The sequence below is a fragment of the Salmo salar genome, chromosome 02 (assembly GCF_965601325.2).
Source record: "Salmo salar chromosome 02, fSalSal1, whole genome shotgun sequence".
In the NCBI taxonomy this organism is placed as follows: Eukaryota; Metazoa; Chordata; class Actinopteri; order Salmoniformes; family Salmonidae; genus Salmo; species Salmo salar.
This window is the reverse complement of record NC_138292.1, coordinates 94,613,592-94,685,680: the sequence shown is the minus strand read 5'-3', so window position 1 is coordinate 94,685,680 and position 72,089 is coordinate 94,613,592. Positions and strand designations below refer to the sequence as shown.

Sequence of the window (72,089 nt, the reverse complement as noted above, 5' to 3'; positions counted from 1 at the left end):
TCACCTAACAATAACATAGACCTACTGTAGGACCCATAACTTCACCTAACAACAACATAGGTGAATCACCAGATAATTTTGTGAATAATCCCACTAGGCTACTCTGTAATGTGTTGTCATTCTAAATGTCCTGAATAAAGGAAAATAGCTCTGTGTGTTGTACAATAGCCTATCCACCAAGGAACAGTTCTCTACACATTATGAGCTAAGTATCTCCGTTTCCAAACGGACTAACGAGACCCTACTGTAAATCAAGTAGACAATAACACATTATAAATATCGATTTGTTTGGGATGATGGATCAAACGTGGAGCATTTGACTGGCATGCAGAAAATGATTTCCTGGATCAGCTGATGATAGTTGAACATGTGACTGTAACTAAACAGCTACAGTATTAAGTATTATGTGTAATTATTTAAGAACCGCATTAATGACAGTATCCATTTGGGAGTTGTCAATAAAGTTAAGGTGACTCTTGGTTAGAACCATTGGATTTAGTAAACTGAAATGATTTAGGATTTCTGTGCCCATGAAAACTGTTTTCCCAGCGTAACATAAGGAGACAATAAATGTTACGTAGTTAGAGAGCATTTCAGAGATCTGAATACAAAAAACTGTCCGACAGCAAGATCCAGTATTTAAGTTAAAGTTTATCATATGACAAGCTTAACGTTATGACTATAAATACTGTTCCCTGAAGGAGGGAAACTAGGTACAACATACTATTAAATCCACACGTTATGACTATAACTACTGTTCCCTGAAGGAGGGAAACTAGGTACAACTTACTATTAAATCCACACCTCGCTGGAAGCCCCGCATTCCATAGGTGATGAGCGTGAGACTCGGATATATTCCTTAAATGATTTAATCCTTAAATTTAATACCTCACTTCACCGACCCAGGAAGTGGCGGAGCCAAACAGGTGTTGTAACTCGTTCATAACTGGCACGCAGATCGGTAGAAATGGTAAGATAAATTGGCACTTCAAACGGAAATGGAAAAAGTTTGCCTATTTTACCGGAAACTTCAGGAGCATAACGTCAGAATTAACGAAGGCCAGCAGCAGGTGGGGAATTGGTTATTTTCTTCTGGTTATATTGACCTCTGGCTTCCTCAAGTCATTTGTGTGTGTTAATTATTTAATCAAATGCTTGAAGCATCAGTTCAATTTAAGTTCTGCACATACAGTTGATTTTATTAAACACATGGAGTGTGTCTATATGAACAAATACACGTCATAAAATTTCAACCAATCAATTGGTAGAAAGAATACAGTAGGTTGTATCTCTCTAGGTCATGCCAGTAGGTTACAGTAGGTTGTATCTCTCTAGGTCATGCCAGTAGGTTACAGTAGGTTGTAACGCTCTAGGTCATGCCAGTAGGTTACAGTAGGTTGTAACGCTCTAGGTCATGCCAGTAGGTTACAGTAGGTTGTAACTCTCTAGGTCATGCCAGTAGGCTACAGTAGGTTGTATCTCTCTAGGTCATGCCAGTAGGTTACAGTAGGTTGTAACTCTCTAGGTCATGCCAGTAGGCTACAGTAGGTTGTATCTCTCTAGGTCATGCCAGTAGGTTACAGTAGGTTGAACCTCTCTAGGTCATGCCAGTAGGTTACAGTAGGTTGTATCTCTCTAGGTCATGCCAGTAGGTTACAGTAGGTTGTAACTCTCTAGGTCATGCCAGTAGGTTACAGTAGGTTGAACCTCTCTAGGTCATGCCAGTAGGTTACAGTAGGTTGTATCTCTCTAGGTCATGCCAGTAGGTTACAGTAGGTTGTATCTCTCTAGGTCATGCCAGTAGGCTACAGTAGGTTGTATCTCTCTAGGTCATGCCAGTAGGTTACAGTAGGTTGTATCTCTCTAGATCATGCCAGTAGGTTACAGTAGGTTGTAACTCTCTAGGTCATGCCAGTAGGTTACAGTAGGTTGTAACTCTAGGTCATGCCAGTAGGTTTCAGTAGGCTGTATCCAAGTGGAAACAATTATCAACCCAATGTGGAAAGTGTTGAATTTGGTCAACAACAAAATGAATGGCTTATTTGCTACTTGATCTAACAGAAGTTTCGTAATGACTAAGTTGTTATGTGGACATGTGACATACCGACAACTTTGATAAAAACACTTTTGGAGTTGTCTCCAGATCGCTATGCATATTCATGCTAGTAGCTTAGCATCTCTCTCCATTGAATACAGGCGGTTGACGACAACAACCCTCATAGAATATAAACAATAGATTACAATAATAAGATGTATCCACCAATCCAAAGACAGGATAGGCGGGAAAACAAGGGGTAGCTTGTCTCTACGTCGTCTGATTCTAGACATATCAGTCATCATCCCAGGGCCCTCCGTTGAAGAGGTATTGACGAGCCAACTTCGAATATCCAAAGTTAAAAACTAATTGAAGGCGGTACTTACTGGTGTTAATCAGATCTCCTATCTCCTCCTCTTCATCTTCCAATGTGACAGTAATCTCTCCTTCCTTCTTCACTCCAAAAACAGCATCATCCTCTTCTTCCTCTTGTTTAACTGAAACGTCTTTCTCTTCATCTTTCACTGTAACAACCTCACCCTCTACTTCTTGTTTTACTGTAACATCCTCCTCTTCCTTTTCCTCCTCTTCTTTTACTGTAACATCCTCCTCCTCTTTCACTCTGAACGCATCTTCTTCTTTCACTGAAACGTCTTTCTCTTCTTCTTTCACTGTAACAGCCTCACCAGCTACTTCTTGTTTTACTGTAAGATCCTCCTCTTCCTTCTCCTCTTTCACGACAATGTTCAGCCCCAGAGCTTCTTTCTCCGTCCAGCAGACCTCATTTTCTTTAACAGGAGGGGAGTAGTTTAGGGAGCTCATGTTCGGGGATGTTAGCTAGCTAGCTATCATTAGCGACTAGGCTAATGCTAACTTAACCAGCCAGCTACTATAGCTGACTAATAAAAAATAACGTAATATTAAATTAAATAGGTTAACAAGTAGATACGACAGAAGTTTGTCTAAAACACAGTAGCTAATATAGACCGAAAGCGTATAAACAGCTTGAATCTTTCGGCAATGTTGGCTAGCAAGCTACCGAGGTGGTTGACGAGCTGTTTATGAAGAACCGTCCACTAGATTATACGTCACGCTGCAGCATCGCCTGAAAGACGCACATCGCCGTCTGCTGACTGGAGGGAAACGCAGTTGAGGATCACATTTTATATTCAGTCAAAGATTATTTTACATGGATTTAATTAAATAATACTATTGAGACATACAAAGACAGGAATGTGGTGATTGATTAGTGAGAATAAAAAATGTTTACTACAGCACATTTAAGGCAGTTTCATTCAGTCAAACAACATATAATTAAGTAGCCAGCTGCTGTAGGTCTATACTGCTCCTACATGGTGTAACAATACATCATGTAGATGTATATAATGAACAGACTAGGTCTATACTGCTCCTACATGGTGTAACAATTGTTAGGGTTGAACTGGCTATTTGTATGCATAACCTTTATAATATACTGGGGAAGCTATGCTACAATATTAAGTATATGAACTGCGAGTAAATCAACTGAAGACAAGAAGAACTACAACCGGCAACAGGAAGTGCGTCACGACGCTGGGATCAGCCTACACGCCGACGACAGGAGGAGCAAGTTTAAACCACGCTCCTCCTCCCTCGGACAGGCCAGCATTCAGCGGGAACTATCTCTGTCAGTATAAAAGAGAGAACAATAGGATGTGTCGCTCTCTTCTCTGTTTTGCCCTGCGAGGTAAAACAGCGAGACCGTATATATACGAACCACACATATAACACGCACGTGTTTGCATTAATTAAAGTACACCTAAATCAGAAGTTACTATGTGCTGACTATTTTGTTCTGTTACCAGAAACGAACTGTCGCAACATTAACATGGTGAACCCCGACGGTCTGGTATATAGGACGTTTACGCTGAGCATTTAATCAGCCAATTGGACTTCGCTTTCGGGGAAACGGTCTGCTTTACAAATTGTCCGGGCTACTAAAAACAGGTAAGCAGACACCTATTGTTATAATAACTAAAGATCTGCATATTGGCTTTAACCAAATTAATTTTGTGAAGCACCTGTTCGATGTAAGTGAACAAAATTATGAATTATTATGAGTAGATAAGAAATTTGATAGTCACCATTGTGAAATGCAAACCTGTGGTAGATGTGTTGTTATTAATGGTACCTTTGAGTATTTTGCACCTGGCGAGATCCGTAAAATATAAAAGGTGCGGTTAGGTTCAGGGAGAATACTGAAATCTATCGGCGAGATTCGTAAGGAAGGATACGATTAGGTTCGATGATATAGGGAATAATTGGGTTTGTAATTGGTATCGGCAATGATTCGTACATATAGAAATGCGGTTAGGTTCGATCGGGAAATTTTAGAGAATAATTGGGTTTGTAATTGGTATCGGTAATGATTCGTACATATAAAAGTGCGGTTAGGTTCGAGGAATTACCCCGACAATGATCGTGAAATTTTAGATAAGAATACTGGATGACCGGCAAGATTCGTTCATATAAAGGTGCGGTTGGGTTCGGTAGAGTAATTCTTGGGAAAGGAGGTGAGGTTATAAGGCGAAATAAGAGGAATACTGAATTGAGGATTTAAAGATAAGAGAATAATGGTATAATAAAAGGATTGGAAATAAAATAATATGATACATTTAGGCGTGGAATAATAGGGAATAGTTTACTGTTTGAAATTATTAACGAAAAAGCAATAAAAGACGGGAGGAATATTTTAGATAGGACGATAATTGTGGCTATTGGCAAGGCCCATACTGCGGGAGTGGTTGGGTCTGAAGAATATATGGTTTAAATGAGAGATATTGTTGACTCGACTGGCTAGTTATCAAATTAGTTGATGTTTGAAGCTTGACACTGTAAAACACGGGTTTAAATAATTGGTTTGAAATGTTATGGAGTGATATTTGAATTGTATTGAATAACTCCGGTTCCATATAATTAGGTTAAAATAAGAACCGAGTTTAACTAAATAGGTTGAAATAAGTTGATTTAAATAAATAGTTAACGTGCTTTAAATAAGGGACTAATTATCGAATTGGTCAGAAATAAAAACGAAAATAATACAGTAAAACTAAAATATGACTATCAGTGAAGAAGCGGAGAGAGTATTACAGGCTCTAAAATCCACGCTGGAAATCAATGGAGGGAAGGAATGGAAGAGACGAGGAGAGAAACTCTATATGGATAGAGGATGGTTGGGTATTGTCTCCTGATGGAGTTCCCACAGAAGGTGAGCCAGGTAGAATACTGGGAGCATTGAAGCGGAAAATTCAGAAAGCAGAGGGGAAATGGAAGAAAGCGGGAGAACCCGGAGAAGGTACATTTATGGAAGCAATGGAGAAAGCCAGACAGAAGGAGAGAATAGGACTGATAATGATAGATAAACTTAAGAAAATGGGGAAAGAAAAACAAAGTAACGAGGAGGAACAGGAAAAGACAGAGAGGACTCCCACGGCTCACACAGAGACAACATCTAAACCCATATTATACCCCTCCCTGGCTGACCAGGGGTGGCGGGAGAAACCAGATAGCGAGGTGGTGGTAGTGGGACGGAGGCAACTATATCAAGTGCCGCCCGTAACTTTACCCCCTCCCCCATATGCTAGTCCTCAGGGAGCGGAGGGAGGTAGAGAGGAAGAGATACAGGGAGGAAGACAGGGTGTAGCCACTTTATTAAAAAAGTGGATAGAAACAAAGGGAGATATAATGATAAGAACGTGGGGTCGAGAGCGTGTAAGTGGTGCTGCACCACCCAGAGCCCCCAGTAGACCCGTTTACCATAACCAAAGTCCGGATGGGAATAGACAAAAGAAAGGGGGAGATGGATGCTTTAACTGTCACAAACCGGGTCATTTTGCTAGAGAATTTGAGGTTCTGTGTAAACACTGCAATAAAATAGGTCGAAACTGCAAAAAGAGTGAATCGGTTGAGATAGAGCAACTAACAGTAACTGTCGGGGTAACAGAGTACCTGATAACAAACCTAGGAGAAATAGCGGGGAGGAGCAGAGACTCCGTAGACAGAAGGGAAAAAACAGGGAGATACGCTGACAAAGACGGAGTGAAGCGGTGTTTTAACTGCGATAGGACGGAACATCTCGCAAGAAACTGTTATACACCCTGTAAACATTGTGACGGAGTTGGACATAACCACCGAAATTGCACCTCCAAGCAATAGCATTGGTGGTTCAGTGGTAGAATTTACGCCTGCCACGCGGGAGGCCTGGGTTCGGGTCCCAGCCCATGCACTATGGGACTAAAATGTTATTGTTATGTTTTGAATGGAACCATAAGGTTGATGGTGGTTGTTTAAGATCTAAACCGAACGTTTTGATGGCTTGTTTAGTTTAAAATGAAGAGAAGGTTACCGAAATCTAATGAATTATAATGAGCGGATAGGTTTAAAGGGAGTAGTAATAAATTGTATTAAGTATTATATAAATTTGGCGATTTACATGGTACATATAAAGTCATAGACATTTCAAAAATGTGAAGCCGAAAGAGATACAGTTGGAACATTGGTTTTAATCTTACTATAGAGGTAAGGCAGAACGTTGGTTGAGTAGTGGGTTATATTTTTGCTTACGGGTAAAACAAAAGATGAGAAAAGAATTGGTTATGTGTGCTGAGCTATGCTTGGGCTATGTTTGGCTGGAAGGAAGCATTTTGTGATGTGAAGCTGGTTATTGATTCTTGGTTTGAATGTTTAGGTAACACCAGTGAATTAGAAAAGGAAGTTTATGTATTTAAACATTATACTCTGTTTCCATTACGTGGAACAATGTCTGGACAGTACAGTGAATTGCAGGTTGAGTTAATTTTATTTTTACAGGGACGGTGCACATTAAACTCAGTTGTGTATAATGGCAGGGTATTCCTAGCAAACAGAATGGGCCGGTTTTCAGACAAACTGAAGGGGTTTTAAGGTTTTAAGCAATCTTGGGTCAAATTAGTCAAATAGTACGTTAAAATATGGGGTTTCATAAATTGAAGTACAGTATTGTATCCAAGGGTAGCGCATGTTCAATTAAGTTTAAAACTAATGATTGGGGGGAGTACAATGGAAGTACAAGCATTTTTAGGTTTTGTTTGTAGTTAACTTTTGGGTTTCTGAATCGGTGTAGTATGAGGAAATGCTGACCAAGTGGTTATTTTATGGAAAAAGGAGCACTTTGGGAAAAGTTCCTAGGGACAGGATATCTTAAAGGGGTAGACACACATGGCATTTTAAAGTTTTATTTTCTGAGTTTTAATTAAACACGTGAAATTCTTTTAATAGGGAATGTTCTGGGAACTTGAGATACAAAATGTAGATAAGGTTATTAGCTTTCATTTGTCTAATGTAGTAAGAAAGATTAAAGGGGTAGACACACATGGCATTTTAAAGTTTTATTTTCTGAGTTTTAATTAAACACGTGAAATTCTTTTAATAGGGAATGTTCTGGGAACTTGAGATACAAAATGTAGATAAGGTTATTAGCTTTCATTTGTCTAATGTAGTAAGAAAGAAAAAACGGTTCTGAAAAGGGGTTATGACTTTTTGACCCCACTGGTGACTTTTCCTTTTGTGGTCTGATCAGCCACAATGAAAAGCCATTGGATGGTGAATTTAGGGTCATTTGGGCTTGAGCCATGTATAAAAAGGGGGAGTATGGTAGAGCAGGTGATAGAACAGGATAGGATGCTACTAGAACAAAAACATTTTTTGTAGAATGTCCATTCCAACATTTGGAAATGGACTTATTGAACTATTCCGAATTGAGGGGAAGAAGGGGTGTTTAACAATAACAGATAAGCATAGCAAATGGGTAGAAGCGTTCCCAACTTACTTGGTGGACATGATTATGGTAGCTAGAATATGAGGTCAAGATGATATCCCTAATGTTGGTTTACTAGGAGCCATCTCTTTAAATGATGGATGACATTTTAGCTAATTAGGTAGAGCCTATAGAATGACAGAGTTAGAGAGACCAGAACAGGTAGACATAGAAGTTGAAGAAACACTAGCAGAGTACATGAGAAGACTGTTTGTTAACCAAACCCGTATGTCCAAGATTTTGTGTCCAACAGGTGAATTACAGGAGAAGGTGATTCACTCAATCCAACCAGGAGACTGGGTGTGGATCCAGTCCCTGAGGAGAAAAAACTGGAAGCAGTCCCGTTGGGAAGGCCCATACCAGGTTCTGTTAAACCATTGCCTTTGCCATTAGAAAAGCTGAGAGAGTCACTTGGGTCCACGTTACCCACTGCAAGGAGGTATGTACACATATGAGCACTGATGATCACACACAGAGTTAGGAGAAGAACCGAGAACCAATAAGGTCCGGGGGTTACCTCCTTAACGAAGATTTCCTATCCCGACCGTTCATCACTGTGTGTGCTCCTAGAGGTGTGAGTATGGGGTGGTACCTAGCAGAGAGACTAAGGGCAGGAGAGGGTTGGCGGTTTTTGGGAAGAGTAGAGACTCTAAGCTGCATCATAGTTTTGGTAACCTTTCTGATACATTCAGATCCACCACCTACTGGTACTAATCATAGGATACCGTTGTCATTGAGAAGAAGTAGAAGATAAACTATACAATACACTGATGAGTGACATACAGAATAAGGAATCAAAGAAGATCAAGATGTAGAATTTAAGGTAAACATTAAACAATTTCCTGGGGAAGCAGACAACTGTACAGGAATAGGGGTTGGCCAGATTGAAGTACTCAGCCAACCCACCTCGGTTCACCTAAATTCCTGATGAGCACCAGTGTTATAGATACAAGAATGGCACCGAGAACTAAGATGATTTTAATGGCTGAAAGTAATCGTTAATGTGACTGACATTGGTTTGAGAGATGAATAGAACATTCTTAACCTCACAGCACCTATAACTGATGAAGGGTGGGCTAGTACCAGTAAAGGATGCATACGACAGAAATTACCACAAAGGGTGGTTAGAAACTTGCACCCTGGGGTTATTGGTCCAACCAGTTCGAGTTAGTCATCAGAGGCCAGTTATAGGAGGCTAAAGAAGGCACAGGAGGAGTTTTGACCAGGATGGGAGTAGCCCTGTCTAGATGGATGCTATTGGCATCCTCAGGGAAGTTCCAGATGAATACAAAGCTATGAATCAAATATGTGAAGGCTTTAACACTACATTATTTTGGTAGTTGACAATAAATAAAAATGTGGATGGGATTAATGACATCTTTTATAATCAACAGAGATTCATGAATGAAAACGGGGATGCAGTAAAGAGGTTCTCTGACCAATTATCCGCCACCCCCCTCATGACCTGGTAAAATAGACTGACTCTCGATAGGTTATTGGCAGAAGAGGGCAGTGTAGGTAGAATGATTAGGTTCAGCTCTACACATACATTTCTGATAACACAGCTCATGTTTGGGAAATGGAAAAGTGTTGTAAGAACTGTATTATGGGCTGCTTTCACCTGTATGAGTGTGTTTGTGTTGTGTGGATGTTGTCTCGTCCCATGTGTGAGAGGTTTAATCACCAGGACTCTAGAGAGATCGATGACGCAGCAGATGGTGAGATATGGACCGATTCCGAGCTCCGATCAGTGGGAGGACGAACACAGGCCTCCAGGCCAGGAAGATGGCTCCGTCTCTTTCAATAACGAGGAGCCAATGTTTGATGAAACAATTTTCAACATTTAGATTCACTGTTCCTTTAATGAAAATTATGATGAAAATCCTAAACAGAAGTGTCATAATTGGAAATAGGCCTAGGACAGTAATGGAGGAATAGGAGGAATATTCATGTATTGGACTTGTTTAAATCCATATAGCCTGTGATTGTTAGTGAATACTCATAGTATGTGATAATCATTATGTGATCCCATATAGCGTGTGATGTATTTCCATATAGCGTGTGATGTATTTACATATTAGTAGGGTTCTCAGATAGCATGTGATCATATCATGGTGAATTATTGAATCATTTAAGGGTGGAATTGATAAGAGAATTATCTAATAAATGTAAATGAATCAATAAACCATGATGAATTATTAGTCATACAGCAGGTTTAATGAATAATCAATGTAATGATCAATGTAGGGATCGATTAGTCTGATTAGTTCCGGAAAGTCCAGAAACCACTGGAGAGGGAAAGAAATGTGTGTATGCAATTAGGAGGGACACCAGGAGACAGATGGTCAAGGGAGTAAAAGCTTCAAAGAGTTCTTAACCTTGAGGGAAAAGAACAGGCTGAGCTCTGGATAGTGATAAACAGTGTGAGAAGTTTATGGGGGATGCAGGTCACCAACGGATTGTGTGTAAATGCATGTGCGTAAGTAAGCAAGAACTATATAATGACTGTTTTGTTATCCTGACCTCAGAACGTTCTCTGAATAAAGCTACAGAAACCTTTTGCAGAAAGCTGAGTCCTTGCCTAATTATTTTAACCCATTGTCTTACAAACCTTGGGCATTAGTCAAGGCGAATTGATTATTGATTATTATCATCAAGATATTAAATTCTTTTAACACCCCGCTGTCTGAAACACTCATCCAGCCATTCCTCTGGGTAACCCCGCTGTCTGAAACACTCATCCAGCCGTTCCTCTGGGTAACCTCGCTGTCTGAAACACTCATCCAGCCATTCCTCTGGGTAACCCCACTGTCTGTAACACTGACAGTCAGCTTGTTTGTCATAGTCACTCTGTGTACTACAAATCCTGTGTATGTGACTTTATTGGTCGATGGTGAGGATCTTTTTTAGGGGTGTAGGGTGGAAGCTGACTCCGCGTAACAGGGAATTCCTGTCCATCGGCTTCCTGTATAGGTCTGTGCTAAAGCCAACCCCCGTCCCTCTTAATCAAAATGTCCAGATAACTTGTTTCATGCACATGAAAGTTGAGGGTGAATTTCAGATGTTCACTGCTTGTATTGATGAAGGAGTGGAATCGATGAAGTTCCTCTGCTGTCCCCTGGAATAGATGGAACACGTCATCAATGAAGACTTTTTCAGAGCCTGATGAGGTGCTAGAATGAATTGTTAGGGCTGACAATCACATTCTTCTCTAACAACCCCACATACAGATTGGCATAATTAGAAGCTATTTTTTAAACTACAATGACCATAATGACCTGCGTCTCTACTTGTCTTGTTTGTGTTTCTTTTACACCTGCTTTGTAAAAGAGACAGAAGAATGCACAATGGTCAATGCTATCTGGGATCCTTGGTACATCCCTACCCTAAACCCTGACCTTAACCATTTTAAATGTCAACTTCAACGGGCTAGGGACGTCCCAAGGATGTATCTCTACCTAAAAATACATGATCTAAATGATTGATCGTTGGTATTCAGCAGTCATAAAGCCTTATTTACTTTAATGAACTACTAAAATAGTGATTTTGTCAGACAGCAGCTCTACACTTTATTGACTGACTGATCCATTCATCCTTCCATCCCTCAGCCTTCCTCTCCTCTGAAGACCCAGTGAGGGTGGAGCTCAGTCAGAGAGCTGTTGAGGGACTTGTTAGGAAGAACACTTCTACAGCCAGAGAGGTGAGAGGTCACACATGGTTTAGATGGTAAATATTTATGTCCCCTTAGCGGTTCATCACGTCAGCAAAAGGGAATATGTTCCATCATCTATGTTTATTTACATTAGTGCAAATTGTTCACTGATATTGGTGTAATTTCTCACCCCTTTTGGCTGTATGAAGTTAATTTCCCCTCAGACAAACATTTGTTCTTTGATATTATGAAGGTCATTTGTGTCAAATGTACTTTTCCCCTCATTCACCCCATCTCTTTACATTGCTTATGCATATTCAGTGGCCTGACTGGTAGATCTGAACCTAATGCAGCTTGGAGTGATCAGATGACAGAAGTCACATTTAGGTGCCAGGTGTAACTGAGGCCATAGATGCTCCATATCCATTACTTTAAGTGTTTTATATAATATGACTAAATGTGTTTCTGTGTTGCAGGGGCAGTCAAGAAATGGAACAGCAAGGCCACAGAACATGACATAAGCAGAGCTGTGGGAGACCACCTCAAACCCCTGGTAGAGCCGGGGGTGGTGTTTACCACTCCACCACGCCTTCAGCAGGCTGGAAAAGTGGGATTGATCTGGTTGATCCATTTGTTTGTTTCAGTTTGCAGTAGTTGAATCCTTTGACGTATTGTTGAATTAAACATTTATCTTCAACAAATGCACTGGGTTGGTTGAAAAGTGATACTAAACGTACATACCAGCACTATTTTGACATAGTGGGAAATATACTGAATTTATACTGTTTTCATAATAAGATGGACCAAGATACGTATTGGTTTTGCAAGAGTCTGTTGATTGTCAGTCATTGGGTTAATTTCTTTTGCAATATGTTCAAATCAAGCTTTATTTATACAGCACATTTCAGACATGGATGCTTCACAGAAAAAAAAATAAAACAATGAAAATAAACAGAAATATTTACCACAACAAACATAAGATTAACAACTGAAAGACGAATTAGCATTCTAAGGAAAATCCATTGATTAAAATATTAATTGGATGCAACAACCAACCCAAAATATAAGCATGATTTTAGGAGGGGCTCTGAAAGACACTATGGGGGTGTCCACTGAAAGTTGACTAGTAACAACAACTGGGACCTAAAAGACACCCACCATGAGACCCACTAAATCTGCCCAAGAAGAGACAAACAAAAGAAAAACCCACACCAAACTTAAAGACAGGAAGCAAACCAAAAAGGTGGAGCAACTAAAGGTGTTGACTCTCCACATGTATCAAGACAACTGGAGCACTGGGCCAGACACTCTTAAATAGAACCTGGACCAGCTCAGGTGAAACACCTTCCCACTAACGAGATGGACAAGCCAGCACAGGTGTAACACATACTGACTAACGAGATGACACCAATCAGTGCGTCCTACGTGCTAACGAGCTAGACGTGCTAACGAGCTAGACGGGCTAACGAGCTAGACGTGCTAACGAGCTAGACGTGCTAACGAGCTAGACGTGCTAAAGTCCAACCTCAAAACAGAAATGGAAAAACCAAAGCCTATAACACCTTAAGACAACAAATATATCCTATATTTTTGTTGGAAAAGTTTGCTCACCACCAACAGAAAACAACTTCCATTTCACATTATAATCAACTACAATGCTTCACCTTCACCAATATAAACATGGTGTCTACTGGCTGTCAACAATTAAAAATAAGAAAAAAACACGGATTTCTAAATAATAATATACAATAGCATTATTTGTTTCTCCTTTTTCTTTCTATAGAATCCTAAATCCCACTAGCTTCTAGAACACTCGTCTTCCTAAAACTCACTAGATTCTAGAACTCTCCTCTTTCTAAATCCCACTAGCTTCTAGAACTCTCGTCTCCTTGGAACGAGCCCAAACAAAACTCATCTCCAATACGAAAAACGGGCAGTCAAAATAAATAAAGATCCATAGCAACGCACTAGCTAAACACAAAACACAAATCTTATATCCATTTGGGGGGAAATCAGGTTGAATCTGCTCCTGAAACTAACACACCAAAACAAAAAACACATGGAATTGGAGAAATCTTTCACCTCACTGGTTAGAGGACAACCTGCAGAAGACAGTCAGCTACATTTTGGAGTGATGCATTTAAATGTAGGGGTCCCTAAACAAAGGAACACAACACTTATTTGTCATAACTCATCGATATCATGTTGAAATCAATTGTGCCGAGAGGAGGGAGATGAGGTTGCACGTCCTGTTAAAACTAACAGCTCAAAAACCACACAGAATCTGGGAATAATGTGTACATCACTGGTAAGAGGACAATTTGTAGAAAACAGCCAGATAGATTTTGATTCAAGTGCGTAACCAACATGGTAAGTGTAACACACCTCTTTTTTTGTTAGTCACTTTTTATTATATCTCATAAATAGTACTCTTCCATTTCAGAGCCTGGATTTTCCCCCTGAGGCTAATATCCATATCATGTTGAAATCAATAGAACAGGGGCAAACGTTTAGGGTTCTACATTGTGACACTATTAAAATACTCCTAGTACAATGTTAAAACATTCTACATTGTGACATTATATCATTGATATCATGAAACAACTCATTCATGTATTTTCTGATGTTTGATCAGATGTCTTTTACCGGAGAATCTCTTGTCACACTGATCACAGCTATAAGGTTTCTCTCCTGTGTGTGTTCTCTGGTGTCGAGTCAGACAGCCAGATGTAGTAAAACTCTTCCCACATTGACCACAGCTATAAGGTTTCTCTCCTGTGTGTCTTCTCTGGTGTCGAGTCAGAGAGCCAGATGCAGCAAAACTCTTCCCACATTGATCACAGCTATAAGGTTTCTCTCCTGTGTGTGTTCTCTGGTGTAGAGTCAGATGGCTAGATGAAGTAAAACTCTTCCCACATTGAGTACAGCTAAAAGGTTTCTCTCCTGTGTGGATTCTCTGGTGTGATATGAGGCTGGTTGAACTAGTAAAACTCTTCCCACATTGACCACAGCTAAAAGATTTCTCTCCTGTGTGGATTCTCTGATGAATTTTAATGCCTGATGAAGAGGTGGATTTCTTCCCACAGTCAGAGGAGCAGTGAGTTCTCTTCCCTGTGGATCTCTGCAGGTGTTTCTTGAGGTGTTTTGATCTGGAGAGACAGCCAGATGTTGTAAAACTCTTCCCACATTGACCACAGCTAGAAGGTTTCTCTCCTGTGTGTCTTCTCTGGTGTCGAGTCAGAGAGCTAGATGTAGTAAAACTCTTCCCACATTGACCACAACTATAAGGTTTCTCTCCTGTGTGTGTTCTTTGGTGTAGAGTAAGATAGCCAGATGTAGTAAAACTCTTCCCACATAGACCACAACTATAAGATTTCTCTCCTGTGTGTGTTTTCTGGTGTAGAGTCAGAGAGATAGATGCAGCAAAACTCTTCCCACATTGACTACAGCTATATTGTTTCTCTCCTGTGTGTGTTCTCTGGTGTGATATCAGGCTGTCTGGCCGAGTAAAACTCTTCCCACATTGATTACAGCTATAAGGTTTCTCTCCTGTGTGTACTCGCTGGTGTCTAGTCAGATGGCAAGATGAAATATAAGTCTTCCCACATTGATCACAGCTATAAGGTTTCTCTCCTGTGTGTGTTCTCTGGTGTACAGTCAGGTAACTAGATGAAATAAAACTTTTCACACATTGATTACAACTAAAAGATTTCTCTCCTGTGTGTATCCTCTGGTGTGATAACAGGTTGCTTGACTGAGTAAAACTCTTCCCACATTGAGTACAGCTGTACGGTTTCTCTCCTGTGTGTATTCTCTGGTGTAGAGTCAGAGAGAAAAATGTAGTAAAACTCCTCCCACATTGATCACAGCTGTAAGGTTTCACCCCAGTGTGAATTCTCAGGTGTACTTTTAGTGCTTTTAATCTTAAGTAACTCTTCCCACAATCAAAACAGTGGTGAGATTTCTCTCCTGTGTGTGTTCGCTGGTGTATTTTAAGTTCTGATGAAGATTTGCAAAGTTTTCCACAGTCAGAGCAGCAGATAGATTTCTTCCCTGTGGGTCTCTGCTGGTGTTTCTTGAGGTGATAGAATCTGGACAGACTCTTCTCTGACTCGTTAGCATCATGATGTTGAGGCTCCCCAGAGGATCCATGATAGCCACGTCTCTCTCCTGTGTGAACAAGTCAGACAGATAGTTAAAGGCTCTCAACAGCAGAAATCCACTGAAAAAGGTGATGCCAACAGCGTAGCCATGATACTGTACAACAATTGACGTCTGTAATGAATGTTAAAATTACTTGACAATTGTCTTAAGACAGTCAAGTGAGCAACAATAGTCATATTTAGTCTTGTTTTCACATTAGTAGTAACTAGAAATAAGTAAAAGGTGTTGAACTCCTAAGCAGTGTGCCAGGCGACTTTTGTTCTCAAATATAGGCACCTTTCTGTGTTTGCTAAAATTGCGACAAGGGCGATTCGCACACAATTTGATTGCAGAAACACCTCCCTGCTAATGCAGAAACCGCTAGTTATGGATGTAGTATATCTGCCTGGAGCAAAAATGGTGAGCAAGTGGCCAAAGCTGTGCCATTAGAGATCTGGGTTCGAGTCCAAGCTCTGTTGCAGCCGGCCGCGACCGGGAGGCCCATGGGGCGACGCACAATTGGCCCACCGTCGTCCGGGTTAGGGGAGGGTTTGGCCGGCAGGGATATCCTTGTCTCATCACGCACTAGCGACTCATGTGGCGGGCCGGGCGCAGTGCATACTGACCAGGTCGCCAGGTGTACGGTGTTTCCTCCGACACATTGGTGCTGCTGGCTTCCGGGTTGGATGGGCATTGTGTCAAGAAGCAGCGCGGCTAGGTTGGGTTGTGTTTCAGAGGACGCATGGCTCTCGACCTTCGCCTCTCCAGAGTCCGTATGGGAGTTGCAGCGATGAGACAAGACTGTAAGTACCAATTGGGGAGAAAAAAATATATATATTTAAAAAATGGTGAGCAAAGATTAGTTTTCACAATGTATTCTTAATATTACAGCACTAGATCAGGAGTGCTACTCAAGGAAACTCACATTAAGCTCTGTGTCTATTCACTACTTCACCACCATGGGGGAAAACTCGGGGGAGTTCTCATAGGCTGACAGCAAATAAAGCCTCCTTTCCAGGTTGATTATGATTATTATTATCATCATTTGACACTACTTTGGATTATAATTGTAAGGCTCGTTTGAATGTCCTGATTTAATATAATGTTTGTGTTATTGTCGAAAATGCACTACTTTATATTTAAAAACGACTTCAACCAGTAAAATGATCATTGGCTAGTTTTCCCATCAGCCTGACATCAGCCTGCCAATGAGGTTTTGTCCACTAAGTGTATGCCAAAATGGTCTATAATCTCACCTAACAATAACATAGACCTACTGTAGGACCCATAACTTCACCTAACAACAACATAGACCTAGGACTATAAATCATTTAATATTTCAGGTGAAACAAGGAGACTAAAATGTCTTTGTCATGACATTTCATAACCTGATCACCAGATCATTTTGTGAATAATCCCACTAGGCTACTCTGTAATGTGTTGTCATTCTAAATGTCCTGAATAAAGGAAAATAGCTCTGTGTGTTGTACAATAGCCTATCCACCAAGGAACAGTTCTCTACACATTATGAGCTAAGTATCTCCGTTTCCAAACGGACTAACGAGACCCTACTGTAAATCAAGTAGACAATAACACATTATAAATATCGATTTGTTTGGGATGATGGATCAAACGTGGAGCATTTGACTGGCATGCAGAAAATGATTTCCTGGATCAGCTGATGATAGTTGAACATGTGACTGTAACTAAACAGCTACAGTATTAAGTATTATGTGTAATTATTTAAGAACCGCATTAATGACAGTATCCATTTGGGAGTTGTCAATAAAGTTAAGGTGACTCTTGGTTAGAACCATTGGATTTAGTAAACTGAAATGATTTAGGATTTCTGTGCCCATGAAAACTGTTTTCCCAGCGTAACATAAGGAGACAATAAATGTTACGTAGTTAGAGAGCATTTCAGAGATCTGAATACAAAAAACTGTCCGACAGCAAGATCCAGTATTTAAGTTAAAGTTTATCATATGACAAGCTTAACGTTATGACTATAAATACTGTTCCCTGAAGGAGGGAAACTAGGTACAACATACTATTAAATCCACACGTTATGACTATAACTACTGTTCCCTGAAGGAGGGAAACTAGGTACAACTTACTATTAAATCCACACCTCGCTGGAAGCCCCGCATTCCATAGGTGATGAGCGTGAGACTCGGATATATTCCTTAAATGATTTAATCCTTAAATTTAATACCTCACTTCACCGACCCAGGAAGTGGCGGAGCCAAACAGGTGTTGTAACTCGTTCATAACTGGCACGCAGATCGGTAGAAATGGTAAGATAAATTGGCACTTCAAACGGAAATGGAAAAAGTTTGCCTATTTTACCGGAAACTTCAGGAGCATAACGTCAGAATTAACGAAGGCCAGCAGCAGGTGGGGAATTGGTTATTTTCTTCTGGTTATATTGACCTCTGGCTTCCTCAAGTAATTTGTGTGTGTTAATTATTTAATCAAATGCTTGAAGCATCAGTTCAATTTAAGTTCTGCACATACAGTTGATTTTATTAAACACATGGAGTGTGTCTATATGAACAAATACACGTCATAAAATTTCAACCAATCAATTGGTAGAAAGAATACAGTAGGTTGTATCTCTCTAGGTCATGCCAGTAGGTTACAGTAGGTTGTATCTCTCTAGGTCATGCCAGTAGGTTACAGTAGGTTGTAACGCTCTAGGTCATGCCAGTAGGTTACAGTAGGTTGTAACTCTCTAGGTCATGCCAGTAGGCTACAGTAGGTTGTATCTCTCTAGGTCATGCCAGTAGGTTACAGTAGGTTGTAACTCTCTAGGTCATGCCAGTAGGCTACAGTAGGTTGTATCTCTCTAGGTCATGCCAGTAGGTTACAGTAGGTTGTATCTCTCTAGGTCATGCCAGTAGGTTACAGTAGGTTGGAACTCTCTAGGTCATGCCAGTAGGTTACAGTAGGTTGAACCTCTCTAGGTCATGCCAGTAGGTTACAGTAGGTTGTATCTCTCTAGGTCATGCCAGTAGGTTACAGTAGGTTGTATCTCTCTAGGTCATGCCAGTAGGCTACAGTAGGTTGTATCTCTCTAGGTCATGCCAGTAGGTTACAGTAGGTTGTATCTCTCTAGATCATGCCAGTAGGTTACAGTAGGTTGTAACTCTCTAGGTCATGCCAGTAGGTTACAGTAGGTTCTAACTCTAGGTCATGCCAGTAGGTTTCAGTAGGCTGTATCCAAGTGGAAACAATTATCAACCCAATGTGGAAAGTGTTGAATTTGGTCAACAACAAAATGAATGGCTTATTTCCTACATGAGGTTTACTTGATCTAACAGAAGTTTCGTAATGATTAAGTTGTTATGTGGACACGTGACATACCGACAACTTTGATAAAAACACTTTTGGAGTTGTCTCCAGATCGCTATGCATATTCATGCTAGTAGATTAGCATCTCTCTCCATTGAATACAGGCGGTTGACGACAACAACCCTCATAGAATATAAACAATAGATTACAATAATAAGATGTATCCACCAATCCAAAGACAGGATAGGCGGGAGATAGACAACCCACAGTGCAGCTTTGTGGACAACGACTCCCCTTGTCAGGACGGAGAGACATCTTGTCAGTATATCCATAATCTTTGGTGTAGCCAACCCAACTCTCACATGGCTCTATTGGGGGTCACGGTGTGTAGTAAAACATCACTACATTAAAATCACTACATGCCGTGGCCCCCCAGTCTGCGGTCAGCAGATAGACCCTCCTCAAATATATATGTCAAGTCACTTTTTGGAAACGGAACGGAGAAAACAAGGGGTAGCTTGTCTCTACGTCGTCTGATTCTAGACATATCAGTCATCATCCCAGGGCCCTCCGTTGAAGAGGTATTGACGAGCCAACTTCGAATATCCAAAGTTAAAAACTAATTGAAGGCGGTACTTACTGGTGTTAATCAGATCTCCTATCTCCTCCTCTTCATCTTCCAATGTGACAGTAATCTCTCCTTCCTTCTTCACTCCAAAAACAGCATCATCCTCTTCTTCCTCTTGTTTAACTGAAACGTCTTTCTCTTCATCTTTCACTGTAACAACCTCACCCTCTACTTCTTGTTTTACTGTAACATCCTCCTCTTCCTTTTCCTCCTCTTCTTTTACTGTAACATCCTCCTCCTCTTTCACTCTGAACGCATCTTCTTCTTTCACTGAAACGTCTTTCTCTTCTTCTTTCACTGTAACAGCCTCACCAGCTACTTCTTGTTTTACTGTAAGATCCTCCTCTTCCTTCTCCTCTTTCACGACAATGTTCAGCCCCAGAGCTTCTTTCTCCGTCCAGCAGACCTCATTTTCTTTAACAGGAGGGGAGTAGTTTAGGGAGCTCATGTTCGGGGATGTTAGCTAGCTAGCTATCATTAGCGACTAGGCTAATGCTAACTTAACCAGCCAGCTACTATAGCTGACTAATAAAAAATAACGTAATATTAAATTAAATAGGTTAACAAGTAGATACGACAGAAGTTTGTCTAAAACACAGTAGCTAATATAGACCGAAAGCGTATAAACAGCTTGAATCTTTCGGCTATGTTGGCTAGCAAGCTACCGAGGTGGTTGACGAGCTGTTTATGAAGAACCGTCCACTAGATTATACGTCACGCTGCAGCATCGCCTGAAAGACGCACATCGCCGTCTGCTGACTGGAGGGAAACGCAGTTGAGGATCACATTTTATATTCAGTCAAAGATTATTTTACATGGATTTAATTAAATAATACTATTGAGACATACAAAGACAGGAATGTGGTGATTGATTAGTGAGAATAAAAAATGTTTACTACAGCACATTTAAGGCAGTTTCATTCCGTCAAACAACATATAATTAAGTAGCCAGCTGCTGTAGGTCTATACTGCTCCTACATGGTGTAACAATACATCATGTAGATGTATATAATGAACAGACTAGGTCTATACTGCTCCTACATGGTGTAACAATTGTTAGGGTTGAACTGGCTATTTGTATGCATAACCTTTATAATATACTGGGGAAGCTATGCTACAATATTAAGTATATGAACTGCGAGTAAATCAACTGAAGACAAGAAGAACTACAACCGGCAACAGGAAGTGCGTCACGACGCTGGGATCAGCCTACACGCCGACGACAGGAGGAGCAAGTTTAAACCACGCTCCTCCTCCCTCGGACAGGCCAGCATTGAGCGGGAACTATCTCTGTCAGTATAAAAGAGAGAACAATAGGATGTGTCGCTCTCTTCTCTGTTTTGCCCTGCGAGGTAAAACAGCGAGACCGTATATATACACGAACCACACATATAACACGCACGTGTTTGCATTAATTAAAGTACAGCTAAATCAGAAGTTACTATGTGCTGACTATTTTGTTCTGTTACCAGAAACGAACTGTCGCAACATTAACATGGTGAACCCCGACGGTCTGGTATATAGGACGTTTACGCTGAGCATTTAATCAGCCAATTGGACTTCGCTTTCGGGGAAACGGTCTGCTTTACAAATTGTCCGGGCTACTAAAAACAGGTAAGCAGACACCTATTGTTATAATAACTAAAGATCTGCATATTGGCTTTAACCAAATTAATTTTGTGAAGCACCTGTTCGATGTAAGTGAACAAAATTATGAATTATTATGAGTAGATAAGAAATTTGATAGTCACCATTGTGAAATGCAAACCTGTGGTAGATGTGTTGTTATTAATGGTACCTTTGAGTATTTTGCACCTGGCGAGATCCGTAAAATATAAAAGGTGCGGTTAGGTTCAGGGAGAATACTGAAATCTATCGGCGAGATTCGTAAGGAAGGATACGATTAGGTTCGATGATATAGGGAATAATTGGGTTTGTAATTGGTATCGGCAATGATTCGTACATATAGAAATGCGGTTAGGTTCGATCGGGAAATTTTAGATAGAGAATAATTGGGTTTGTAATTGGTATCGGTAATGATTCGTACATATAAAAGTGCGGTTAGGTTCGAGGAATTACCCCGACAATGATCGTGAAATTTTAGATAAGAATACTGGATGACCGGCAAGATTCGTTCATATAAAGGTGCGGTTGGGTTCGGTAGAGTAATTCTTGGGAAAGGAGGTGAGGTTATAAGGCGAAATAAAAGAGGAATACTGAATTGAGGATTTAAAGATAAGAGAATAATGGTATAATAAAAGGATTGGAAATAAAATAATATGATAAATTTAGGCGTGGAATAATAGGGAATAGTTTACTGTTTGAAATTATTAACGAAAAAGCAATAAAAGACGGGAGGAATATTTTAGATAGGACGATAATTGTGGCTATTGGCAAGGCCCATACTGCGGGAGTGGTTGGGTCTGAAGAATATATGTTTTAAATGAGATATTGTTGACTCGACTGGCTAGTTATCAAATTAGTTGATGTTTGAAGCTTGACACTGTAAAACACGGGTTTAAATAATTGGTTTGAAATGTTATGGAGTGATATTTGAATTGTATTGAATAACTCCGGTTCCATATAATTAGGTTAAAATAAGAACCGAGTTTAACTAAATAGGTTGAAATAAGTTGATTTAAATAAATAGTTAACGTGCTTTAAATAAGGGACTAATTATCGAATTGGTCAGAAATAAAAACTAAAATAATACAGTAAAACTAAAATATGACTATCAGTGAAGAAGCGGAGAGAGTATTACAGGCTCTAAAATCCACGCTGGAAATCAATGGAGGGAAGGAATGGAAGAGACGAGGAGAGAAACTCTATATGGATTGGATAGAGGATGGTTGGGTATTGTCTCCTGATGGAGTTCCCACAGAAGGTGAGCCAGGTAGAATACTGGGAGCATTGAAGCGGAAAATTCAGAAAGCAGAGGGGAAATGGAAGAAAGCGGGAGAACCCGGAGAAGGTACATTTATGGAAGCAATGGAGAAAGCCAGACAGAAGGAGAGAATAGGACTGATAATGATAGATAAACTTAAGAAAATGGGGAAAGAAAAACAAACGAGGAGGAACAGGAAAAGACAGAGAGGACTCCCACGGCTCACACAGAGACAACATCTAAACCCATATTATACCCCTCCCTGGCTGACCAGGGGTGGCGGGAGAACCCAGATAGCGAGGTGGTGGTAGTGGGACGGAGGCAACTATATCAAGTGCCGCCCGTAACTTTACCCCCTCCCCCATATGCTAGTCCTCAGGGAGCGGAGGGAGGTAGAGAGGAAGAGATACAGGGAGGAAGACAGGGTGTAGCCACTTTATTAAAAAAGTGGATAGAAACAAAGGGAGATATAATGATAAGAACGTGGGGTCGAGAGCGTGTAAGTGGTGCTGCACCACCCAGAGCCCCCAGTAGACCCGTTTACCATAACCAAAGTCCGGATGGGAATAGACAAAAGAAAGGGGGAGATGGATGCTTTAACTGTAACAAACCGGGTCATTTTGCTAGAGAATTTGAGGTTCTGTGTAAACACTGCAATAAAATAGGTCGAAACTGCAAAAAGAGTGAATCGGTTGAGATAGAGCAACTAACAGTAACTGTCGGGGTAACAGAGTACCTGATAACAAACCTAGGAGAAATAGCGGGGAGGAGCAGAGACTCCGTAGACAGAAGGGAAAAAACAGGGAGATACGCTGACAAAGACGGAGTGAAGCGGTGTTTTAACTGCGATAGGACGGAACATCTCGCAAGAAACTGTTATACACCCTGTAAACATTGTGACGGAGTTGGACATAACCACCGAAATTGCACCTCCAAGCAATAGCATTGGTGGTTCAGTGGTAGAATTTACGCCTGCCACGCGGGAGGCCTGGGTTCGGGTCCCAGCCCATGCACTATGGGACCAAAATGTTATTGTTATGTTTTGAATGGAACCATAAGGTTGATGGTGGTTGTTTAAGATCTAAACCGAACGTTTTGATGGCTTGTTTAGTTTAAAATGAAGAGAAGGTTACCGAAATCTAATGAATTATAATGAGCGGATAGGTTTAAAGGGAGTAGTAATAAATTGTATTAAGTATTATATAAATTTGGCGATTTACATGGTACATATAAAGTCATAGACATTTCAAAAATGTGAAGCCGAAAGAGATACAGTTGGAACATTGGTTTTAATCTTACTATAGAGGTAAGGCAGAACGTTGGTTGAGTAGTGGGTTATATTTTTGCTTACGGGTAAAACAAAAGATGAGAAAAGAATTGGTTATGTGTGCTGAGCTATGCTTGGGCTATGTTTGGCTGGAAGGAAGCATTTTGTGATGTGAAGCTGGTTATTGATTCTTGGTTTGAATGTTTAGGTAACACCAGTTTATGTATTTAAACATTATACTCTGTTTCCATTACGTGGAACAATGTCTGGACAGTACAGTGAATTGCAGGTTGAGTTAATTTTATTTTTACAGGGACGGTGCACATTAAACTCAGTTGTGTATAATGGCAGGGTATTCCTAGCAAACAGAATGGGCCGGTTTTCAGACAAACTGAAGGGGTTTTAAGGTTTTAAGCAATCTTGGGTCAAATTAGTCAAATAGTACGTTAAAATATGGGGTTTCATAAATTGAAGTACAGTATTGTATCCAAGGGTAGCGCATGTTCAATTAAGTTTAAAACTAATGATTGGGGGGAGTACAATGGAAGTACAAGCATTTTTAGGTTTTGTTTGTAGTTAACTTTTGGGTTTCTGAATCGGTGTAGTATGAGGAAATGCTGACCAAGTGGTTATTTTATGGAAAAAGGAGCACTTTGGGAAAAGTTCCTAGGGACAGGATATCTTAAAGGGGTAGACACACATGGCATTTTAAAGTTTTATTTTCTGAGTTTTAATTAAACACGTGAAATTCTTTTAATAGGGAATGTTCTGGGAACTTGAGATACAAAATGTAGATAAGGTTATTAGCTTTCATTTGTCTAATGTAGTAAGAAAGAAAAAACGGTTCTGAAAAGGGGTTATGACTTTTTGACCCCACTGGTGACTTTTCCTTTTGTGGTCTGATCAGCCACAATGAAAAGCCATTGGATGGTGAATTTAGGGTCATTTGGGCTTGAGCCATGTATAAAAAGGGGGAGTATGGTAGAGCAGGTGATAGAACAGGATAGGATGCTACTAGAACAAAAACATTTTTTGTAGAATGTCCATTCCAACATTTGGAAATGGACTTATTGAACTATTCCGAATTGAGGGGAAGAAGGGGTGTTTAACAATAACAGATAAGCATAGCAAATGGGTAGAAGCGTTCCCAACTTACTTGGTGGACATGATTATGGTAGCTAGAATATGAGGTCAAGATGATATCCCTAATGTTGGTTTACTAGGAGCCATCTCTTTAAATGATGGATGACATTTTAGCTAATTAGGTAGAGCCTATAGAATGACAGAGTTAGAGAGACCAGAACAGGTAGACATAGAAGTTGAAGAAACACTAGCAGAGTACATGAGAAGACTGTTTGTTAACCAAACCCGTATGTCCAAGATTTTGTGTCCAACAGGTGAATTACAGGAGAAGGTGATTCACTCAATCCAACCAGGAGACTGGGTGTGGATCCAGTCCCTGAGGAGAAAAAACTGGAAGCAGTCCCGTTGGGAAGGCCCATACCAGGTTCTGTTAAACCATTGCCTTTGCCATTAGAAAAGCTGAGAGAGTCACTTGGGTCCACGTTACCCACTGCAAGGAGGTATGTACACATATGAGCACTGATGATCACACACAGAGTTAGGAGAAGAACCGAGAACCAATAAGGTCCGGGGGTTACCTCCTTAACGAAGATTTCCTATCCCGACCGTTCATCACTGTGTGTGCTCCTAGAGGTGTGAGTATGGGGTGGTACCTAGCAGAGAGACTAAGGGCAGGAGAGGGTTGGCGGTTTTTGGGAAGAGTAGAGACTCTAAGCTGCATCATAGTTTTGGTAACCTTTCTGATACATTCAGATCCACCACCTACTGGTACTAATCATAGGATACCGTTGTCATTGAGAAGAAGTAGAAGATAAACTATACAATACACTGATGAGTGACATACAGAATAAGGAATCAAAGAAGATCAAGATGTAGAATTTAAGGTAAACATTAAACAATTTCCTGGGGAAGCAGACAACTGTACAGGAATAGGGGTTGGCCAGATTGAAGTACTCAGCCAACCCACCTCGGTTCACCTAAATTCCTGATGAGCACCAGTGTTATAGATACAAGAATGGCACCGAGAACTAAGATGATTTTAATGGCTGAAAGTAATCGTTAATGTGACTGACATAGGTTTGAGAGATGAATAGAACATTCTTAACCTCACAGCACCTATAACTGATGAAGGGTGGGCTAGTACCAGTAAAGGATGCATACGACAGAAATTACCACAAAGGGTGGTTAGAAACTTGCGCCCTGGGGTTATTGGTCCAACCAGTTCGAGTTAGTCATCAGAGGCCAGTTATAGGAGGCTAAAGAAGGCACAGGAGGAGTTTTGACCAGGATGGGAGTAGCCCTGTCTAGATGGATGCTATTGGCATCCTCAGGGAAGTTCCAGATGAATACAAAGCTATGAATCAAATATGTGAAGGCTTTAACACTACATTATTTTGGTAGTTGACAATAAATAAAAATGTGGATGGGATTAATGACATCTTTTATAATCAACAGAGATTCATGAATGAAAACGGGGATGCAGTAAAGAGGTTCTCTGACCAATTATCCGCCACCCCCCTCATGACCTGGTAAAATAGACTGACTCTCGATAGGTTATTGGCAGAAGAGGGCAGTGTAGGTAGAATGATTAGGTTCAGCTCTACACATACATTTCTGATAACACAGCTCATGTTTGGGAAATGGAAAAGTGTTGTAAGAACTGTATTATGGGCTGCTTTCACCTGTATGAGTGTGTTTGTGTTGTGTGGATGTTGTCTCGTCCCATGTGTGAGAGGTTTAATCACCAGGACTCTAGAGAGATCGATGACGCAGCAGATGGTGAGATATGGACCGATTCCGAGCTCCGATCAGTGGGAGGACGAACACAGGCCTCCAGGCCAGGAAGATGGCTCCGTCTCTTTCAATAACGAGGAGCCAATGTTTGATGAAACAATTTTCAACATTTAGATTCACTGTTCCTTTAATGAAAATTATGATGAAAATCCTAAACAGAAGTGTCATAATTGGAAATAGGCCTAGGACAGTAATGGAGGAATAGGAGGAATATTCATGTATTGGACTTGTTTAAATCCATATAGCCTGTGATTGTTAGTGAATACTCATAGTATGTGATAATCATTATGTGATCCCATATAGCGTGTGATGTATTTCCATATAGCGTGTGATGTATTTACATATTAGTAGGGTTCTCAGATAGCATGTGATCATATCATGGTGAATTATTGAATCATTTAAGGGTGGAATTGATAAGAGAATTATCTAATAAATGTAAATGAATCAATAAACCATGATGAATTATTAGTCATACAGCAGGTTTAATGAATAATCAATGTAATGATCAATGTAGGGATCGATTAGTCTGATTAGTTCCGGAAAGTCCAGAAACCACTGGAGAGGGAAAGAAATGTGTGTATGCAATTAGGAGGGACACCAGGAGACAGATGGTCAAGGGAGTAAAAGCTTCAAAGAGTTCTTAACCTTGAGGGAAAAGAACAGGCTGAGCTCTGGATAGTGATAAACAGTGTGAGAAGTTTATGGGGGATGCAGGTCACCAACGGATTGTGTGTAAATGCATGTGCGTAAGTAAGCAAGAACTATATAATGACTGTTTTGTTATCCTGACCTCAGAACGTTCTCTGAATAAAGCTACAGAAACCTTTTGCAGAAAGCTGAGTCCTTGCCTAATTATTTTAACCCATTGTCTTACAAACCTTGGGCATTAGTCAAGGCGAATTGATTATTGATTATTATCATCAAGATATTAAATTCTTTTAACACCCCGCTGTCTGAAACACTCATCCAGCCATTCCTCTGGGTAACCCCGCTGTCTGAAACACTCATCCAGCCGTTCCTCTGGGTAACCTCGCTGTCTGAAACACTCATCCAGCCATTCCTCTGGGTAACCCCACTGTCTGTAACACTGACAGTCAGCTTGTTTGTCATAGTCACTCTGTGTACTACAAATCCTGTGTATGTGACTTTATTGGTCGATGGTGAGGATCTTTTTTAGGGGTGTAGGGTGGAAGCTGACTCCGCGTAACAGGGAATTCCTGTCCATCGGCTTCCTGTATAGGTCTGTGCTAAAGCCAACCCCCGTCCCTCTTAATCAAAATGTCCAGATAACTTGTTTCATGCACATGAAAGTTGAGGGTGAATTTCAGATGTTCACTGCTTGTATTGATGAAGGAGTGGAATCGATGAAGTTCCTCTGCTGTCCCCTGGAATAGATGGAACACGTCATCAATGAAGACTTTTTCAGAGCCTGATGAGGTGCTAGAATGAATTGTTAGGGCTGACAATCACATTCTTCTCTAACAACCCCACATACAGATTGGCATAATTAGAAGCTATTTTTTAAACTACAATGACCATAATGACCTGCGTCTCTACTTGTCTTGTTTGTGTTTCTTTTACACCTGCTTTGTAAAAGAGACAGAAGAATGCACAATGGTCAATGCTATCTGGGATCCTTGGTACATCCCTACCCTAAACCCTGACCTTAACCATTTTAAATGTCAACTTCAACGGGCTAGGGACGTCCCAAGGATGTATCTCTACCTAAAAATACATGATCTAAATGATTGATCGTTGGTATTCAGCAGTCATAAAGCCTTATTTACTTTAATGAACTACTAAAATAGTGATTTTGTCAGACAGCAGCTCTACACTTTATTGACTGACTGATCCATTCATCCTTCCATCCCTCAGCCTTCCTCTCCTCTGAAGACCCAGTGAGGGTGGAGCTCAGTCAGAGAGCTGTTGAGGGACTTGTTAGGAAGAACACTTCTACAGCCAGAGAGGTGAGAGGTCACACATGGTTTAGATGGTAAATATTTATGTCCCCTTAGCGGTTCATCACGTCAGCAAAAGGGAATATGTTCCATCATCTATGTTTATTTACATTAGTGCAAATTGTTCACTGATATTGGTGTAATTTCTCACCCCTTTTGGCTGTATGAAGTTAATTTCCCCTCAGACAAACATTTGTTCTTTGATATTATGAAGGTCATTTGTGTCAAATGTACTTTTCCCCTCATTCACCCCATCTCTTTACATTGCTTATGCATATTCAGTGGCCTGACTGGTAGATCTGAACCTAATGCAGCTTGGAGTGATCAGATGACAGAAGTCACATTTAGGTGCCAGGTGTAACTGAGGCCATAGATGCTCCATATCCATTACTTTAAGTGTTTTATATAATATGACTAAATGTGTTTCTGTGTTACAGGGACAGTCAAGAAATGGAACAGCAAGGCCACAGAACATGACATAAGCAGAGCTGTGGGAGACCACCTCAAACCCCTGGTAGAGCCGGGGGTGGTGTTTACCACTCCACCACGCCTTCAGCAGGCTGGAAAAGTGGGATTGATCTGGTTGATCCATTTGTTTGTTTCAGTTTGCAGTAGTTGAATCCTTTGACGTATTGTTGAATTAAACATTTATCTTCAACAAATGCACTGGGTTGGTTGAAAAGTGATACTAAACGTACATACCAGCACTATTTTGACATAGTGGGAAATATACTGAATTTATACTGTTTTCATAATAAGATGGACCAAGATACGTATTGGTTTTGCAAGAGTCTGTTGATTGTCAGTCATTGGGTTAATTTCTTTTGCAATATGTTCAAATCAAGCTTTATTTATACAGCACATTTCAGACATGGATGCTTCACAGAAAAAAAAATAAAACAATGAAAATAAACAGAAATATTTACCACAACAAACATAAGATTAACAACTGAAAGACGAATTAGCATTCTAAGGAAAATCCATTGATTAAAATATTAATTGGATGCAACAACCAACCCAAAATATAAGCATGATTTTAGGAGGGGCTCTGAAAGACACTATGGGGGTGTCCACTGAAAGTTGACTAGTAACAACAACTGGGACCTAAAAGACACCCACCATGAGACCCACTAAATCTGCCCAAGAAGAGACAAACAAAAGAAAAACCCACACCAAACTTAAAGACAGGAAGCAAACCAAAAAGGTGGAGCAACTAAAGGTGTTGACTCTCCACATGTATCAAGACAACTGGAGCACTGGGCCAGACACTCTTAAATAGAACCTGGACCAGCTCAGGTGAAACACCTTCCCACTAACGAGATGGACAAGCCAGCACAGGTGTAACACATACTGACTAACGAGGTGACACCAATCAGTGCTAACGTGCTAACGAGCTATACGTGCTAACGAGCTATACGTGCTAACGAGCTATACGTGCTAACGAGCTAGACGTGCTAACGAGCTAGACGGGCTAACGAGCTAGACGTGCTAAAGTCCAACCTCAAAACAGAAATGGAAAAACCAAAGCCTATAACACCTTAAGACAACAAATATATCCTATATTTTTGTTGGAAAAGTTTGCTCACCACCAACAGAAAACAACTTCCATTTCACATTATAATCAACTACAATGCTTCACCTTCACCAATATAAACATGGTGTCTACTGGCTGTCAACAATTAAAAATAAGAAAAAAACACGGATTTCTAAATAATAATATACAATAGCATTATTTGTTTCTCCTTTTTCTTTCTATAGAATCCTAAATCCCACTAGCTTCTAGAACACTCGTCTTCCTAAAACTCACTAGATTCTAGAACTCTCCTCTTTCTAAATCCCACTAGCTTCTAGAACTCTCGTCTCCTTGGAACGAGCCCAAACAAAACTCATCTCCAATACGAAAAACGGGCAGTCAAAATAAATAAAGATCCATAGCAACGCACTAGCTAAACACAAAACACAAATCTTATATCCATTTGGGGGGAAATCAGGTTGAATCTGCTCCTGAAACTAACACACCAAAACAAAAAACACATGGAATTGGAGAAATCTTTCACCTCACTGGTTAGAGGACAACCTGCAGAAGACAGTCAGCTACATTTTGGAGTGATGCATTTAAATGTAGGGGTCCCTAAACAAAGGAACACAACACTTATTTGTCATAACTCATCGATATCATGTTGAAATCAATTGTGCCGAGAGGAGGGAGATGAGGTTGCACGTCCTGTTAAAACTAACAGCTCAAAAACCACACAGAATCTGGGAATAATGTGTACATCACTGGTAAGAGGACAATTTGTAGAAAACAGCCAGATAGATTTTGATTCAAGTGCGTAACCAACATGGTAAGTGTAACACACCTCTTTTTTTGTTAGTCACTTTTTATTATATCTCATAAATAGTACTCTTCCATTTCAGAGCATGGATTTTCCCCCTGAGGCTAATATCCATATCATGTTGAAATCAATAGAACAGGGGCAAACGTTTAGGGTTCTACATTGTGACACTATTAAAATACTCCTAGTACAATGTTAAAACATTCTACATTGTGACATTATATCATTGATATCATGAAACAACTCATTCATGTATTTTCTGATGTTTGATCAGATGTCTTTTACCGGAGAATCTCTTGTCACACTGATCACAGCTATAAGGTTTCTCTCCTGTGTGTGTTCTCTGGTGTCGAGTCAGACAGCCAGATGTAGTAAAACTCTTCCCACATTGACCACAGCTATAAGGTTTCTCTCCTGTGTGTCTTCTCTGGTGTCGAGTCAGAGAGCCAGATGCAGCAAAACTCTTCCCACATTGATCACAGCTATAAGGTTTCTCTCCTGTGTGTGTTCTCTGGTGTAGAGTCAGATGGCTAGATGAAGTAAAACTCTTCCCACATTGAGTACAGCTAAAAGGTTTCTCTCCTGTGTGGATTCTCTGGTGTGATATGAGGCTGGTTGAACTAGTAAAACTCTTCCCACATTGACCACAGCTAAAAGATTTCTCTCCTGTGTGGATTCTCTGATGAATTTTAATGCCTGATGAAGAGGTGGATTTCTTCCCACAGTCAGAGGAGCAGTGAGTTCTCTTCCCTGTGGATCTCTGCAGGTGTTTCTTGAGGTGTTTTGATCTGGAGAGACAGCCAGATGTTGTAAAACTCTTCCCACATTGACCACAGCTAGAAGGTTTCTCTCCTGTGTGTCTTCTCTGGTGTCGAGTCAGAGAGCTAGATGTAGTAAAACTCTTCCCACATTGACCACAACTATAAGGTTTCTCTCCTGTGTGTGTTCTTTGGTGTAGAGTAAGATAGCCAGATGTAGTAAAACTCTTCCCACATTGACCACAGCTATAAGGTTTCTCTCCTGTGTGTCTTCTCTGGTGTCGAGTCAGAGAGCCAGATGTAGTAAAACTCTTCCCACATAGACCACAACTATAAGATTTCTCTCCTGTGTGTGTTTTCTGGTGTAGAGTCAGAGAGATAGATGCAGCAAAACTCTTCCCACATTGACTACAGCTATATTGTTTCTCTCCTGTGTGTGTTCTCTGGTGTGATATCAGGCTGTCTGGCCGAGTAAAACTCTTCCCACATTGATTACAGCTATAAGGTTTCTCTCCTGTGTGTACTCGCTGGTGTCTAGTCAGATGGCAAGATGAAATATAAGTCTTCCCACATTGATCACAGCTATAAGGTTTCTCTCCTGTGTGTGTTCTCTGGTGTACAGTCAGGTAACTAGATGAAATAAAACTTTTCACACATTGATTACAACTAAAAGATTTCTCTCCTGTGTGTATCCTCTGGTGTGATAACAGGTTGCTTGACTGAGTAAAACTCTTCCCACATTGAGTACAGCTGTACGGTTTCTCTCCTGTGTGTATTCTCTGGTGTAGAGTCAGAGAGAAAAATGTAGTAAAACTCCTCCCACATTGATCACAGCTGTAAGGTTTCACCCCAGTGTGAATTCTCAGGTGTACTTTTAGTGCTTTTAATCTTAAGTAACTCTTCCCACAATCAAAACAGTGGTGAGATTTCTCTCCTGTGTGTGTTCGCTGGTGTATTTTAAGTTCTGATGAAGATTTGCAAAGTTTTCCACAGTCAGAGCAGCAGATAGATTTCTTCCCTGTGGGTCTCTGCTGGTGTTTCTTGAGGTGATAGAATCTGGACAGACTCTTCTCTGACTCGTTAGCATCATGATGTTGAGGCTCCCCAGAGGATCCATGATAGCCACGTCTCTCTCCTGTGTGAACAAGTCAGACAGATAGTTAAAGGCTCTCAACAGCAGAAATCCACTGAAAAAGGTGATGCCAACAGCGTAGCCATGATACTGTACAACAATTGACGTCTGTAATGAATGTTAAAATTACTTGACAATTGTCTTAAGACAGTCAAGTGAGCAACAATAGTCATATTTAGTCTTGTTTTCACATTAGTAGTAACTAGAAATAAGTAAAAGGTGTTGAACTCCTAAGCAGTGTGCCAGGCGACTTTTGTTCTCAAATATAGGCACCTTTCTGTGTTTGCTAAAATTGCGACAAGGGCGATTCGCACACAATTTGATTGCAGAAACACCTCCCTGCTAATGCAGAAACCGCTAGTTATGGATGTAGTATATCTGCCTGGAGCAAAAATGGTGAGCAAGTGGCCAAAGCTGTGCCATTAGAGATCTGGGTTCGAGTCCAAGCTCTGTTGCAGCCGGCCGCGACCGGGAGGCCCATGGGGCGACGCACAATTGGCCCACCGTCGTCCGGGTTAGGGGAGGGTTTGGCCGGCAGGGATATCCTTGTCTCATCACGCACTAGCGACTCATGTGGCGGGCCGGGCGCAGTGCATACTGACCAGGTCGCCAGGTGTACGGTGTTTCCTCCGACACATTGGTGCTGCTGGCTTCCGGGTTGGATGGGCATTGTGTCAAGAAGCAGCGCGGCTAGGTTGGGTTGTGTTTCAGAGGACGCATGGCTCTCGACCTTCGCCTCTCCAGAGTCCGTATGGGAGTTGCAGCGATGAGACAAGACTGTAAGTACCAATTGGGGAGAAGAAAAATATATATATTAAAAAAATGGTGAGCAAAGATTAGTTTTCACAATGTATTCTTAATATTACAGCACTAGATCAGGAGTGCTACTCAAGGAAACTCACATTAAGCTCTGTGTCTATTCACTACTTCACCACCGTGGGGAAAACTCAGGGGAGTTCTCATAGGCTGACAGCAAATAAAGCCTCCTTTCCAGGTTGATTATGATTATTATTATCATCATTTGACACTACTTTGGATTATAATTGTAAGGCTCGTTTGAATGTCCTGATTTAATATAATGTTTGTGTTATTGTCGAAAATGCACTACTTTATATTTAAAAACGACTTCAACCAGTAAAATGATCATTGGCTAGTTTTCCCATCAGCCTGACATCAGCCTGCCAATGAGGTTTTGTCCACTAAGTGTATGCCAAAATGGTCTATAATCTCACCTAACAATAACATAGACCTACTGTAGGACCCATAACTTCACCTAACAACAACATAGACCTAGGACTATAAATCATTTAATATTTCAGGTGAAACAAGGAGACTAAAATGTCTTTGTCATGACATTTCATAACCTGATCACCAGATCATTTTGTGAATAATCCCACTAGGCTACTCTGTAATGTGTTGTCATTCTAAATGTCCTGAATAAAGGAAAATAGCTCTGTGTGTTGTACAATAGCCTATCCACCAAGGAACAGTTCTCTACACATTATGAGCTAAGTATCTCCGTTTCCAAACGGACTAACGAGACCCTACTGTAAATCAAGTAGACAATAACACATTATAAATATCGATTTGTTTGGGATGATGGATCAAACGTGGAGCATTTGACTGGCATGCAGAAAATGATTTCCTGGATCAGCTGATGATAGTTGAACATGTGACTGTAACTAAACAGCTACAGTATTAAGTATTATGTGTAATTATTTAAGAACCGCATTAATGACAGTATCCATTTGGGAGTTGTCAATAAAGTTAAGGTGACTCTCGGTTAGAACCATTGGATTTAGTAAACTGAAATGATTTAGGATTTCTGTGCCCATGAAAACTGTTTTCCCAGCGTAACATAAGGAGACAATAAATGTTACGTAGTTAGAGAGCATTTCAGAGATCTGAATACAAAAAACTGTCCGACAGCAAGATCCAGTATTTAAGTTAAAGTTTATCATATGACAAGCTTAACGTTATGACTATAAATACTGTTCCCTGAAGGAGGGAAACTAGGTACAACATACTATTAAATCCACACGTTATGACTATAACTACTGTTCCCTGAAGGAGGGAAACTAGGTACAACTTACTATTAAATCCACACCTCGCTGGAAGCCCCGCATTCCATAGGTGATGAGCGTGAGACTCGGATATATTCCTTAAATGATTTAATCCTTAAATTTAATACCTCACTTCACCGACCCAGGAAGTGGCGGAGCCAAACAGGTGTTGTAACTCGTTCATAACTGGCACGCAGATCGGTAGAAATGGTAAGATAAATTGGCACTTCAAACGGAAATGGAAAAAGTTTGCCTATTTTACCGGAAACTTCAGGAGCATAACGTCAGAATTAACGAAGGCCAGCAGCAGGTGGGGAATTGGTTATTTTCTTCTGGTTATATTGACCTCTGGCTTCCTCAAGTAATTTGTGTGTGTTAATTATTTAATCAAATGCTTGAAGCATCAGTTCAATTTAAGTTCTGCACATACAGTTGATTTTATTAAACACATGGAGTGTGTCTATATGAACAAATACACGTCATAAAATTTCAACCAATCAATTGGTAGAAAGAATACAGTAGGTTGTATCTCTCTAGGTCATGCCAGTAGGTTACAGTAGGTTGTATCTCTCTAGGTCATGCCAGTAGGTTACAGTAGGTTGTAACGCTCTAGGTCATGCCAGTAGGTTACAGTAGGTTGTAACTCTCTAGGTCATGCCAGTAGGCTACAGTAGGTTGTATCTCTCTAGGTCATGCCAGTAGGTTACAGTAGGTTGTAACTCTCTAGGTCATGCCAGTAGGCTACAGTAGGTTGTATCTCTCTAGGTCATGCCAGTAGGTTACAGTAGGTTGTATCTCTCTAGGTCATGCCAGTAGGTTACAGTAGGTTGGAACTCTCTAGGTCATGCCAGTAGGTTACAGTAGGTTGAACCTCTCTAGGTCATGCCAGTAGGTTACAGTAGGTTGTATCTCTCTAGGTCATGCCAGTAGGTTACAGTAGGTTGTATCTCTCTAGGTCATGCCAGTAGGCTACAGTAGGTTGTATCTCTCTAGGTCATGCCAGTAGGTTACAGTAGGTTGTATCTCTCTAGATCATGCCAGTAGGTTACAGTAGGTTGTAACTCTCTAGGTCATGCCAGTAGGTTACAGTAGGTTCTAACTCTAGGTCATGCCAGTAGGTTTCAGTAGGCTGTATCCAAGTGGAAACAATTATCAACCCAATGTGGAAAGTGTTGAATTTGGTCAACAACAAAATGAATGGCTTATTTGCTACGTGAGGTTTACTTGATCTAACAGAAGTTTCGTAATGATTAAGTTGTTATGTGGACACGTGACATACCGACAACTTTGATAAAAACACTTTTGGAGTTGTCTCCAGATCGCTATGCATATTCATGCTAGTAGCTTAGCATCTCTCTCCATTGAATACAGGCGGTTGACGACAACAACCCTCATAGAATATAAACAATAGATTACAATAATAAGATGTATCCACCAATCCAAAGACAGGATAGGCGGGAGATAGACAACCCACAGTGCAGCTTTGTGGACGGTACTTACTGGTGTTAATCAGATCTCCTATCTCCTCCTCTTCATCTTCCAATGTGACAGTAATTTCTCCTTCCTTCTTCACTCCAAAAACAGCATCATCCTCTTCTTCCTCTTGTTTAACTGAAACGTCTTTCTCTTCATCTTTCACTGTAACAACCTCACCCTCTACTTCTTGTTTTACTGTAACATCCTCCTCTTCCTTTTCCTCCTCTTCTTTTACTGTAACATCCTCCTCCTCTTTCACTCTGAACGCATCTTCTTCTTTCACTGAAACGTCTTTCTCTTCTTCTTTCACTGTAACAGCCTCACCAGCTACTTCTTGTTTTACTGTAAGATCCTCCTCTTCCTTCTCCTCTTTCACGACAATGTTCAGCCCCAGAGCTTCTTTCTCCGTCCAGCAGACCTCATTTTCTTTAACAGGAGGGGAGTAGTTTAGGGAGCTCATGTTCGGGGATGTTAGCTAGCTAGCTATCATTAGCGACTAGGCTAATGCTAACTTAACCAGCCAGCTACTATAGCTGACTAATAAAAAATAACGTAATATTAAATTAAATAGGTTAACAAGTAGATACGACAGAAGTTTGTCTAAAACACAGTAGCTAATATAGACCGAAAGCGTATAAACAGCTTGAATCTTTCGGCTATGTTGGCTAGCAAGCTACCGAGGTGGTTGACGAGCTGTTTATGAAGAACCGTCCACTAGATTATACGTCACGCTGCAGCATCGCCTGAAAGACGCACATCGCCGTCTGCTGACTGGAGGGAAACGCAGTTGAGGATCACATTTTATATTCAGTCAAAGATTATTTTACATGGATTTAATTAAATAATACTATTGAGACATACAAAGACAGGAATGTGGTGATTGATTAGTGAGAATAAAAAATGTTTACTACAGCACATTTAAGGCAGTTTCATTCAGTCAAACAACATATAATTAAGTAGCCAGCTGCTGTAGGTCTATACTGCTCCTACATGGTGTAACAATACATCATGTAGATGTATATAATGAACAGACTAGGTCTATACTGCTCCTACATGGTGTAACAATTGTTAGGGTTGAACTGGCTATTTGTATGCATAACCTTTATAATATACTGGGGAAGCTATGCTACAATATTAAGTATATGAACTGCGAGTAAATCAACTGAAGACAAGAAGAACTACAACCGGCAACAGGAAGTGCGTCACGACGCTGGGATCAGCCTACACGCCGACGACAGGAGGAGCAAGTTTAAACCACGCTCCTCCTCCCTCGGACAGGCCAGCATTGAGCGGGAACTATCTCTGTCAGTATAAAAGAGAGAACAATAGGATGTGTCGCTCTCTTCTCTGTTTTGCCCTGCGAGGTAAAACAGCGAGACCGTATATATACACGAACCACACATATAACACGCACGTGTTTGCATTAATTAAAGTACAGCTAAATCAGAAGTTACTATGTGCTGACTATTTTGTTCTGTTACCAGAAACGAACTGTCGCAACATTAACATGGTGAACCCCGACGGTCTGGTATATAGGACGTTTACGCTGAGCATTTAATCAGCCAATTGGACTTCGCTTTCGGGGAAACGGTCTGCTTTACAAATTGTCCGGGCTACTAAAAACAGGTAAGCAGACACCTATTGTTATAATAACTAAAGATCTGCATATTGGCTTTAACCAAATTAATTTTGTGAAGCACCTGTTCGATGTAAGTGAACAAAATTATGAATTATTATGAGTAGATAAGAAATTTGATAGTCACCATTGTGAAATGCAAACCTGTGGTAGATGTGTTGTTATTAATGGTACCTTTGAGTATTTTGCACCTGGCGAGATCCGTAAAATATAAAAGGTGCGGTTAGGTTCAGGGAGAATACTGAAATCTATCGGCGAGATTCGTAAGGAAGGATACGATTAGGTTCGATGATATAGGGAATAATTGGGTTTGTAATTGGTATCGGCAATGATTCGTACATATAGAAATGCGGTTAGGTTCGATCGGGAAATTTTAGATAGAGAATAATTGGGTTTGTAATTGGTATCGGTAATGATTCGTACATATAAAAGTGCGGTTAGGTTCGAGGAATTACCCCGACAATGATCGTGAAATTTTAGATAAGAATACTGGATGACCGGCAAGATTCGTTCATATAAAGGTGCGGTTGGGTTCGGTAGAGTAATTCTTGGGAAAGGAGGTGAGGTTATAAGGCGAAATAAAAGAGGAATACTGAATTGAGGATTTAAAGATAAGAGAATAATGGTATAATAAAAGGATTGGAAATAAAATAATATGATAAATTTAGGCGTGGAATAATAGGGAATAGTTTACTGTTTGAAATTATTAACGAAAAAGCAATAAAAGACGGGAGGAATATTTTAGATAGGACGATAATTGTGGCTATTGGCAAGGCCCATACTGCGGGAGTGGTTGGGTCTGAAGAATATATGTTTTAAATGAGATATTGTTGACTCGACTGGCTAGTTATCAAATTAGTTGATGTTTGAAGCTTGACACTGTAAAACACGGGTTTAAATAATTGGTTTGAAATGTTATGGAGTGATATTTGAATTGTATTGAATAACTCCGGTTCCATATAATTAGGTTAAAATAAGAACCGAGTTTAACTAAATAGGTTGAAATAAGTTGATTTAAATAAATAGTTAACGTGCTTTAAATAAGGGACTAATTATCGAATTGGTCAGAAATAAAAACTAAAATAATACAGTAAAACTAAAATATGACTATCAGTGAAGAAGCGGAGAGAGTATTACAGGCTCTAAAATCCACGCTGGAAATCAATGGAGGGAAGGAATGGAAGAGACGAGGAGAGAAACTCTATATGGATTGGATAGAGGATGGTTGGGTATTGTCTCCTGATGGAGTTCCCACAGAAGGTGAGCCAGGTAGAATACTGGGAGCATTGAAGCGGAAAATTCAGAAAGCAGAGGGGAAATGGAAGAAAGCGGGAGAACCCGGAGAAGGTACATTTATGGAAGCAATGGAGAAAGCCAGACAGAAGGAGAGAATAGGACTGATAATGATAGATAAACTTAAGAAAATGGGGAAAGAAAAACAAACGAGGAGGAACAGGAAAAGACAGAGAGGACTCCCACGGCTCACACAGAGACAACATCTAAACCCATATTATACCCCTCCCTGGCTGACCAGGGGTGGCGGGAGAACCCAGATAGCGAGGTGGTGGTAGTGGGACGGAGGCAACTATATCAAGTGCCGCCCGTAACTTTACCCCCTCCCCCATATGCTAGTCCTCAGGGAGCGGAGGGAGGTAGAGAGGAAGAGATACAGGGAGGAAGACAGGGTGTAGCCACTTTATTAAAAAAGTGGATAGAAACAAAGGGAGATATAATGATAAGAACGTGGGGTCGAGAGCGTGTAAGTGGTGCTGCACCACCCAGAGCCCCCAGTAGACCCGTTTACCATAACCAAAGTCCGGATGGGAATAGACAAAAGAAAGGGGGAGATGGATGCTTTAACTGTAACAAACCGGGTCATTTTGCTAGAGAATTTGAGGTTCTGTGTAAACACTGCAATAAAATAGGTCGAAACTGCAAAAAGAGTGAATCGGTTGAGATAGAGCAACTAACAGTAACTGTCGGGGTAACAGAGTACCTGATAACAAACCTAGGAGAAATAGCGGGGAGGAGCAGAGACTCCGTAGACAGAAGGGCAAAAACAGGGAGATACGCTGACAAAGACGGAGTGAAGCGGTGTTTTAACTGCGATAGGACGGAACATCTCGCAAGAAACTGTTATACACCCTGTAAACATTGTGACGGAGTTGGACATAACCACCGAAATTGCACCTCCAAGCAATAGCATTGGTGGTTCAGTGGTAGAATTTACGCCTGCCACGCGGGAGGCCTGGGTTCGGGTCCCAGCCCATGCACTATGGGACCAAAATGTTATTGTTATGTTTTGAATGGAACCATAAGGTTGATGGTGGTTGTTTAAGATCTAAACCGAACGTTTTGATGGCTTGTTTAGTTTAAAATGAAGAGAAGGTTACCGAAATCTAATGAATTATAATGAGCGGATAGGTTTAAAGGGAGTAGTAATAAATTGTATTAAGTATTATATAAATTTGGCGATTTACATGGTACATATAAAGTCATAGACATTTCAAAAATGTGAAGCCGAAAGAGATACAGTTGGAACATTGGTTTTAATCTTACTATAGAGGTAAGGCAGAACGTTGGTTGAGTAGTGGGTTATATTTTTGCTTACGGGTAAAACAAAAGATGAGAAAAGAATTGGTTATGTGTGCTGAGCTATGCTTGGGCTATGTTTGGCTGGAAGGAAGCATTTTGTGATGTGAAGCTGGTTATTGATTCTTGGTTTGAATGTTTAGGTAACACCAGTTTATGTATTTAAACATTATACTCTGTTTCCATTACGTGGAACAATGTCTGGACAGTACAGTGAATTGCAGGTTGAGTTAATTTTATTTTTACAGGGACGGTGCACATTAAACTCAGTTGTGTATAATGGCAGGGTATTCCTAGCAAACAGAATGGGCCGGTTTTCAGACAAACTGAAGGGGTTTTAAGGTTTTAAGCAATCTTGGGTCAAATTAGTCAAATAGTACGTTAAAATATGGGGTTTCATAAATTGAAGTACAGTATTGTATCCAAGGGTAGCGCATGTTCAATTAAGTTTAAAACTAATGATTGGGGGGAGTACAATGGAAGTACAAGCATTTTTAGGTTTTGTTTGTAGTTAACTTTTGGGTTTCTGAATCGGTGTAGTATGAGGAAATGCTGACCAAGTGGTTATTTTATGGAAAAAGGAGCTCTTTGGGGAAAAGTTCCTAGGGACAGGATATCTTAAAGGGGTAGACACACATGGCATTTTGAAGTTTTGTTTTCAGAGTTTTATTTAAACACGTGAAATTCTTTTAATAGGGAATGTTCTGGGAACTTGAGATACAAAATGTAGATAAGGTTATTAGCTTTCATTTGTCTAATGTAGTAAGAAAGATTAAAGGGGTAGACACACATGGCATTTTAAAGTTTTATTTTCTGAGTTTTAATTAAACACGTGAAATTCTTTTAATAGGGAATGTTCTGGGAACTTGAGATACAAAATGTAGATAAGGTTATTAGCTTTCATTTGTCTAATGTAGTAAGAAAGAAAAAACGGTTCTGAAAAGGGGTTATGACTTTTTGACCCCACTGGTGACTTTTCCTTTTGTGGTCTGATCAGCCACAATGAAAAGCCATTGGATGGTGAATTTAGGGTCATTTGGGCTTGAGCCATGTATAAAAAGGGGGAGTATGGTAGAGCAGGTGATAGAACAGGATAGGATGCTACTAGAACAAAAACATTTTTTGTAGAATGTCCATTCCAACATTTGGAAATGGACTTATTGAACTATTCCGAATTGAGGGGAAGAAGGGGTGTTTAACAATAACAGATAAGCATAGCAAATGGGTAGAAGCGTTCCCAACTTACTTGGTGGACATGATTATGGTAGCTAGAATATGAGGTCAAGATGATATCCCTAATGTTGGTTTACTAGGAGCCATCTCTTTAAATGATGGATGACATTTTAGCTAATTAGGTAGAGCCTATAGAATGACAGAGTTAGAGAGACCAGAACAGGTAGACATAGAAGTTGAAGAAACACTAGCAGAGTACATGAGAAGACTGTTTGTTAACCAAACCCGTATGTCCAAGATTTTGTGTCCAACAGGTGAATTACAGGAGAAGGTGATTCACTCAATCCAACCAGGAGACTGGGTGTGGATCCAGTCCCTGAGGAGAAAAAACTGGAAGCAGTCCCGTTGGGAAGGCCCATACCAGGTTCTGTTAAACCATTGCCTTTGCCATTAGAAAAGCTGAGAGAGTCACTTGGGTCCACGTTACCCACTGCAAGGAGGTATGTACACATATGAGCACTGATGATCACACACAGAGTTAGGAGAAGAACCGAGAACCAATAAGGTCCGGGGGTTACCTCCTTAACGAAGATTTCCTATCCCGACCGTTCATCACTGTGTGTGCTCCTAGAGGTGTGAGTATGGGGTGGTACCTAGCAGAGAGACTAAGGGCAGGAGAGGGTTGGCGGTTTTTGGGAAGAGTAGAGACTCTAAGCTGCATCATAGTTTTGGTAACCTTTCTGATACATTCAGATCCACCACCTACTGGTACTAATCATAGGATACCGTTGTCATTGAGAAGAAGTAGAAGATAAACTATACAATACACTGATGAGTGACATACAGAATAAGGAATCAAAGAAGATCAAGATGTAGAATTTAAGGTAAACATTAAACAATTTCCTGGGGAAGCAGACAACTGTACAGGAATAGGGGTTGGCCAGATTGAAGTACTCAGCCAACCCACCTCGGTTCACCTAAATTCCTGATGAGCACCAGTGTTATAGATACAAGAATGGCACCGAGAACTAAGATGATTTTAATGGCTGAAAGTAATCGTTAATGTGACTGACATAGGTTTGAGAGATGAATAGAACATTCTTAACCTCACAGCACCTATAACTGATGAAGGGTGGGCTAGTACCAGTAAAGGATGCATACGACAGAAATTACCACAAAGGGTGGTTAGGAACTTGCGCCCTGGGGTTATTGGTCCAACCAGTTCGAGTTAGTCATCAGAGGCCAGTTATAGGAGGCTAAAGAAGGCACAGGAGGAGTTTTGACCAGGATGGGAGTAGCCCTGTCTAGATGGATGCTATTGGCATCCTCAGGGAAGTTCCAGATGAATACAAAGCTATGAATCAAATATGTGAAGGCTTTAACACTACATTATTTTGGTAGTTGACAATAAATAAAAATGTGGATGGGATTAATGACATCTTTTATAATCAACAGAGATTCATGAATGAAAACGGGGATGCAGTAAAGAGGTTCTCTGACCAATTATCCGCCACCCCCCTCATGACCTGGTAAAATAGACTGACTCTCGATAGGTTATTGGCAGAAGAGGGCAGTGTAGGTAGAATGATTAGGTTCAGCTCTACACATACATTTCTGATAACACAGCTCATGTTTGGGAAATGGAAAAGTGTTGTAAGAACTGTATTATGGGCTGCTTTCACCTGTATGAGTGTGTTTGTGTTGTGTGGATGTTGTCTCGTCCCATGTGTGAGAGGTTTAATCACCAGGACTCTAGAGAGATCGATGACGCAGCAGATGGTGAGATATGGACCGATTCCGAGCTCCGATCAGTGGGAGGACGAACACAGGCCTCCAGGCCAGGAAGATGGCTCCGTCTCTTTCAATAACGAGGAGCCAATGTTTGATGAAACAATTTTCAACATTTAGATTCACTGTTCCTTTAATGAAAATTATGATGAAAATCCTAAACAGAAGTGTCATAATTGGAAATAGGCCTAGGACAGTAATGGAGGAATAGGAGGAATATTCATGTATTGGACTTGTTTAAATCCATATAGCCTGTGATTGTTAGTGAATACTCATAGTATGTGATAATCATTATGTGATCCCATATAGCGTGTGATGTATTTCCATATAGCGTGTGATGTATTTCCATATAGCGTGTGATGTATTTACATATTAGTAGGGTTCTCAGATAGCATGTGATCATATCATGGTGAATTATTGAATCATTTAAGGGTGGAATTGATAAGAGAATTATCTAATAAATGTAAATGAATCAATAAACCATGATGAATTATTAGTCATACAGCAGGTTTAATGAATAATCAATGTAATGATCAATGTAGGGATCGATTAGTCTGATTAGTTCCGGAAAGTCCAGAAACCACTGGAGAGGGAAAGAAATGTGTGTATGCAATTAGGAGGGACACCAGGAGACAGATGGTCAAGGGAGTAAAAGCTTCAAAGAGTTCTTAACCTTGAGGGAAAAGAACAGGCTGAGCTCTGGATAGTGATAAACAGTGTGAGAAGTTTATGGGGGATGCAGGTCACCAACGGATTGTGTGTAAATGCATGTGCGTAAGTAAGCAAGAACTATATAATGACTGTTTTGTTATCCTGACCTCAGAACGTTCTCTGAATAAAGCTACAGAAACCTTTTGCAGAAAGCTGAGTCCTTGCCTAATTATTTTAACCCATTGTCTTACAAACCTTGGGCATTAGTCAAGGCGAATTGATTATTGATTATTATCATCAAGATATTAAATTCTTTTAACACCCCGCTGTCTGAAACACTCATCCAGCCATTCCTCTGGGTAACCCCGCTGTCTGAAACACTCATCCAGCCGTTCCTCTGGGTAACCTCGCTGTCTGTAACACTGACAGTCAGCTTGTTTGTCATAGTCACTCTGTGTACTACAAATCCTGTGTATGTGACTTTATTGGTCGATGGTGAGGATCTTTTTTAGGGGTGTAGGGTGGAAGCTGACTCCGCGTAACAGGGAATTCCTGTCCATCGGCTTCCTGTATAGGTCTGTGCTAAAGCCAACCCCCGTCCCTCTTAATCAAAATGTCCAGATAACTTGTTTCATGCACATGAAAGTTGAGGGTGAATTTCAGATGTTCACTGCTTGTATTGATGAAGGAGTGGAATCGATGAAGTTCCTCTGCTGTCCCCTGGAATAGATGGAACACGTCATCAATTAAGACTTTTTCAGAGCCTGATGAGGTGCTAGAATGAATTGTTAGGGCTGACAATCACATTCTTCTCTAACAACCCCACATACAGATTGGCATAATTAGAAGCTATTTTTTAAACTACAATGACCATAATGACCTGCGTCTCTACTTGTCTTGTTTGTGTTTCTTTTACACCTGCTTTGTAAAAGAGACAGAAGAATGCACAATGGTCAATGCTATCTGGGATCCTTGGTACATCCCTACCCTAAACCCTGACCTTAACCATTTTAAATGTCAACTTCAACGGGCTAGGGACGTCCCAAGGATGTATCTCTACCTAAAAATACATGATCTAAATGATTGATCGTTGGTATTCAGCAGTCATAAAGCCTTATTTACTTTAATGAACTACTAAAATAGTGATTTTGTCAGACAGCAGCTCTACACTTTATTGACTGACTGATCCATTCATCCTTCCATCCCTCAGCCTTCCTCTCCTCTGAAGACCCAGTGAGGGTGGAGCTCAGTCAGAGAGCTGTTGAGGGACTTGTTAGGAAGAACACTTCTACAGCCAGAGAGGTGAGAGGTCACACATGGTTTAGATGGTAAATATTTATGTCCCCTTAGCGGTTCATCACGTCAGCAAAAGGGAATATGTTCCATCATCTATGTTTATTTACATTAGTGCAAATTGTTCACTGATATTGGTGTAATTTCTCACCCCTTTTGGCTGTATGAAGTTAATTTCCCCTCAGACAAACATTTGTTCTTTGATATTATGAAGGTCATTTGTGTCAAATGTACTTTTCCCCTCATTCACCCCATCTCTTTACATTGCTTATGCATATTCAGTGGCCTGACTGGTAGATCTGAACCTAATGCAGCTTGGAGTGATCAGATGACAGAAGTCACATTTAGGTGCCAGGTGTAACTGAGGCCATAGATGCTCCATATCCATTACTTTAAGTGTTTTATATAATATGACTAAATGTGTTTCTGTGTTGCAGGGGCAGTCAAGAAATGGAACGGCAAGGCCACAGAACATGACATAAGCAGAGCTGTGGGAGACCACCTCAAGCCCCTGGTAGAGCCGGGGGTGGTGTTTACCACTCCACCACGCCTTCAGCAGGCTGGAAAAGTGGGATTGATCTGGTTGATCCATTTGTTTGTTTCAGTTTGCAGTAGTTGAATCCTTTGACGTATTGTTGAATTAAACATTTATCTTCAACAAATGCACTGGGTTGGTTGAAAAGTGATACTAAACGTACATACCAGCACTATTTTGACATAGTGGGAAATATACTGAATTTATACTGTTTTCATAATAAGATGGACCAAGATACGTATTGGTTTTGCAAGAGTCTGTTGATTGTCAGTCATTGGGTTAATTTCTTTTGCAATATGTTCAAATCAAGCTTTATTTATACAGCACATTTCAGACATGGATGCCTCACAGAAAAAAAAATAAAACAATGAAAATAAACAGAAATATTTACCACAACAAACATAAGATTAACAACTGAAAGACGAATTAGCATTCTAAGGAAAATCCATTGATTAAAATATTAATTGGATGCAACAACCAACCCAAAATATAAGCATGATTTTAGGAGGGGCTCTGAAAGACACTATGGGGGTGTCCACTGAAAGTTGACTAGTAACAACAACTGGGACCTAAAAGACACCCACCATGAGACCCACTAAATCTGCCCAAGAAGAGACAAACAAAAGAAAAACCCACACCAAACTTAAAGACAGGAAGCAAACCAAAAAGGTGGAGCAACTAAAGGTGTTGACTCTCCACATGTATCAAGACAACTGGAACACTGGGCCACTCTTAAATAGAACCTGGACCAGCTCAGGTGAAACACCTTCCCACTAACGAGATGGACAAGCCAGCACAGGTGTAACACATACTGACTAACGAGGTGACACCAATCAGTGCTAACGAGCTATACGTGCTAACGAGCTATACGTGCAAACGAGCTATACGTGCTAACGAGCTATACGTGCTAACGAGCTATACGTGCTAAAGTCCAACCTCAAAACAGAAATGGAAAACCAAAGCCTATAACACCTTAAGACAACAAATATATCCTATATTTTTGTTGGAAAAGTTTGCTCACCACCAACAGAAATACAATAGTATTATTTGTTTCTCCTTTTTCTTTCTATAGAATCCTAAATCCCACTAGCTTCTAGAACACTCGTCTTCCTAAAACTCACTAGATTCTAGAACTCTCCTCTTTCTAAATCCCACTAGCTTCTAGAACTCTCGTCTCCTTGGAACGAGCCCAAACAAAACTCATCTCCAATACGGAAAAACGGGCAGTCAAAATAAATAAAGATCCATAGCAACGCACTAGCTAAACACAAAACACAAATCTTATATCCATTTGGGGGGAAATCAGGTTGAATCTGCTCCTGAAACTAACACACCAAAACAAAAAACACATGGAATTGGAGAAATCTTTCACCTCACTGGTTAGAGGACAACCTGCAGAAGACAGTCAGCTACATTTTGGAGTGATGCATTTAAATGTAGGGGTCCCTAAACAAAGGAACACAACACTTATTTGTCATAACTCATCGATATCATGTTGAAATCAATTGTGCCGAGAGGAGGGAGATGAGGTTGCACGTCCTGTTAAAACTAACAGCTCAAAAACCACACAGAATCTGGGAATAATGTGTACATCACTGGTTAGAGGACAATTTGTAGAAAACAGCCAGATAGATTTTGATTCAAGTGCGTAACCAACATGGTAAGTGTAACACACCTCTTTTTTTGTTAGTCACTTTTTATTAAATCACATAAATAGTACTCTTCCATTTCAGAGCCTGGATTTTCCCCCTGAGGCTAATATCCATATCATGTTGAAATCAATAGAACAGGGGCAAACGTTTAGGGTTCTACATTGTGACACTATTAAAATACTCCTAGTACAATGTTAAAACATTCTACATTGTGACATTATATCATTGATATCATGAAACAACTCATTCATGTATTTTCTGATGTTTGATCAGATGTCTTTTACCGGAGAATCTCTTGTCACACTGATCACAGCTATAAGGTTTCTCTCCTGTGTGTGTTCTCTGGTGTCGAGTCAGACAGCCAGATGTAGTAAAACTCTTCCCACATTGACCACAGCTATAAGGTTTCTCTCCTGTGTGTCTTCTCTGGTGTCGAGTCAGAGAGCCAGATGCAGCAAAACTCTTCCCACATTGATCACAGCTATAAGGTTTCTCTCCTGTGTGTGTTCTCTGGTGTAGAGTCAGATGGCTAGATGAAGTAAAACTCTTCCCACATTGAGTACAGCTAAAAGGTTTCTCTCCTGTGTGGATTCTCTGGTGTGATATGAGGCTGGTTGAACTAGTAAAACTCTTCCCACATTGACCACAGCTAAAAGATTTCTCTCCTGTGTGGATTCTCTGATGAATTTTAATGCCTGATGAAGAGGTGGATTTCTTCCCACAGTCAGAGGAGCAGTGAGTTCTCTTCCCTGTGGATCTCTGCAGGTGTTTCTTGAGGTGTTTTGATCTGGAGAGACAGCCAGATGTTGTAAAACTCTTCCCACATTGACCACAACTATAAGGTTTCTCTCCTGTGTGTGTTCTTTGGTGTAGAGTAAGATAGCCAGATGTAGTAAAACTCTTCCCACATTGACCACAGCTATAAGGTTTCTCTCCTGTGTGTCTTCTCTGGTGTCGAGTCAGAGAGCCAGATGTAGTAAAACTCTTCCCACATAGACCACAACTATAAGATTTCTCTCCTGTGTGTGTTTTCTGGTGTAGAGTCAGAGAGATAGATGCAGCAAAACTCTTCCCACATTGACTACAGCTATATTGTTTCTCTCCTGTGTGTGTTCTCTGGTGTGATATCAGGCTGTCTGGCCGAGTAAAACTCTTCCCACATTGATTACAGCTATAAGGTTTCTCTCCTGTGTGTACTCGCTGGTGTCTAGTCAGATGGCAAGATGAAATATAAGTCTTCCCACATTGATCACAGCTATAAGGTTTCTCTCCTGTGTGTGTTCTCTGGTGTACAGTCAGGTAACTAGATGAAATAAAACTTTTCACACATTGATTACAACTAAAAGATTTCTCTCCTGTGTGTATCCTCTGGTGTGATAACAGGTTGCTTGACTGAGTAAAACTCTTCCCACATTGAGTACAGCTGTACGGTTTCTCTCCTGTGTGTATTCTCTGGTGTAGAGTCAGAGAGAAAAATGTAGTAAAACTCCTCCCACATTGATCACAGCTGTAAGGTTTCACCCCAGTGTGAATTCTCAGGTGTACTTTTAGTGCTTTTAATCTTAAGTAACTCTTCCCACAATCAAAACAGTGGTGAGATTTCTCTCCTGTGTGTGTTCGCTGGTGTATTTTAAGTTCTGATGAAGATTTGCAATGTTTTCCACAGTCAGAGCAGCAGATAGATTTCTTCCCTGTGGGTCTCTGCTGGTGTTTCTTGAGGTGATAGAATCTGGACAGACTCTTCTCTGACTCGTTAGCATCATGATGTTGAGGCTCCCCAGAGGATCCATGATAGTCACGTCTCTCTCCTGTGTGAACAAGTCAGACAAATAGTTAAAGGCTCACAACAGCAGAACTCCACTGAAAAAGGTGATGCCAACAGCGTAGCCATGATACTGTACAACAATTGACGTCTGTAATGAATGTTAAAATTACTTGACAATTGTCTTAAGACAGTCAAGTGAGCAACAATAGTCATATTTAGTCTTGTTTTCACATTAGTAGTAACTAGAAATAAGTAAAAGGTGTTGAACTCCTAAGCAGTGTGCCAGGCGACTTTTGTTCTCAAATATAGGCACCTTTCTGTGTTTGCTAAAATTGCGACAAGGGCGATGCGCACACAATTTGATTGCAGAAACACCTCCCTGCTAATGCAGAAACCGCTAGTTATGGATGTAGTATATCTGCCTGGAGCAAAAATGGTGAGCAAGTGGCCAAAGCTGTGCCATTAGAGATCTGGGTTCGAGTCCAAGCTCTGTTGCAGCCGGCCGCGACCGGGAGGCCCATGGGGCGACGCACAATTGGCCCACCGTCGTCCGGGTTAGGGGAGGGTTTGGCCGGCAGGGATATCCTTGTCTCATCACGCACTAGCGACTCATGTGGCGGGCCGGGCGCAGTGCACACTGACCAGGTCGCCAGGTGTACGGTGTTTCCTCCGACACATTGGTGCTGCTGGCTTCCGGGTTGGATGGGCATTGTGTCAAGAAGCAGCGCGGCTAGGTTGGATTGTGTTTCAGAGGACGCATGGCTCTCGACCTTCGCCTCTCCAGAGTCCGTATGGGAGTTGCAGCGATGAGACAAGACTGTAAGTACCAATTGGGGAGAAAAAAGGGGTGAAAAAAATATATATATTTAAAAAATGGTGAGCAAAGATTAGTTTTCACAATGTATTCTGAATATTACAGCACTAGATCAGGAGTCTACTCAAGGAAACTCACATTAAGCTCTGTGTCTATTCACTACTTCACCACCGTGGGGGAAACTCAGGGGAGTTCTCATAGGCTGACAGCAAATAAAGCCTCCATTTACAGGTTGATTATGATTATCATCATTTGACACTACTTTGGATTATAATTGTAAGGCTGGTTTGAATGTCCTGATTTAATATAATGTTTGTGTTATTGTTGAAAATGTACTACTTTATATTTAAAAACGACTTCAACCAGTAAAATGATCATTGGCTAGTTTTCCATCAGCCTGACATCAGCCTGACAATGAGATTTTGTCCACTAAGTGTATGCCAAAATGGTCTATAATCTCACCTAACAATAACATAGACCTACTGTAGGACCCATAACTTCACATAACAACAACATAGACCTAGGACTATAAATCATTTAATATTTTAGGTGAAACAAGGAGACTAAAATGTCTTTGTCATGACAATTCATAACCTGATCACCAGATAATTTTGTGAATAATCCCACTAGGCTACTCTGTAATGTGTTGTCATTCTAAATGTCCTGAATAAAGGAAAATAGCTCTGTGTGTTGTACAATAGCCTATCCACCAAGGAACAGTTCTCCACACATTATGAGCTAAGTATCTCCGTTTCCAAACGGACTAACGAGATCCTACTGTAAATCAACCAGACAATAACACATTATAAACATCAATTTGTTAGGGATGTTGGATCCAACATGGAGCACGGCATAACTGTCTTTACCGGTGTAATGAATGAAGAACTACATTTGACTGGCATGCAGAAAATGATTTCCTGGATCAGCTGATGATAGTTGAACATGTGACTGTAACTAAACAGCTACAGTATTATGTATTATGTGTAATTATTTAAGAACCGCATTAACCTCTATGGGCTAGGTGGGACGCAGGCGTCCCACCCGTGGTGCACTCCATCAACAGCAGGTGCATTTCAAGAGCGGCAAATTTGAATCCAAATAAATGTCAAAATTCTAATTTTTCAAACATACAACTATTTTACACCCTTTGAAAGATAAACATCTCCTTAATCTAACCACGTTTTACGATTTCAAAAAGGTTTTACGGCGAAAGCATAAATTTAGAGTATGTTAGGACAGTACATTTACAAGAGTTGTGTGTAATGTTTTGTCAATTCAAAGACAGGGTCACCAAAACCATAAAACCAGCTAAAATGATGCACTAACCTTTTACAATCTCCATCAGATGACACTCCTAGGACATTATGTTAGACAATGCATGCATTTTTAGTTCTATCAAGTTCATATTTATATCCAAAAACAGCGTTTTACTATGGCATTGATGTTGAGGAAATCGTTTCCCTCCAATAACCGGCAGTCAAGTCAGCATCACAAATTAAATAATTAAAATTAGAAAACATTGGTAAAATATTATATTGTCATTTAAAGAATTATAGATTTACATCTCTTGAACGCAATCAACTTGCCAGATTTAAAAAATAACCTTACTGGGAAATCACACTTTGCAATAATCTGAGCACTGCGCCCAGAAAAATACGCGTTGCGATACAGACTAGTCGTCATGTTGGGGAGATCTAAAATCGAAAATACTATGTAAATAATCCATTACCTTTGATTCTCTTCATCAGATGTCACTTCCAGGTATCACAGGTCCATAACGAATGTAGTTTTGTTCAAAAAAGCTCATCATTTATGTCCAAAAATCTCCGTCTTGTTAGCACATGATCTAAGCCCGCCGGACTTCACTTCATGAACGAGGGGAAAAAATATATTTACGTTCGTTCAAACATGTCAAACGTTGTATAGCATAAATCATTAGGGCCTTTTTTAACCAGAACATGAATAATATTCAAGGTGGACGAATGCATACTCTTTTATAACGTATTGGAACGAGGGTACCCAACATGAACTCGCGCGCCAGGTGTCTAATGGGCCATCATCGTTCCATGGCTCTTGTTCGGTCAGATCTCCCTCCAGAAGACTCAAAACACTTTGTAAAGGCTGGTGACATCTAGTGGAAGCAATAGGAAGTGCCAAAATATTCCTCAGCCCCTGTGTTTTTCAATGGCATAGGTTTAAAGGTAATACAACACATCAGGTATCCACTTCCTGTCAGAAAATGTCTCAGGGTTTTGCCTGCCAAATGAGTTCTGTTATACTCACAGTCACCATTCAAACAGTTTTAGAAACTTTAGAGTGTTTTCTATCCATATATAATAAGTATATGCATATTCTAGTTACTGGGTAGGATTAGTAACCAGATTAAATCGGGTACATTTTTTTTATCCAGCCGTGCACATACTGCCCCCTAGCCCTAACAGGTTAATGACAGTATCCATTTGGGAGTTGTCAATAAAGTTAAGGTGACTCTCGGTTAGAACCATTGGATTTAGCAAACTCTGAAATGATTTAGGATTTCTGTGCCCATGAAAACTGTTTTCCAGCGTAACATAAGGAGACAATAAATGTTAAGTAGATAGAGAGCATTTCAGAGAACTGAATACAAAAAACTGTCCGACAGCAAGATCCAGTATTTAAGTTAACCTGTTAGGGCTAGGGGGCAGTATTGACACGGCTGGATAAAAAACGTACCCGATTTAATCTGATTAGTACTCGTGCCCAGAAACTAGAATATGCATATAATTATTAGCTTTGGATAGAAAACACTCCAAAGTTTCTAAAACTGTTTGAATGGTGTCTGTGAGTATAACAGAACTAATTTGGCAGGCCAAAACCTGAGAAGATTCTGTACAGGAAGTACCCTGTCTGACCATTTCTTGGCCTTGTTGATTATCTCTATCTATTACAGGGGATCTCTGCTCTTACGTGACACTTTCTACGGCTCACATGGACTCTCAGAAGGCGGCAAAATGCTGAATCGTGGCTTTGCAGGCTCTGGCTGAAACAAAGTAGCGCGTTTGGATAGTGTCTGGTTACAGTACTGTGAGACTCAGGCTCGTGCCCGCGTCGACCGAAAGCTTTGTTTTCTTTCCTCTGTTTAGCTAAACGGAGATTCCCGGTCTGAATATTATCGCTTTTTTACGAGAAAAATTGCATAAAAATGGATTTTAAACAGCGGTTGACTTGCTTCGAAGTACGGTAATGGAATATTTAGAAATCTTTTGTCACGAATTGCGCCATGCTCGCGACCCTGATTTACCATTTCGGATAGTGTCTTGGAAGGCATGAACAAAACGCCGCAATTTGGATATAACGATGGATTATTTTGGACCAAACCAACATTTGTTATTGAAGTAGCAGTCCTGGGAGTGCATTCTGACGAAGACAACAAAGGTAATGAAACTTTTGTAATAGTAAATCGGAGTTTGATCAGGGCTAAACTTGGTCGGTATCTAAATGGCTAGCCGTGATGGCTGGGCTATCTACTGAGAATATTGCAAAATGTGCTTTCACCGAAAAGCTATTTTAAAATCGGACATATCGAGTGCATAGAGGAGTTCTGTATCTATAATTCTTAAAATAATTGTTATGTTTTTTGTGAACGTTTATCGTGAGTAATTTAGTAAATTCACTGGATGTTTGCGGGGGGTATGCTAGTTCTGAACGTCACATGCTAATGTAAAAAAGCTGGATTTTGATATAAATATGAACTTGATTGAACAACACATGCATGTATTGTATAACATAATGTCCTAGGTGTGTCATCTGATGAAGATCATCAAAGGTTAGTGCTGCATTTAGCTGTGGTTTTGTTTTTTGTGACATTATATGCTAGCTTGAAAAATGGGTGTGTGATTATTTCTAGCTGGGTACTCTGCTGACATAATCTAATGTTCTGCTTTCGTTGTAAAGCCTTTTTGAAATCGGACAGTGTGGTTAGATTAACGAGAGTCTTGTCTTTAAAATGCTGTAAAATAGTCATATGTTTGAAAAATTGAAGTTTTCGGATTTTAGAGGAATTTGTATTTCGCGCCACGCCCATCATTGGATATTGGAGCAGGTGTTCCGCTAGCGGAACGTCTAGATGTAAGAGGTTAAGTTAAAGTTCATCATATGACAAGCTTAACGTTATGACTATAAATACTGTTCCCTGAAGGAGGGAAACTAGGTACAACATACTATTAAATCCACACGTTATGACTATAACTACTGTTCCCTGAAGGAGGGAAACTAGGTACAACATACTATTAAATCCACACCTCGAAGCCCCGCATTCCACAGGTGATGAGCGTGAGACTCGGATATATTCCTTAAATGATTTAATCCTTAAATTTAATACCTCACTTCACCGACCCAGGAAGTGGCGGAGCCAAACAGGTGTTGTAACTCGTTCATAACTGGCACGCAGATCGGTAGAAATGGTAAGATAAATTGGCACTTCAAACGGAAATGGAAAAAGTTTTCCTATTTTACCGGAAACTTCAGGAGCATAACGTCAGAATTAACGAAGGCCAGCAGCAGGTGGGAATTGGTTATTTTCTTCTGGTTATATTGACCTCTGGCTTCCTCAAGTAATTTGTGTGTGTTAATTATTTAATCAAACGCTTGAAGCATCAGTTCAATTTAAGTTCTGCACATAAAGTTGATATTATTAAACACATGGGGTGTGTCTATATGAACAAATACACGTCATAAAATTTCAACCAATCAATTGGTAGAAAGAATACAGTAGGTTGTATCTCTCTAGGTCATGCCAGTAGGTTACAGTAGGTTGTATCTCTCTAGGTCATGCCAGTAGGTTACAGTAGGTTGTAACTCTCTAGGTCATGCCAGTAGGTTACAGTAGGTTGTATCTCTCTAGGTCATGCCAGTAGGTTACAGCAGGTTGTAACTCTCTAGGTCATGCCAGTAGGTTACAGTAGGTTGTAACTCTCTAGGTCATGCCAGTAGGCTACAGTAGGTTGTAACTCTCTAGGTCATGCCAGTAGGTTGTATCTCTCTAGGTCATGCCAGTAGGTTACAGTAGGTTGTAACTCTCTAGGTCATGCCAGTAGGTTACAGTAGGTTGTATCTCTCTAGGTCATGCCAGTAGGTTACAGTAGGTTGTATCTCTCTAGGTCATGCCAGTAGGTTACAGTAGGTTGTATCTCTCTAGGTCATGCCAGTAGGTTACAGTTGGTTGTATCCAAGTGGAAACAATTATCAACCCAATGTGGAAAGTGTTGAATTTGGTCAACAACAAAATGAATGGCTTATTTCCTACATGAGGTTTACTTGATCTAACAGAAGTTTCGTAATGACTAAGTTGTTATGTGGACATGTGACATACCGACAACTTTGATAAAAACACTTTTGGAGTTGTCTCCAGATCGCTATGCATATTCATGCTAGTAGCTTAGCATCTCTCTCCATTGAATACAGGCGGTTGACGACAACAACCCTCATAGAATATAAACAATAGATTACAATAATAAGATGTATCCACCAATCCAAAGACAGGATAGGCGGGAGATAGACAACCCACAGTGCAGCTTTGTGGACAACGACTCCCCTTGTCAGGACGGAGAGACATCTTGTCAGTATATCCATAATCTTTGGTGTAGCCAACCCAACTCTCACATGGCTCTATTGGGGGTCACGGTGTGTAGTAAAACATCACTACATTAAAATCACTACATGCCGTGGCCCCCCAGTCTGCGGTCAGCAGATAGACCCTCCTCAAATATATATGTTAAGTCACTTTTTGGAAACGGAACGGAGAAAACAAGGGGTAGCTTGTCTCTACGCCGTCTGATTCTAGACATATCAGTCATCATCCCAGGGCCCTCCGTTGAAGAGGTATTGACGAGCCAACTCCGAATATCCAAAGTTAAAAACTAATTGAAGGCGGTTCTTACTGGTGTTACTCAGATCTCCTGTCTCCTCCTCTTCATCTTCCAATGTGACAGTAATCTCTCCTTCCTTCTTCACTCCAAAAACAGCATCACCCTCTTCTTCCTCTTGTTTAACTGAAACGTCTTTCTCTTCATCTTTCACTGTAACAGCCTCACCCTCTACTTCTTGTTTTACTGTAACATCCTCCTCTTCCTTTTCCTCCTCTTCTTTTACTGTAACATCCTCCTCCTCTTTCACTCTGAGCGCATCTTCTTCTTTCACTGAAACGTCTTTCTCTTCTTCTTTCACTGTAACAGCCTCACCCTCTACTTCTTGTTTTACTGTAAGATCCTCCTCTTCCTTCTCCTCTTTCACGACAATGTTCAGCCCCAGAGCTTCTTTCTCCGTCCAGCAGACCTCCTTTTCTTTAACAGGAGGGGAGTAGTTTAGGGAGCTCATGTTCGGGGATGTTAGCTAGCTAGCTATCATGAGCGACTAGGCTAATGCTAACTTAACCAGCCAGCTACTATAGCTGACTAATAAAAAATAACGTAATATTAAATTAAATAGGTTAACAAGTAGATACGACAGAAGTGTGTCTAAAACACAGTAGCTAATATAGACCGAAAGCGTATAAATAGGTTGAATATTTCGGCTATGTTGTCTAGCAAGCTACCGAGGTGGTTGACGAGCTGTTTATGAAGAACCGTCCACTAGATCATACGTCACGCTGCAGCATCGCCTGAAAGACGCACATCGCCGTCTGCTGACTGGAGGGAAACGCAGTTGAGGATCACATTTTATTTTCAGACAAAGATTATTTTACATGGATTTAATTAAATAATACTATTATATTGAGACATACAAAGACAGGAATGTGTTGGTTGATTAGTGAGAATAAAACATGTTTACTACAGCACATTTAAGGCAGTTTCATTCAGTCAAACAACATATAAATAAGTAGCCAGCTACTGTAGGTCTATACTGCTCCTACATGGTGTAACAATACATCATGTAGATGTATATAATGAACACACTAGGTCTATACTGCTCCTACATGTTGTAACAATACATCATGTAGATGTATATAATGAACACACTAGGTCTATACTGCTCCTACATGGTGTAACAATACATCATGTAGATGTATATAATGAACAGACTAGGTCTATACTGCTCCTACATGGTGTAACAATACATCATGTAGATGTATATAATGAACAGACTAGGTCTATACTGCTCCTACATGGTGTAACAATACATCATGTAGATGTATATAATGAACAGACTAGGTCTATACTGCTGCTACATGGTGTAACAATACAGTGCATTCGAAAAGTATTCAGACCCCTTCACTTTTTCCACATTTTGTTACATTACAGCCTTATTCTAAAAATAACATCAAATTGATCTGAAACACAGTGTAGACATTGTTAATGTTGTAAATGACTATTGTAGCTGGAAACAGCTGATTGTTTATGGAATATCTACATAGGCGTACAGAGGCCCATTATCAGCAACCATCACTCCTGTGTTCCAATGCCACGTTGTGTTAGCTAATCCAAGTTTATCATTTTAAAAGGCTAATTGATCATTAGAAAACCCTTTTGCAATTATGTTAGCACAGCTGAAAACTGTTGTTATGATTTAACAAAGCTTTTGTAAACAGTGTTGTTGCATAACAATCAGGCAGTAGAACAACAATAATCATCACCCTCTTGACCATCTTCCCTCCCCTTAACATTGGGTTGATTCAGACCCTGTCAGAGTACCAGGTGGACATTGGGTTGATTCAGACCCTGTCAGAGTACCAGGTGGACATTGGGTGGATTCAGACCCTGTCAGAGTACCAGGTGGACATTGGGTTGATTCAGACCCTGTCAGAGTACCAGGTGGACATTCGGTTTGATTCAGACCCTGTCAGTGTACCAAGTGGACATTCCCTGCCAGTGTACCAGGTGGACATTGGGTTTGATTCAGACCCTGCCAGCATGGCCAGAAATGTATTCCAAGGTCAGTAACTTATAACCACAGAACCACCCCAGACCTTTCATGCCTGACTAAAAACACCTAAGTATTAGATTTACTGCCATGGTCTAGTATGTCACTGCATCAGACACCATTCACAATGCTGGCTGAGGTACGAGTAAAACATGACATATTATTTCCTAACCATTCACAATGCTGGCTGAGGTACGAGTAAAACATGAAATATTATTTCCTAACCATTCACAATGCTGGCTGAGGTACGAGTAAAACATGACGTATTATTTCCTAACCATTCACAATGCTGGCTGAGGTACTAGTAAAACATGACATATTATTTCCTAATTCAAAAAAATTCCCCAATCTTTTAAAAAAGATCTGAAATGGCAAGGCTTTAGTTCAGTGGGCTTTTCCATTGTTGAGGAAAGCAGGGGAAGTGTTGTCAGTAACAGAACTGCCTACGGTGTGGGGGAAGGGACGCTGCTCACTGATTGGCTGTAGTGACAAGGGTCCCTCCAAAAATCTATCACTATTCCAACTCAAATTCTCCCCCAAATCTAACACTAATAGGCCAAGCCTCCACAGACCCTGTCTTCTATTGACAAACAGAACAAATCATTTGACATTCAAATATGTCATTTTAAAAAGCTCAATTCAATCCAGCTGGGCCTTTTTTAACACAGACAGTTGTTCCTGCTGTAGATGTTATGCCTTTGTACAGATCTAAGATCAGTTCTCCTCCACAATGCATATTCAGTACCAGTCAATTGTTTGGACACACCTACAAATTCAATGTTTTTTCTTTATTTTAACTGTTGTCTAAGTTGGCCTTCCCTGTGGCTCAGTTGGTAGAGCATGGTGTGTGCAACGCCAGGGTTGTGGGTTAGATTCCCACGGGGGCCAGTACAAAAATAAAATGTAAATGTAAAAAATGTACAATAATAGTGAAGACAACACAACTATGAAGTAACTCATATGGAATCATGTAGTAACCAAAAAAGTGTTAAACAAATCAAAATATATTTTATATTTGAAATTCTTCAAAGTAGCCACCCTTTGCCTTGATGACAGCTTTGCACACTCTTTGCATTTTCTCAACCAGCTTCAACTGGAATGCTTTTCCAACAGTCTTGAAGGAGTTCCCACATATGCTGAGCAATTGTTGGCTGCATTTCCTTCACTCTGCGGTCCGATTCATCCCAAACCATCTCATAGGCATAGTTGTTGTCTTCACAGTTAACTCTAATGAACTTATCTTCTGCAGCAGAAGTAACTCTGGGTCTTCCGTTCCTGTGGCAATCCTCATGAGAGCCAGCTTCATCATAGCGATGGATGGTTTTTGTGACTACACTTGAAGATTCATTCAAAGTTTTTGAAAGTTTCCGTATTGACTGACCTTCATGTGTTAAAGTAATGACGGACTGTCATTTCTTTTTGCTTATTTGAGCTGTTCTTGCCATAATATAGACAAATAGGGCTATCTTCTGTATACCACCCCTACATTGTCACAACACAACTGATTGGCTCAAATGCATTAAGAAAGAAAGAAATTCCACAAATGAACATTTAACAAGGCACACCTGTAAATTGAAATGCATTCCAGGTGACTACCTCATGGTAGATGACAGGAGATGGTCAAAAGACAAAAGTTTTTTATTTATTTTTTTAAGTCAAAATCAAACATAATAAAAAGTACATTTGAATGACACTAAGTGGCATTGTTTTTACAACTAATGCCGGTTTGCCTGAGGCTGATGCCGTGCAGGTGTTGGAACATGCATATTCACACACTCTCATTCAAACAAACACATACAAGAACACACACATACATGTAATAGTGCCAGACATGCACACAAACATATACAGTTGGCATTGCTGTTATGATTTTAGTTGTCCTTGATGTCCTTTGTTTTAAATGTATTATTTTGTTTTATAATTTTTTTGCATTGTTGTTTGCTGTTTTCTTCTGTCTTTTCCTTTTTTCTCTTTAGTTCATTCTCTTGGTTGTTGGTGCATTGGGGGGTTCTTGGAGGTGGGGAATGGAATTAATTGTCTTTTATTAGGGGGGACTGTGGGAGGGGTCTCGAATGGTTGAGAGAAAGCTATTGGGGAACTGTGGGGGGATCTTGGAGGGTTGAGGGACAGCTATTGGGGAACTGTGGGGGGGATCTTGGAGGGTTGAGGGACAGCTATTGGGGAACTGTGGGGGGGATCTTGGAGGGTTGAGGGACAGCTATTGGGGAACTGTGGGGGGATCTTGGAGAGTGAGGAACAGCTATTGGGGAACTGTGGGGGGGGTTCTTGCAGGGTTGAGGGACAGCTATTGGGGAACTGTGGGGGGATCATGGAGAGTTGAGGGACAGCTATTGGGGAACTGTGGGGGGATCTTGGAGGGTTGAGGGACAGCTATTGGGGAACTGTGGGGGGGATCTTGGAGGGTTCGGGTTTCACTAGATTGTGATCATGAAAAAGGAAACTATGACATATATTTTATATCACTATCATGCACACGCACCCTCACACATAAGGATGGCTCTGTTGTGGACAGACTGATACATGTTTGATAGTGTCTTGATGCTGTATTGTTTGTCCTTCATGTTCTAATACTTTAATGTTACCCCTTCCTTGTGTTGTTTGTAATAAATAATAATATATATATATATTTTTAAATCAGTCGGGGTCTAAACTTACTGTTGAGAGTTAGAATAGAAGAATAGACAAGGTGTAATTTCGAAATGTGCATCAGCAGTTTTTCTCTTGAAAAAAAATAAAGAGGTGGGGAAAAGTACATTCTACACAAATGACCTTCATTATATCAAAGAACAAATGTGTGTGCCTGAGGGGAAATTAACTTTCATACAGCCAAAAGGGGTGAGAAGTTATACCAATATCAGTGGACAATTTGCACTGCTGCTGAAACACATCCCCACAGCATGATGCTGCCACCACCATGCTTCACCGTAGGGATGGTGCACATTTTCCTCCAGACGTGACACTTGGCATTCAGGCCAAAGAGTTCAATCTTAGTTTAATCAGACTAGAGAATCTTGTTTCTCATGGTCTGAGAGTCCTTTAGGTGCCTTTTGGCAAACTCCAAGTGGGCTGTCATATGCCTTTTACTGAGGAGTGGCTTCCGTCTGGCCTCTCTACCATAAAGGCCTGATTGGTGGAGTGCTGCAGAGATGATGGTCCTTCTGGAAGGTTCTCCCATCTCCACAGAGGAACTCTGGAGCTCTGTCAGAGTGACCATCGGATTCTTGGTCACCTCCCTGACCAAGGCACTTCTCCCCCGATTGCTCAGTTTGGCCAGGCAGCCAGCTCTGGGAAGAGTCTTGGTGGTTCCAAACTTCTTCCATTTCAGAATGATGGAGGCCACTGTGTTCTTGCAGACATTTTTTTGGTACCTTTCCCCAGATCTGTGCCTTGACACAATAATGTCTCAGAGCTCTATGGACAATTCCTTTGACCTCATGGCTTGGTTTTTGCTCTGTGTTACGTGTTACGTTTTTCTTGTTCCCCATTTTCCCCTGTTAGTGTGTTTGTGTCCTGGGCATTACAGGTGTACCGAGTTGCGGCTAAAGATGGTGGGCGTGGCTGTAGCTGATTACAGAGAGGATATCTGTTTGCCGTGTGAGAAGAGAAGAAGAGAGGGGGAGAGAGAGAGGACACTTGTTTTTTGTTTGATTATTTGTGTTAATTTCTATGTTTGTGTTTCAGCCTGTCCTCCTGAGGCGCTCCACCCTACCTAGGTCCTGGAGAAGGGAAAAGGTAGATCTGCCCATGGGTGTACATTCCCACGTAGATAACCCATTGTTTTATACACTAGGTTAGCCGGGCGGGTGTCACCCTTGTATTTTCTTGGAACCAGGTAGGACAGTGGGTTAGGGTTTAGAGTGTGTTAGGAAGGATTAGGTGTGTAGAAGAGGAGGGACCTTTTGCTTATTTTCAATAATTGGACCCCGATTCCACACATTACCTTCTCTGGTAGTGTTTTATTTTTTATTTTTTTCCTACTGATTCTTTATGGGTGTTTTATATTGTTTATTTAATTACTTTACTAAACATCCCCTGAGGGCTAACATTGGGTTCTGGTTATTTTTGCTCATTACACCCCACATTTCTTCCCCTTTCATCTGGTTTACCTTGTGTGTTTAGGCCCAGGCATTTACGTCTCCTCCTCAGACGAGCTACACCCAAGGGGAGAACGTAAGAACACCTCACTGGAAAACTAGAATAACTAGCTGTTGCTACAGAACGAGACGACCAATTCACAGTTAGTCTGTGTCTCGTTCTCCACACACGTACCCATACCAAGATCACGTGTTTTCTATATGCACAAGATAGTTTCACTATATAAGGCTTCTGAACTCCTTGTGTCATCGAGCTCTCGGCCTTCCACCTCAGAGGGTAGGGCTAACCAGCTACATTATTGCAATTCTTATCAAATAAAGGTTGATTGTTTGAAGAAATGACAGTCTCTCCAGATTGGTTAGAACTTCCACCACAATGTTAGACCAGACTCATAGTACAGAATAAATGACTGACTGCCCAGTTCAACATCAGTTCACCGTCTCACCTCATACTGTATTGGAGCAGCAGCAGCTGACTGCCCGTTTCAACATCAGTTCACCATCTCACCTCATACTGTATTGGAGCAGCAGCAGCTGACTGCCCAGTTCAACATCAGTTCACCGTCTCACCTCATACTGTATTGGAGCAGCAGCAGCTGACTGCCCAGTTCAACATCAGTTCACCGTCTCACCTCATACTGTATTGGAGCAGCAGCAGCTGACTGCCCAGTTCAACATCAGTTCACCGTCTCACCTCATACTGTATTGGAGCAGCAGCGGCTGACTGCCCAGTTCAACATCAGTTCACCGTCTCACCTCATACTGTATTGGAGCAGCAGCGGCTGACTGCCCAGTTCAACATCAGTTCACCGTCTCACCTCATACTGTATTGGAGCAGCAGCGGCTGACTGCCCAGTTCAACATCAGTTCACCGCCTCACCTCATACTGTATTGGAGCAGCAGCAGCTGACTTGATCGTTGATGCTAATCATCATGTTTGAATCTGAGAGTAAATAGAGCCGACTACACTCTAAAAATGAAGGGTTCAACTGGAGTTGTTCTCAGATCCCCTAAGAACCGTAGGGTTCTTGGTCAATGAAAAACAGCCCCAAAAGGTTCTTCAAAGAACTTGTTAGAAGGTGGGTTCATCGAGGAACCTCCGTTGTTGCTGGACTTCTTCCGGGAACTTCGCAATTACAACTGAAAAGGATGGTGACAAGTTTGGATGCGACAACAGTTAAAAAGGTTAAGTTGGGTTGATGTTTGGCTCTGAATATGTCTCGAAATCATTTATTATAATAATATAACATACTAATAATGAATAACGAAGACAATGATGGTTTTCTGTGAATATCTTCCATAACGTTACTATAGTTAATTAACGTAAATATTAGAAAGCCGGGTTTGACCGTCGGCGTTGTATGAGCTACAGTACAGTACCGTTAGCTAGCTAGCTAACGTTATGTCCTAACTAGGCACAACTAGGTTTGGATTATTTCCTCAACTATATTCTTTCCCATATATTGTATATCGTTTCCATAAAGCCAACATGGCTTTACACTCATTAACGTAAGTTTCCAATCTAGAGCAGTTCTCACTTTTGTGATAATGAACTAGCTAACGTTAGCTTCGTTAACTAACTAACTAAGGACGGTGACCTGTCCTGCTTCTCATCTCATCTGCTTCACTCATCTCATCACAGTCACACAACTCTCATATCACAGTCACACAACTCTCATATCACAGTCACACAACTCTCATTTCAGTCACACAACTCTCATATCACATTCACACAACTCTCATATCACAGTCACACAACTCTCATATCAGAGTCACACAACTCTCATATCACAGTCACACAACTCTCATATCACAGTCACAACTCTCATATCACAGTCACACAACTCTCATATCACAGTCACACAATGCTATTCTCAAACATACCTAATCAATTAGTTGTTTTTCAACAATATTTTAACCTGCAGGAATATTTTCACATTTCTATCTCATGGTTAGTTCCTAGGATAATATAACTCATACATTTACATCTTTCAATACTTCTAAAATGGTGTCCAGGTTTAAAACAATTACAGGTTTAAAACAATTACAGGTGCACCTTACTATCTTATACTATATCATAAATGGTCTTAACTAGTAAACACATATAGTTTTCATCCAGTTCACACAGATAGCTGACTCAGCCTCAGAGCCTCCCTGTTTACACCTCCACACAGGAATACACACTCAGAGCCTCCTGACTGGGCCCTGTTTACACCTCCACACAGCAGTACACACTCAGAGCCTCCTGACTGGGCCCTGTTTACACCTCCACACAGGAATACACACTCAGAGCCTCCTGACTGGGCCCTGTTTACACCTCCACACAGGAATACACACTCAGAGCCTCCTGACTGGGCCCTGTTTACACCTCCACACAGCAGTACACACTCAGAGCCTCCTGACTGGGCCCTGTTTACACCTCCACACAGGAATACACACTCAGAGCCGACGAGGCTTTTCGAAAAACTCCACTTTGCGTGTTTTCGCTCACCTCTTTTAAAAAAAACTAGGTTTGAGATGTGGTATCCACTCGGCTCGCTGCCCCTCAGGTCAAAGGTGGGTCCATCTGCTCCGTTCCCAAAGTGTGGTCTCCCTGAGATCAAGTTTGAGGGATCCCTGGAGCACCACTTAGCCAGGTCGTCAGGAGCGGTTTTAACATCCCCAAATGTGGTTAATTTCTTTCATATCAAATGAAGAGACAAACTTATCACATAAGTCAGAGTTATTCTGAAACTAAATCTTTATTCACTTATTAATAAGAGAGTAGGTCAATACAACGCACAAATATAAAGTCAATCAATTGAGTGCTCTACGATAATGATGACTGGTCGACGAATCATCCCCAGATGATTCGTTGAGAGCCACGAGACAAAAGTACAAAGGTCTTTTATAGCCCTTTCAACCTACATGACGAACAACAGATGTATAGAACGGGTCACAAGGTTAAGATTTGTATGAAAGATACTTCTAATTCTCAGCAGACAGTATCTGCTGTAAAAACAGTACTCTTTGTGTAGAGACCAGGGTCTGGCCCTGGGGTCATCTCTCCCTGGTACCATATAGAACAGAAACATTAACTCATGCTCTGGAATGCGGTCTCTTTAGGTTTTATCACCCAAAAGACATTGTAAATCTCCTGACAGTGTTTTCTCCCAGAGGCCCATCCTCAGTAGAACACAGACACAATAGTTCTAAGAACCCTCTATTCTGCTGCATAAAACAACCATTTGATGTAATAAAAGTATTATAACAATGTTGCAGTTTTACTCTCTCAGTGTCCACTGAAAGTTGACTAGTAACAACAACTGGGACATAAAAGTCACCCACCATGAGACCCACTAAATCTGCCCAAGAAGAGGCAAACAAAAGAAAAACCCATATCAAACTTAAAGACAGGAAGTAAACCAAAAAGGTGGAGCAACTAAAGGTGTTGACTCTCCACATGTATCAAGACAACTGGAGCACTGGGCCAGACACTCTTAAATAGAACCTGGACCAGCTCAGGTGAAACACCTTCCCACTAACGAGATGGACAAGCCAGCACAGGTGTAACACATACTGACTAACGAGGTGACACCAATCAGTGCGTCCTACGTGCTAACGAGCTAGACGTGCTAACGGGCTAGATGTGCTAACGGGCTAGACGTGCTAGCGGGCTAGACGTGCTAACGGGCTAGACGTGCTACGGGCTAGACGTGCTAAAGTCCAACCTCAAAACATAAATGGAAAAACCAAAGCCTGTAACACCTTCCCCCTTAAGACAACAAATATATCCTATATTTTTGTTGGACAAGTTTGCTCATCACCAACAGAAAACAACTTCCATTTCACATTATAATCAACTACAATGATTCACCTTCACCAATATAAACATGGTGTCTACTGGCTGTCAACAATTAAAAAATAGAAAAAAATATCAATTTATAAAATTATTAAATTAGCTTCTGACTGTCGTCTTCCTAAAACCCACTAGCTTCTAGAACTCTCGTCTTCCTAAAACTCACTAGATTCTAGAACTCTCGTCTTCCTAAAACTCACTAGCTTCTAGAACTCTCGTCCCCTTGGAACGAGCCCAAACAAAACTCGTCTCCAATACGGAAAAACATGCAGTCAAAATAAGATCCATGGCAACTCACTGGCTAAATGCAAACACAATTTTTTTTGACTGCCCACCTGGAGACAATTAGAAACCAAGTTGTCCTCACCATGGACACAAGCACCAAAAACGCTGTTGTTTTGACAAGTAGCAATAAATCACTGATATCAATTAGAGGGGGAAATCAGGTTGTACGAGCTGTTGAAACTAACACAACTAAAAAAACACATGGAAATGGGAGATATATTTTACCTCACGGATTAGAGGACAACCTGCAGAAGACAGTCAGCTACATTTTGGAGTGATACATTTCAATTTAGGGGTCGGTTAACAAAGTAACGCAACACTTATTTGTCATCACTCATCGATATCATGTTGAAATTAATTGTGTGAGAGGAGGGAGATGAGGTTGCACGTCCTGTTAAAACTAACAACTCAAAAACCACACGGAATCTGGGAATAATGTGTACATCACTGGTTAGAGGACAACTTGTAGAAAACACCCAGATACATTTTGATTCAAGTGGGTCACCAAAGTGATAAGTGTAACACAACTCTTTTTTTTGTTAGTCACTTTTTGTTAAATCACATAAATAGTACTCTTCCATTTCAGAGTCTGGATTTTCCCCCTGAGGCTAATATCCATATCATGCTGAAATCAATAGAACAGGGGACAAACGTTTAGGATTCTACATTATGACATCATTAAAATACTGCTACTACTTTCACTCCTGTGTGTGTGTTCTCATGGTGTTGTATCAGACTGCTTGACTGAGTAAAACTCTTTCCACATTGACCACAACTATAAGGTTTCTCTCCTGTGTGTGATATCAGGTTGCTTAGCTGAGTAAAACTCTTCCCACATTGAGTACAGCTATAAGGTTTTTCTCCTGTGTGTGTTCTATGGTGTGTAGTCCGCTTGCTAGATGTAGTAAAACTCTTCTCACATTGAGCACAGCTATAAGGTTTCTCTCCTCTGTGTGTTCTCTGGTGTCGAGTCAGATTGCTAGAACCAGTAAAACTCTTCCCACATTAATCACAGCTATAGGGTTTCTCTCCTGTGTGTGTTCTCTGGTGTGATATCAGGTTGCTTAGCTGAGTAAAACTCTTCCCACATTGAGTACAGCTATAAGGTTTCTCTCCTGTGTGTGTTCTATGGTGTGTAGTCAGCTTGCTAGACGTAGTAAAACTCTTCCCACATTGAGCACAGCTATAAGGTTTCTCTGCTCTGTGTGTTCTCTGGTGAAGAGTCAGAATGCCAGAAGTAGTAAAACTCTTCCCACATTCATCACAGCTTTATGGTTTCTCTCCTGTGTGCGTTCTCTGGTGTGATATCAGGCTGTTTGAATGAGTAAAACTCTTCCCACATTGAGTACAGCTATAAGGTTTCTTTACTGTGTGGATTCTCTGATGAATTTTAATGGCTGCTGTGGAGGTGAATCTCTTCCCACAGTCAGAGCAGCAGAGAGTTCTCTTCCCTGTGGATCTCTGCGGGTGTTTCTTGAGGTGTTCTAATGTGTAGAGACTCTTCTCTGCCTTGTCAGCATCATGAGGTTGTTGAGGCTCCCCAGAGGATCCATGATAGTCACGTCTCTCTCCTGTGTGAATGACAAAGTCATATAGATGGTTAAAGGCCCACAACAGCAGAAATCCACTGTAAAAGGTGATGCCAACAGCGTAGCCATGATGTTGTACAACAATTGACGTCTGTAATGAATGTTAAAATTATTTGACATTTGTCTTAAAATGAGCAACAATAGTCATATTTTGTCTTGTTTTCACATTAGTAGTAACATCTAAGATTGTAGGCTAGAAATAAGTTATTCATGTTGTTGAAACTCTAAGCAGTGTGCCAGACGACTTTTGGTCTCCAATATAGGCCCCTTTCTATGTTTAATGAAATTGCGGCACGAGGGCGATGCACATGCAATTTGGTTGTAGAAACTCCTCCCCACTAATGAGGAAACCACTACTTATGGATGTAGTACATCTGGTAATGAGGAAACCACTAGTTATGGATGTAGTATATCTGGTAATGAGGAAACCACTAGTTATGGATGTAGTATATCTGGTAATGAGGAAACCACTAGTTATGGATGTAGTATATCTGGTAATGAGGAAACCACTAGTTATGGATATAGTATATCTGCCTGGAGAAAAATATTTTAGTTTTTCACAATGTATTCTGAATGTGAACGGGGGAGTAAAAAATAAAATAGCCTCCATTTCCAGGTTGCTTATGAGTGCATTTCCTACTTTGGATTATAATTGTCAGGCTCGCTTGAATGTCCTGCTTAATATAATGTTTGTGTCATCATCGCAAATCAACCGCGTTGTACTTAAAAAACACTTCAACCAGTAAAATGCTCTTTGGCTTTTTCATCAGCCTGACAATGAGGGTTTGTACACTGTTTGCCAAATTGGCCCATAACTTCACCTAACAATAACATAGACCTACTGTAGGACCCATAACTTCACCTAATAACAACACAGACCTACTGTAGGAACCATAACTTCACCTAACAACAACATAGACCTACTGTAGGACCCATAACTTCACCTATCAACAACATAGACCTACTGTAGGACCCATAACTTCACCTAACAACAACATAGACCTACTGTAGGACCCATAACTTCACCTAACAACAACATAGACCTAGGATTATAAATAATTTAATATTTCAGGTGAAACATGGAAACTTCATAACCAGATAATTCTGTGAATAATCCCACTAGGCTACTCTGTAATGTGTTGTCATTCTAAATGTCCTGAATAAAGGAAAATAGCTCTGTGTGTTGAACAATAGCCTATCCATCAAGGAACAGTTCTCTACACATTATGAGCAAAGTATCTCTGTGTCCAAACAGACTAACAAGACCCTACAGTTAATCAAGCAGACAATAACATTGTAAACACCAATTTGTTAGGGATGTTGGATCCAACGTGGAGCACGGCATAACTGTATTTACCAGAGTAATGAATGAAGAAGCACTTTGGTTGTTGTTGCATGTCCTGATGTTTGTCATGTGACTGTCATTCAGAAAATGATTTCCTGGATCAGCTGATGATAGTTGAACATGTGACTGTAACTAAACAGCTACAGAATTAAGAATTATGTGTAATTATTGAAGAACCGCGTTAATGACAGTATCCATTTGGGTGTTGTCAATAAAGTTAAGGTGACTCTCGGTTAGAACCATTGGATTTAGCAAACTCTGAAATGATTTAGGATTTCTGTGCCCATGAAAACTGTTTTTCCAGCGTAACATAAGGAGACACTAAATGTTACGTAGGTAGAGTGCATTTCAGAGATCTGAGTACAAAAAACTGTCCTAACAGGACAATAACCTAAACCACAAGGCCAAATCTACACTGGAGGAGCTTACCAAGATGACATTGAATGTTCCTGAGTGGCCTAGTTACAGTTTGGACTTAAATCATCTTGAAAGTCTATAGCAAGACTTGAAAACGGCTTTCTAGCAATAATCAACAACCAACTTGACAGAACATGAAGGATTTTAAATAGAATAATGAATATTCACATGAAGATCAGTCGCCTATTGGATGACATCACGACTTCCCATCAAGCCAACTCCTTGGAGGCCTTACTATGACATCACTCACTCCTTCTAGTTTGCAGTTGTTAAAAAAACACTATTTTGCTCAAAACATTTATTTGTTTCCCATTAGTGTGTTTATACTTTACTGTATTTATATCACTTTTCAACGGAAAAGTTTAAAAATCCCTGGAGGACGTCATTAACAATTCATACATTACAAAAACATATTTGAGTGTAGAATGCCCTTTTAACATTAGTTCAACAACTGCAGAGTTTGTGTCCCTGTTTTATAAGATATTACTCACTGTATTTACTGGTGTTAATCAGATCAATGTCCCTGTTTTATTAGATAGTACTCACTGTATTTACTGGTGTTAATCGAGTTCTCCAGTCTTCTCTTCTTCGTCCTCCTCTAATGTGACAGTAATCTCCCCCTCTTCATCCTTCATTCCAAAAACGACATCATCTTCTTTCACTTCATCCTCCACTCCAAAAACTGCATCTTCCTCCGCTTCTTTCACAGTAACATCCTCCTCTTCTTTCACGGAAACGTCTTTCTCCTCTTCTTTCACAGTAACATCCTCCTCCTCTTTCACTCTGAACGCGTCTTCTTCTTCTTTCTCTGTAACGTCTTTCTCTTCTTCTTTCACAGTAACAGCTTCACCCTCTACTTGTTTTTGTATTGTAACAGCCTCCTCTTCCTCCTCCTCTTTCACCAGAGCTTCTTTCTCCGTCCAGCAGACCTCTTCTTCTTTAACAGAAGGAGAGTAGCTTAGTGAACTCATGGTCGGAGATAATAGCTAGTTAGCATTAGCGACTAGACTAGTGCTAATTTAACCAGCCAGCTAGTTGACTCACAACGTACATTTTACATTAAATGGGGTAGCTAGTTGTTTACACATAAGTATGTTTAAATCACAGTGGCAATTTAACCACGAAATTGTCTAAAGAACTTGAATGTTCCGACTTTGTTGGCTAGCGAGCTACCGAGGTGGCTGCAGTTGTTGAAGAAGCGTTCCGTCCACTAGATTATACGTCACACTAGAAACATCGCCTGAAAGACACATATCGCCATCTGCTGCCTGGAGGGAGGAAACGCAGTTGAGGAGGGAAAACTATTTTTATTCTTCATTGAATTATAATATTATAAAGCAGTTTAGGGAAACGTTTTTTTCCTCTCCATTAAATATGAATATTATATCAACACGTACAAAGAGCAACAAGTGTTGTTTGATTAGTTCAGATTTTTTTTATGAGACTTTAAAACAAACTCTACATCTACTCCACATCTGTATTTCTGATTCAGTCAAATAACTAGATATCAAAATAAGCACCTAGTTATTGATACCCTTGATAAATATTAGGTAAAATTACTGTATAAAATGAATAAACTTTACCCACTACCAGGATATTTTAGCCCAAAACCTGGTTACCTCTCTGCTAGGAGGCTGAAACTTGGCCATAAGTGGATCTTCCAGCAAGACACATCAACATCCACAAAGAAATGGTTAATTGGGCACAAAAATAAAAAATTTCAACGGCCATCTCAGTCTTCGGACTTGAACTCCATTGAAAACCTGTGGTTTGAATTGAACAGGGCAGTCCATAAGCGCAGACTAAATAAAAGGACCTGGAGAGATTCTGTATGGAGGAAGGGTCTAAGATCCCACCCAATGTGTTCTCTAATCTCATAAAACATTTCAGTGTCATTATCCTCCCAAGGGGAGGGTGCTGGAGTATTGAAAACATGGGAGGCAATAATTCAGACCCCTACCTTTTGAGAATTACATGTTAAACTAAATCTCTTTCTCTGAGCGATTGTAATAGTATAAAACAATATAATTTCCCTTTTTTTGTTGGTGTAACAATACATCATGTTGATGTATATAATGAACAGACTAGGTCTATACTGCTCCTACATGGTGTAACAATACATCATGTTGATGTATATAATGAACAGACTAGGTCTATACTGCTCCTACATGGTGTAACAATACATAATGTAGATGTATATAATGAACAGACTAGGTCTATACTACTCCTACATGGTGTAACAATACATCATGTAGATGTACACTACTGTACAAAAGTTTGGGGTCACTTGGAAATGTCCTTGTTTTTGAAAGAAAATCACATTTTTTCCGTTAAAATAACATCAAATTTATCAGAAATACAGTGTAGAC

The 72,089-nt window shown here is 40.5% G+C and overlaps 4 protein-coding genes across 4 annotated transcripts in view; all 4 read right to left on the bottom strand.

Moving 5' to 3' along the window:
- LOC145863401 (uncharacterized) overlaps positions 1–3,080 on the bottom strand; it is a 7,164-nt gene extending 4,084 nt beyond the window's left edge. The window contains exon 1 of the mRNA XM_082968333.1: positions 2,422–3,080. Coding sequence (XP_082824459.1) covers positions 2,422–2,857 — 436 coding nt within the window. The 5' untranslated portion in view covers positions 2,858–3,080. The remainder of the gene's footprint in view (positions 1–2,421) is intronic.
- Positions 3,081–12,335: 9,255 nt separating this feature from the next.
- On the bottom strand, positions 12,336–20,252 carry LOC145863369 (uncharacterized). The gene is made up of 2 exons (XM_082968331.1): positions 19,598–20,252; positions 12,336–15,690 (listed from the first exon to the last, which is right to left on the bottom strand). Exons 1-2 carry the CDS (start codon positions 20,031–20,033, stop codon positions 14,126–14,128), a joined length of 2,001 nt encoding a protein of 666 aa, XP_082824457.1. The 5' UTR covers positions 20,034–20,252; the 3' UTR covers positions 12,336–14,125.
- Positions 20,253–29,347: 9,095 nt separating this feature from the next.
- On the bottom strand, positions 29,348–37,020 carry LOC145863353 (uncharacterized). The gene is made up of 2 exons (XM_082968330.1): positions 36,361–37,020; positions 29,348–32,800 (listed from the first exon to the last, which is right to left on the bottom strand). The coding sequence occupies exons 1-2, from the start codon at positions 36,794–36,796 to the stop codon at positions 31,152–31,154; spliced, it is 2,085 nt and encodes a 694-aa protein (XP_082824456.1). The 5' UTR covers positions 36,797–37,020; the 3' UTR covers positions 29,348–31,151.
- Positions 37,021–46,245: 9,225 nt separating this feature from the next.
- Positions 46,246–56,815, bottom strand: LOC145863385 (uncharacterized). Its single transcript, XM_082968332.1, has 2 exons — positions 56,154–56,815; positions 46,246–49,464 (listed from the first exon to the last, which is right to left on the bottom strand). Exons 1-2 carry the CDS (start codon positions 56,587–56,589, stop codon positions 47,900–47,902), a joined length of 2,001 nt encoding a protein of 666 aa, XP_082824458.1. The 5' UTR covers positions 56,590–56,815; the 3' UTR covers positions 46,246–47,899.
- Positions 56,816–72,089: the final 15,274 nt, after the last annotated feature.

Excerpts from the sequence above, each read along its gene's own strand:
- LOC145863385 (XM_082968332.1), bottom strand. The coding sequence starts at position 56,589 with ATGAGCTCCCTAAACTACTCCCCTCCTGTTAAAGAAAAGGAGGTCTGC. Across the intron at positions 49,465-56,153 it reads AGGAGATCTGAGTAACACCA|GAGAGAGACGTGACTATCAT; the intron begins GTAAGAACCGCC and ends TTGTTCACACAG.
- LOC145863369 (XM_082968331.1), bottom strand. The coding sequence starts at position 20,033 with ATGAGCTCCCTAAACTACTCCCCTCCTGTTAAAGAAAATGAGGTCTGC. Across the intron at positions 15,691-19,597 it reads AGGAGATCTGATTAACACCA|GAGAGAGACGTGGCTATCAT; the intron begins GTAAGTACCGCC and ends TTGTTCACACAG.
- LOC145863353 (XM_082968330.1), bottom strand. The coding sequence starts at position 36,796 with ATGAGCTCCCTAAACTACTCCCCTCCTGTTAAAGAAAATGAGGTCTGC. Across the intron at positions 32,801-36,360 it reads AGGAGATCTGATTAACACCA|GAGAGAGACGTGGCTATCAT; the intron begins GTAAGTACCGTC and ends TTGTTCACACAG.